This window comes from Lolium rigidum, chromosome 7 (genome assembly GCF_022539505.1).
Source record: "Lolium rigidum isolate FL_2022 chromosome 7, APGP_CSIRO_Lrig_0.1, whole genome shotgun sequence".
Classification (NCBI taxonomy): Eukaryota; Viridiplantae; Streptophyta; class Magnoliopsida; order Poales; family Poaceae; genus Lolium; species Lolium rigidum.
Genome location: NC_061514.1, coordinates 336963541 through 337026256, shown reverse-complemented (window position 1 = coordinate 337026256; position 62716 = coordinate 336963541). Strand labels below are relative to the sequence as shown.

General features: G+C 42.4%; 1 protein-coding gene across 1 annotated transcript; it reads right to left on the bottom strand.

Annotated features, from left to right (window-relative positions):
- Window positions 1-2263: 2263 nt before the first annotated feature.
- Window positions 2264-25394, bottom strand: LOC124669306 (transcription-associated protein 1-like). The gene is made up of 36 exons (XM_047205944.1): window positions 25265-25394; window positions 23908-24635; window positions 23705-23833; window positions 23541-23626; window positions 22686-22794; window positions 22094-22189; window positions 21196-21258; window positions 21067-21126; window positions 20213-20281; window positions 19083-19164; window positions 18918-18970; window positions 18755-18817; window positions 17447-18676; window positions 15882-16874; window positions 15456-15791; window positions 15038-15296; window positions 14428-14650; window positions 13413-13812; window positions 12178-12327; window positions 11862-12083; window positions 11555-11776; window positions 10819-11469; window positions 10031-10291; window positions 9564-9917; window positions 8633-9036; window positions 8130-8559; window positions 6660-7961; window positions 6307-6567; window positions 5932-6222; window positions 5415-5852; window positions 4646-5077; window positions 4226-4504; window positions 3709-4111; window positions 3449-3597; window positions 3036-3242; window positions 2264-2638 (listed from the first exon to the last, which is right to left on the bottom strand). Exons 1-36 carry the CDS (start codon window positions 25326-25328, stop codon window positions 2519-2521), a joined length of 11619 nt encoding a protein of 3872 aa, XP_047061900.1. The 5' UTR covers window positions 25329-25394; the 3' UTR covers window positions 2264-2518.
- Window positions 25395-62716: the final 37322 nt, after the last annotated feature.

Sequence of the window (62716 nt, the reverse complement as noted above, 5' to 3'; positions counted from 1 at the left end):
GGGTCTATATATAGTGGTTTTTAGGTCAAATCCGTCAGTTTGAGATCAAAACAGACGGTTGCTGACGCTCGAGGATGGGTGGCGCGGCCTGGGAGGGGGACTGTGCCACCTGGGCTCGTTCAGGCCTCGTGGACCCCCTCTGATACTTCTTCTTCTCATATTGTGTCTCTCAGAAAATATTGACTCCAGAAAAATCCTCGATCCGTTTGAGTTCCGTAAGGTCCCTGATACTTTAAAATACACAAAACAGGGATTTCTTGTTCTGCATAATTATAAACCAATGAAAGGGGATCAATGGAAAATACCCATAGAACAATATAAAACATGAGTATATTATATAAGATGCAAATAAGTGGGAATATGCAACAATAAATGACAAATTTCATGTCTGCATTTTACATGCATCACTCCTCATCTGCTAGGATAGGTATTTTTTGTTCATCTGTTTTCAAATTTCACTTGAATAGGTTTATTTCACTATCCAGGATTTAACTTATTCATTGACATAACATTTTTTATTGATTGCATGTTCTAGGAATAGATCAATAGAAGATAAATGCATTTTACCTATTAATCTCTACATCCAGCAAATCCTCAAATTGAAGAGCTCTTGTTGTCCTCCCAAATCCATTTGCCATAGGAAGAGAAGCCGGAGTACTAGGGGGAGGAGCTGGCTTGTGGTGGTCAGTCGGTGGGAGGGACTGCTCCTCCTCCCTCTCGGAGATGCTTGTTCCTCTAAATCCACAGGAGGAGCTTGCTAAACACGACGACGTTGCACCGGCGGGCCTTATGAGACGCAAGAAAGGTGAGCGGTCTTCTTGCTATGAACCATGTCGAAGTGTGTGACATGTCTACAGTAGAGGTGGTGTGTGTCACAGGGCGGCTGCACGAGGCTTTGTGTTGCGCGGTCGAGGAAGATGCGTTGTTGCTGACGCGTATATGGCACGCAAGAGGAAGGCGAAGAGGTCACAACCTCGGAAAAGTTCTACACACAATTTCTAGTTGATTGCGGTTTGGGTTAGAGAGAAGAAAAAAAGATGAAGATTAAATGAAACATCATAACAAAATTACACACCGTTGTGCTTACCATAATCGCTTGCAAAAGTATGCGCCTACACTAACGTTGGTTTGTAGGTGTGTGAAATTTTTGTTACGGTCCTAAAATGATTTGTAACGCCGATCCAGCAGGCTCGTCCGGACAGCTCGACCAGCTGCACGCGCCTTCTGCCAGAAGTATACGTTCTTTCTGATGTATTTTTATTTAATTAGACTACCGATATGATGAGTAATACAATTAGCAAGGCCGGTTCATTTGAATATTATGTTAGGATTAGCGAGTACGGGTTATTATTTTACTCATTAGCACTATTTTGCCGGATATTGTTTGGTATTTCTTTGGGTACGGTCGGATATTAGTTTTTATCCGTTAACTACTAGTCGTTATCCCTTATCGGTTAACTTCTTGTTCGCCCAATAACGCCCTTCGAAAATCCTTTGAGCTATAGGTTGCTTTGTCGGCAAAGTAGTCCGTTAAGAGCATGGTATGACCTATCAGAGCTTGGTTTTACTTCTATCAAACTTGAAACCTCCACATTGTGGATCAGCCTTCTGCTTGGCGGCTTGCATCGGTCAAAGACGAGCTATGATCGACAAATCCTCGTTGTCCATGTCGCCTACCAAAGCAAAAGAGCCCCACACCTTGCTTGGGGGCCCATACAGCACCCACGCCTCCGCAACTGTGAGGCTCCACAACCAAATCCGTTGGCGGCAATAATGTTCTGACGGCTAGACATGGTGTAGCTAGGAGCAATCTATGGTACAGTAAGGTAAGTGAGCGGTCGAGCCAGCCATGCACGACACTTTACTGTGCCGCCTGCTCGCCTCACTAGGAAAGCTGCACATCTATTATGTCGTTTAACAACCAGAGAGAGACAACAGGTTTAAACCTATCCAACTGCGTCGCAGATGACGCAGACTTGCAGGCTTGCAGCATTCTCTATGTGGAAGAGATAGGCTTAAGCCGCCAGACACCATATTAGGCTGCGCCAGATCACAAAGGGCTTTGCGGCACTCAAACATTCTGCAAGACCCAAATCCCTTTGAGGACACGACAGGAGATGCTCCTAAACCTGCTGGACGGAAACAGAATTGCGATCAATGCCTACCATGCATGATTTGAATGTAAGCACACCGACTAGGGGAGAAACACATCCTTCCTGAGCACTCGTCTGCCACAACCATGACAAAAAAAAGAGCCAATCAATTCTTGAACCTCCTTTTTTCAGGATCTCATGTCTCGACTTTAAAATGTTACCATGGTACTGCTAAGCTACTGCATTCATGCTCTCCATCTAAGTCAATACAATCATACTACGTCATACCAGTAAACAGAGCTAAGAAACGCAATTCTTCTTATCTACACGATACAAGCTCGCTAGGTGTTGCTAAATAAGGTTATATTCACATGAGAACCTAAGACACTCCAGTTGCTTGTCAGGCTACAAAATGTGAGCATCTCTCAGAACCACGGGTGCCACGTCGGATCCATCATGCACAAGTTCCTCGAAGATAATGCAGCTTCCACTAGATCTGTAACGCCTCTTTGGACAGACTGAGGCGGTTCTGTTGTGTTCTCCTCCTGAAATACCAAGAGAAAATGGTAAGAGATTGCACATATTACATGTATATTACAGATCAGCCAAAACGCAGTATGTAAACACAAACATAAATTGTCATCTACTGCAGCCAGCGACAGGAAAAACTGAAAATGTGTGAAACCAAAAGTTCATGTAACTACTATTTGATTGCTGATAAAATAGCCATGACGGCGTTCCCTCAAACTATAACATTACCATACAGAAACTCTGGTCTATATTCCCAAAAATGAAATCTGTCCTTTTCATTTCAAACAGAAGGAACAACCGCCTCTAGTGATGGCACGCCAGCTTAAGAAGTGTAATGGCTGAGCCAATCCCCACAGATGATAACCCAAACAGATATTTCTTCAAAAAAATACACATCTCAAAACTGCGTACCTCATCAGCAAGATAATGTGGTGATATTGATTTGATACGGTTGATGACGTGTTCGACATTGTTTACCACCTTTTGCTGGAAATCCAATGGGTTGATCATACCAGCACCAACTGGAACAGAGGGAATGCCAAGTGGCCTTCGCCATGACCAAGATAAAAGTTCGTCACGGAAGAACATAGCCAAATGATGCCATATGTGTTGGCTTTGCTGAAAATCATAAATCAACTATTTCAATATGTTGCACATGCAAGGAAACTAAATAGATGAACCCGATAAATAATGTTCAAGCATAAATGGTGCCAAAATAGGATTATACAGTCAAAAAGATTCTATTTACTCTTAGCGAATATCCTACGAGAACTGAGCTATTCATTCTTGTCAAATGAACAAGCATGCTGGTGGGGAAAACTCACTTTAGGTGAAACGACAGACTGGGCAGCAGAGCACATGGCAGAAACGATGAGGCCTTCGACGCCAAAATTTGAGAAGAAAGCTTGCATGTTGCGTGTCAGCCTAAACGGTACTAGCTCGTTGAACTCAATCAATCCATTTGGATCATAAGCTACAGAAGAAAAAAAACAAATGTGAGTAACCATAAAATTCCATGTGCCTCATTTACAAAGATTGGGAATTTTAACTATTAGAAGAAAAAGTTAAATGCACATAAGAATACCTGGATGAAAGTCAGTCTGAAAGATTTTTCCAGTATTTTTAGCAAACAGAATTTTGTTAGGAGCCCTGCCACCAATCTGCAACATGTATGACATGAAGCAGGACAGAGCCACTTGGATTGCAAACTGTTTCTTGAAAGTCCAGAGGTGATTGCCAGTTGGCAGTATCTTGTGCATGTACTGGGAGAAGATATTATCATTGACGATATTTTTAGTAATTTCACTGTATGCTTGCAAACGTAGTTCCACCACTTGTTCAGGAGAGACCTGCCCTGAGATGGCTTGGTTTAGCTGCTCTTTGAAAATTGTTATAGGTGAATCAGCTTCTCTGTTATGTCGTGCACAGTTAATTTCATAAACCTCAAGGAAAGTGCTGTACATTAAATCATCCTCTACCATCCGAACCTGAATAATAAAAAAGGTTATGTCAAGCCAAATTCATCATATACTACCCTGAAACCAAAAAAATCAGGAGAACAGATTGTTATCAGGTAAAGAATAAGGGAGGAATTACTTCACCTGAGACCAAACAGGAATAATTATTGGGGTATGGATAGCTAGATGGCGACGTCTAGATTCCTTGTGTTTGTCAAACATTTTATTTAGTACACGGAATAGCTGCAGCATTCTTTCATCACTACGAGCATTCGGAGTCAATGATGTCTGAACAATAAAATGGCGCTGTGAACCATCAGAACCGATAAGTGTCAGGCGTCGGAAGCTACTACCATGCCTCCGGACAATTGGTATGTCTGGTCCAACTCTGTCCAATTTGACAGTGTGGTCAGGCGCAACCTCCTGCAGAAGAAACGCAAAGTAGAAGTACAGTCAAGAACCCGTGAGAAAGCGTAATACTTTAAAGAGAATGTGGGACATCACGTTTGATGCTGCACAATCATGAGTGATATAGTTCAGTGCAGAGAGTTAACAATGACAAACCTGATCTGTGAAGTACTGCCCTGGGAGTTCTACGTCAACAACATGAAAATCCCTAAGTATTTTACTTTCTTCCTCTAGCTTTAATATAGCAGGGAACCTGTCCTCAACATTACTCTGCAGAACATTCTTCCAGTGCTTCAATCTCTCAGTAAGTTCAGCAAGGGTTGCCGGAAACGTAGTAGCACTATCTGGGTCCAGGTCACGCTCAAAATCTTGCTTGTACTCCTTGACAAAATCAACGTGCTTGTTAACAGCATCTTGTGAAAAGCAAGCTCTACATACACCCGAAAGCTCCTTCTTGAGAGACTGTGGAACCTCGCCTGTTGTTGCAGTTGGGTACTTGTAGCAGCGATGAAGCAGTGCATTAACCACAGCAAGAAGTCTTTCCTCAGGGAGAGTAACAAATCTTGATCCAATTTCAGACAGTAAAAGCTGAAACAAGCATGAAATGAAATTAGATTATAAAGCAGTGTATATTGCAAAAAAAAAAAAAAGATTATAAAGCAGTGTGCACAGGATCAAAGTTTCAAGCACTAGACAAGCTTAGAAGTGATCCTCAATTCTCAATTAAATTTCTCAAGTTCACCATTGTCATCACAGTTTTTCTATCCCTTCTGAAGGGTGGCTATGTTTAACATACTCCTCACAAATATGCAAACAGCACAAAAACATTTCCTCTAACACGCTTATGAGATATGTATGTTGATATGAATAGCTTCATTCTCATTGCTACAGTTTCCAACCGTAAATAAACTATGTTGTTCCTTACCTCAAGTTCGTTGGCTAGATTGGTATGCTTGCTCCTAAGAGCTTCCATTATGTCCTTTGCAGCATCAAATGCACTTGCTGCAGAAGTTACCCATCCAAGTCCATTGTTACGTCTTAATGCAATTTGTGATCCCTCTGCCCCAGTTGAGCTCTGTTGACCTTGATCATGGCCAGTACTTGTACCACCTTCAATAGCAGATCTGTCCAACTCTTGTCCTTGGAGGTTGCCCCCCTCATGAGGACCGGTAGCACCACCTGATTGGGCAGCCTGATGAACCTGGTTGTCAGAAGCCAAATTACCACCGACATTATTGGCAGCATTGTTTGCCAACATAGCTTGCTGCATTCGCTGCTGAGCTAACATATTTCTTCCCATTTCAGTTTTAGTAGCAACATCACGCCGCTCCATCAAGTATGTACGAAGCCAATAATACAAGGCCTGCATGAACAAATGTCAGCCATGTACATACAGGAACAAGTTGGATTTTTTAAGTTCAAATAAAAAAAAATTGTTTTACCTGTGGATAAACTTGAGCTATCTTCAGCAAAACCAATTTGCAGTGTTGAGCTTCACTTCTCTGTAATGATAGCAATAACTGAGGGATCCATGAAAGCCAAACCCAATGGGGCAGCTGCTCAAGATATTTATCTAAAGCTCTTCCCACTGGTTCATTCTGTGTATCAAAGCTGAGGAGATAAAGAATTCGAGCTAGATGACTCCTTGAGTTCGGAACTCCATATTTGATGCCTTGGAAAAAACAGCTTGCAGCATACTCAAGCCAAACCTCTTCATTTGTTTCTTTGAAGACCTGCAAAAAGCAAAACAGTCGTAATTATACTCGAAAAATTTGGAAACAGAAGTTGCGTTGCAAACATAGAGATTAAAACCATACCATGTCACAATAATTTCCCCAGCTAATCCACCCTTTTGACAAATGCTTAAAAAGGGTGATCGCATTTGAATAGGCAACGTTCGCATTCTCGCAGTCGTTCATTTTTAACATAAAGTCACCTTTCAGACGAAATATTTCTGCTTTATTTTTCACAGGGAAAAATTCCAAATTTGTATTATTGATCAAGTTAAGACCACTGACTAGTTCGCCTTTCATATTTAAGTATGCCTTAGCTTGTTCGCATATCTTCACAAATGCTTCCTGCAATAAAATCAGAACGCCAACTTGTAAAATGAGAAGACATTGGATGGAGGAATGTGCATTAAATAGAAAATTTAATGGTAGAGACAGACCTGGACTTCCATGGTAGCATGCCCATACATCTTATCAAGTATAGTAACACAAACATCAGGAAGACCATGCTTGCGAGTGATATGAGCAAGCTTGTTAACATTCCATGCCTTGTCTCGGTAACCAAGATGATGAAGTTGAGGGTTTGTTTGGCCAAAATCCTTGAACGCATCTATTACCGAATTGTACATTTCATTCCTCCACTGGAGGAGGTCATACCAAATAGTTGTACTGTCCCAATCGTTAGGAGTCCGAAGTCTCCATGTTTCAAGGATATCCTTGAGATCAGCAAATGTATTCTGGTTATTTGAATTGGCACCAGAGCTCCCAGAAGCTGGTTTGTTCCCATTTGCAATGTCAAGAAGTATTTTAGAGGATTCTTTCACTTCAACCAACTGCTGAAACTGCTGCAGCGGAGGTATTCGAGACTGGACAGACATTTCAGGTAACTGCCACCAATGTTCAAGTGCAAGTTCAACACCTTTGCTGACGAGGTTCTCAGCCTCTCCAACACCATTTGTACCTTTGTCATGAAGAGTGAAAAATGCTTGAATCAGGCGTAACTTTGGTGTCTCTTCTACTTGAGCTTTCGGAATTACATTCTCCTTCATATATGCCCAGTCAGGTACCTTCCAGAGGCAGTCTAAAAGAATATCATAATTCTCCACACCTTTTCCAAAATCAGCCAATACTTCCCACTGACCTAATTGAGTTGCACACGACAGCCACTGTTCTTCCCAAAGACACATTTCAGCCTTTGGGACAGTATTATTGTAAGTGCCCTGAGTTGCTTTGATCATTGCCTGGTAAAAGAGGGTTTGCGCCTGCTGCCAATATCCATGTTGAACAAGTGACAGCCCAGCTCTAGTTTCTGCAGTGATTGATCTTCTCTTCCATAATCCATACCTCATGTCATCTTCGTTCAGAAGCCTATATAACTCAGCCAATGACTCGGAGCATTTAGCCTCATTCATAAGCAGCATATGACTCTCAAGTAATGCAATTGAAGTATGCCAGGCATTGCAAGTTTTTCCAATATATTTGATAAGCTCGCTAGGCATCCGTGGTTGAGGATGGCTCAAATGAAGACCTTCAAGAAGTGCTTGGGCTACATTAGGCCTGCATCCCTGCTGCCTCTTATGGTAGTCCTTTGATAAGAGTGCAATTATTGGCTTGGCTAGCGCAACTTGTTCTTCTTTGTGTAAGGTAACCCAAACAATTGGGAAGACAAGAACCCACAAATGATATGCAACATTGGGATCAGCAAAAGCAAGTTCCTTCAACGGAGCCATGACATCTGCCACCTGCATTACGAATAACAAAGACTTAATTCTAGACATGGATCAAATTTACGACAAAGACTTCTTACATGCAGCAAAAAGTAAACCTACGAACAAAGTGTGACAGCTGACAAAAAAAAAGGTTAAATAAACAGAGCCTAATCCAGATTATCCTAAAAGGCAGGCATTTACCACGAGCTTGCTTGCTTCATTTAAGAACTGAGAATGCCTCGTCGTCAGAGAATCGAATGACAGGGAAGTGCCATCCAAGCTTTCATGCGCATCGGGACCCTGCTGTGGCATGATAATGCGATCTGGAACTGGGCCCGCTACCGTAAGCGGGGGAAGTCGAGCAGAATTTGAGGCAAGTGTAATTGGCTCATTTTCAACTAATATAGCTAAGATGAGATCCAAGCCTTGCTTCAACCAGAAAACATCGCTCACTGCTTCCCAGTCCTGGGTCTGTATTATAAACTGCAGTCTAGCAAATAACGTCTTTCCCACATAGTCATGGTAAAGCCTAAAGAACCGCTTCCTCATTTCTGGATCTTTAGCCCTAAATCCAAGCATGTGCTGTCTCTCAACCTTATGAAAATACTCTTGCCTGGAAGCCAATGGATATCTGCAGGAACAAAAAAATATCAAAAGGAGACCAAAACTACTAATAAAAATTCGCTGCATAGAGAGGTTCTTACTTGGTTGAATCACCACAAAGTGAATACAGAAGTTCCAGATATTTTGCATCCCATTCTTCTTGTGCAGATGAGGGGAAACTTTTCCTGTCAACCAATGATAACTTCTGAAGATAAGTTACTATTTCCTTTGGGTTGAGCGAATTAACAGAGCCAGCAGATGATGAAAGGCTGTAATCATCTTCAATCCAAGTTTTTATCATGTCTAGTATGCATAGAAGAACGCTGGAATCGGTGCCTCTCTCTGAAAGAAGTGTTTGAAGTATTACTCCCATATTTCGTCTGTACTCAGAAGAGCCCATCACCCTCTCACTTATGAGACTTAGGACAGTCTTCATGTTAGATATGACAGTAGAATCCACAGTAGGACGAGAGCTAACAGCTGAATCCATTTCTGGCCTCTGTCCCTAAAAGTATTGAGACGTCAATTTTCAGGGTAATAAACCATAGTGTGCATGGGTCTTGTCAGAAGTTTTATGCATGAGATGTGAATCAAACCGCATATTTAAACAGAAAAAAATATACCACATTTAGTCATTAAATTGGTAATCCTAACGTAGAAAGGAGAGGTAAATTAAAAAGCATCTTAAAGAAAGATAAGGGACCAAGTGGAAGCTGAGACCATGAGACTGTCTATAGAATTGATATTTACGAGTACAGTGACAAATAGCCAATCATGTTCGCTGATGTGCGCAACGAGACAAAGTTTGCTGGACAATAAAGTCGGAAGTGATCTATGCTTCACCCTAGATAAGTATTGTACTTTAAATTAATTAATAATGCTGAGGTTCCCTACAGCCATAGGAGTAATAGATAATAAGTGAAAACTGAAGTACAAGAGATAAATGATGCAGATTGCTTGCAGCAAAATATGTTGGTGTATACTCAATACATTACGCAAGGTAAAGAAGATAACAAAATTATGTAAACATACTTGTCGGACACTGCCAGCAGTAGATCCCATATCACGTGCAAGCCGTTGCAAGACACGAAGAAGCAAGCCAATAAAAGGATCAATGAAATTCTTTTGCACTTCTGCAAGTGCATTGAGGACAAACAGTGCAAAGCTTATGATGGAGTTGGCATTGCTAGGTTCAAGTGATATCTGTGGAGTTGTCACAGCAGCAAGATGCTTCTGAATGAGATCCTGAACACTTCGATACAGCGTTTTTATTTCTTGCGGTGTTGTAGCTGCTTCAAGTGGAAAAGCACTGAATACCATCTTTAACAAGGAACAAAGAGACTTTCCAGCATCCAGCATCTTGTTATTGAAGCAAGGTTCCAGTATCTACGTACAAGAATTTACAGAACATATCAAATATAAGATATCTATCTAGATCACATCAAAAATAGGAATCTGACAAAGACCTTGTCAAGGGGGATAATTCTGAAGTAACTTACTTGAGAAATATGATTGATGTTATTTCGGATGAAGAGACGGGGTTGTTTTTCCAAAACTTTGTTCATAACATCAAGACCCTGTGCAAGGGCTGTTGCAGGGTCCTTGGACTGGGAGGGTGTAAGATTCCCAAGCAGTTTCTCGAGATAATTGAATTTAACATTGGCATTTGGCCAAACTTCCAAAGCTTGCGTCAGTAGATCAAGAGCTTGCTTGTACATCGAAGTAGATTCCTTTTCCTTGGGTTCAATCACCAGTGACACCTATTCTCCAAATCAATGAATTTTATATGAGTATCCATCCACTACTTCAAACCAAAGACGCAATGTAACTTGCAGTGTGGACATGCAGATTGTTAAGGAAAGCATTATATGACACAAGAAGGATGAACCAGCTAACACAAATGCCTTAACAGTCCACCAGTGCAATCCAAATGAGTAGATGTGCTTTCCCTAATGGAAAAGGTCACAGGTATATAATTGTGATATATGCTCCAAACACAAGCATACAGCAATTAAATATGACAAGTATATCTTAGACACATTTAGAAGAGAAATTATCATTTTAACACAGTTAATCTACTGGTACAACTCAGCGCATGACTTATAAAGCATAAAAAGTAAAACCAAAAAGATAATCACCCTTATAAGGAAAGTAATTATCATCAATATGACAAGTATATCTTAGACACATTTAGAAGAGAAATTATCATTTTAACACAGTTAATCTACTGGTGCAACTCAGCGCATGACTTATAAAGCATAAAAAGTAAAACCAAAAAGATAATCACCCTTATAAGGAAAGTAATTATCATCTCCTCCATTGCAGCATTAGGTTTATACTCCTCGTCTGGTTGCCCAGAAGATCCTGGCGTTTCAATATTAGGTATGGATGCCCCACCAGGTGACATCACACCGAGAGGTTGTAAGCCTTGTTCAACCTTCACCCTCTTACTCAGATCATCAGCAAACATGGGAACATCTGAAGAGCGTTTCGGATCACCGCCAATAACAGTAGGGCTAAGCATATCAACAATCTGGTTCTGGCTCTCACTTTCCTGAACTACTTTCATCTCACTCTGTCTCTGTCTTTCCCACGCCACTACCAGTCCAGCAAGTTCAATTGCAAGACGCCGGTTTTCTGCAGTTGTGTTATATGGTAACCCAAGACGACTAAGAGAGTTGACCATCTGGGGAACAAAATGGGCTCTGCAACTATAGAAAAGTTCTGCATGGCGAACAATAAGCTGGAATATGTGAATCATGTTGGGAATAGAATGGCCTTCCTCCACGAGGATTTTCTTTGTATATCTGATCCATATTGGCATGCGAGTGTCCCCAGGAGGGAGTCGTCTAGGAAGAGCAGGCATGAGAATATCAAGAGCTTGCTTCACTAGCAACTTATTTTCTGGTTGGCATGTCCGTAATAGAGCAATAAAAACCTGAGCAAAAGAATAGGTCACACTACGGATATAACAAGTCGGCAACAATGCATAATTATACATCAAAATTTTATGTTAACAATACCTGTAAAATTATCTTTTCAGGGGCTTGATACGCCTCTAAGAAATGGCAAACATTTACAAATGCCCACTGTTTGCTGGAATTATCTTCGCGTTTAAGATGGTTCCAGCCGAACTTTATGAGTTCCTTTCGATGGTGAACAAGGTCATTCTGAAGATACTTCAGAAGTAATGTGGCAAGCTGGAGGAGTTCTATCCTTAAAGGCTCATCATATTCAGCACTGACCTAGACACATGAAGAAAAGATCCCATTACCCTCATGAAGGAAAAAAAACTCGGCATGTATCAAGATGTTGTGGAGTATAGTTCACCTCTTCCGGAGGATCAAGGAGCTTGTCAACAATAATTTTAACTATAGAAGGATCAACAACTTCCCAACTTTGACCGTTTTGGAAAGAATGAGCTAGCATTGGAAGGATAAGTATCTGCATAGCAACAACCAAATGATCTTGCCCATACTCTTTTAGTTGGAATATGTTCAGAAAGTGGCTCAGAATAGTTTTCTTCAAATCTGGAGCATATCCTTCGGCAACCTAAATGCAACATGTAAATGTGATAAGAAACAGAAAGCACTCAAAAAATACAAGAAAAGGACTTCCACAATTTAGAAACAAAAAATGGTGTTACCTCTATGACATAAAATTCCTTCAGAAAGCTATAATCTATTCGGCTACGGTACAAGAATATTGATAGCATATCAAAGAGTGCACCAACTTCAGTACGGTCGTGCCTTAGGTAATTCAGGAAGCATTTTATGAGCCGTTTGCTTTCCATCACCTGGTCAGAATGCAAAAAATTAAAACCAATATCTGGATAGAAAAGTGCAAAGTGGAAAATATGCAATATGTTAACTAGCCATAGTAAGTCAAAATATTAACCACAGCACTGTGCTATATCATGCAAAGGAGTAAAAGACATAAATCATGTGTGTATCTTGTCAACATGACTCAACTACCAAACCTTAAAAAATCTTCTGGGCTTTCAAAAAAACTTCAATTGAGAGAAAGTATGTGCATAGGAGTGAATAAGTGCTCAATGCAAGAGAGCATTCAGATAATTCATAAACAGAAATAATTTTCACTTCAATTAAGAAAAAGTATGTATGAGTGCTTAAGTGCTCGAGTGGAAGAGATTATTCAGAATTTCAAATAATGCACAAACCAGCAATAGTTCCATTTGATAGTACAAATGTTTAGGTTTATCAAACCGTTATCTATCTTTGGCTGCCTTAAGAGTACAAGATTATGTTCTGGAAGAAGAAAGAATTCGAAGACCTCGAAGATTTGTTAGTATCTTTTAGACTTTATTTTATAATCGTTGGGGTCAGCTCATGTATCTCTACCATGTACTATTTGTTACTATGAATACATGTGGTATTGATTGTCACAAAAAAAACTGCTACACTGGCAGAGTGCTGAAGTAGCATTTACGAAGGATATAATGCTACAACAAGAATACCTAGTTACCTACCGACCACAAAATTACCAAAAGTGTGCGTCTTTAAAACCTATATAGAGCATAGAACATGTGACAGATTTGTTTCGAGTGGATAAATTGAACATGGTACTTAAAGAGTGCAAAAAGAGATACAAAACTAAACTAACATTTGAAAAGAAAATACAGATATCCAGAAATGTTTCCAGCTTGATTGCTAGCTATCATGTGCTACAGAAGCAAGAGCACAAGAAAAAAAAAAATAAGTCATGCACAAAGCAGAAAATTAAGAAAGGTTATAAAACAGGAAAGGCAACTAATACATTTTTTTCAATATGAATATGGCACAAATTCAAAACATTAAAGATGTTGTACATGAGCAATGTACAAGGGCATCAAAGGAGCAACTGGAAAATGAAAACAGATACCTGGGGTAAACTCAATTCTTGTTCATTCTGCAGGCGAGCAATTCTGGCAGGTGATTTCCAAGCAAGCAACAACGTGTCAAAGACAACCCGGTTATCACGAAGCCACTCAGGCATCAATTTCACGAGGGTTGAGATAAGCTCTAATCCATTAAAATAACTATCTGAACCAGTAACCATGTTTGATGAAGATTGGCCTGTAAAACTATCAATTGTAGCTCCAGTTCCTTCATCCTTTACCGAGGACAATAGTTCATTAGCAGGTCCCAAGGAAGGTAGTTGAGCAGAAGCTGCTTCACTCTGAGAGTAAAACTGTGAAAAGGCACTAGAAAGTATCTTTTGAGGTGACTTTGCAAGTTCATCCCGTAATTCACCAGTATCAGAGCAGATTATGTACATAAATCTGAATTTCAAAAAAGGAAGAATAATCAATTTTCCGACAAGATATAGCTGATTAATTCTATGGTAATGGCAAGAGCACGAGGTGCATTTTGAAGTCAGTAATGTGACAGAACCAAAGGCTTGCGCATATGTGTCTTCCGTTATATAACTTAAAGGTGACAAGAAGGCGTCCAGCTATGGAATGCAACTAAAGCAATGAAAATAGGACAAGCAGGTAACAACAATCTAACTATTAAAAAAGCATTTACATGTTAGAAAGAAATTTTACTACTCCCTCCGTCCCGAAAAGGTTGTCGCAGGTTTGTCTAAATTTAGTTGTATCTATATTACTCCCTCCGTCCATAAATAGATGTGTGAGGTTTGTCTAAATCTGGATGTATCTTGGCACTAAATAGCGTCTATTTATGGACAGACGTAGAAGTAAGTTTTCTCTTACGATGAGTTTGTGCAATTCTTTGTATTGTTTTTCTGTTACCTCGCATACTCGAAACGTGTCTACAAAAACGTCAAATAATTCTTTTCCCAAAACAAAGATTTCTGGTTTAGGAGAACCAAGTTTTGTGTATCCATGAGTTAAAGTTTCACATTGTTACACATGATCTGCCAAAGTGTCTACCTTCTGAAATACTTGGGATGGCTCAATCGAGCAAGAAAATAGTCAACAGCCTCCACAGCGTAGCGGTTCAAAAACTTGGAGAGTGGAGCACGATAAGGGCTATTGATCTCACTATAGAATTGATCCTCAGGAAGTGCCTTCTCCAAATCAATTACCAAGGTGACAAGTTCATCCAAGAACTTGCTCGCCGCAGGGGGTAGAAGGTGAAAAAGCTCGATCATAGCTGCCCAAGCAAAGAAAAAATAAATTAACATACGATCAGATCAACTACCAAGAAAATAAGAAAGTCAGAAATGAGGCAAAAAGAAGTTAGCCAAACAATACAAGAATGGTTCCAAACCGGGTCACTATTTTCCAACAAAACAATCATCTCCTGCTGCAGATTATAGCTGTCTAATATGACTATATGTTCATGTATTAATCCAAAACCATACCACGTCACAACTCAGTAACTCACAAATCTAGTAAGGTCTTGTAACCGATTATTGTGCAATAAATGTAATTTATAAATGTGGAGTGAAGTCTGACATGCAGTTCATTCCACACATAATATCCTATATGGAGAAAAATGAATGGAAGAACAAATGAATATGTCGTAAAGATATGTCACCTGCAGCTATTTTTGGCTCATCTCCAGCTTTCCAAGATTTTTGACTCTGAGCAAGTTTTTCTGGCTCTAGCCATTTTTTCAAGTGATCCAATAACTTCGCACCCAATGTCACATTAAACCAGTTTGACAGCAATTCAAGAAGACGGGCCAATCCTTGCAGTAACGGCATGGTGAGACTCCTTGTCTGTGCTAAGTTCACTAAGATGGGCCTTAAGCTGCTCTGTAAAAGGTCTTTTGGCATCCTCTGCTGTTGCACAACCTACAAATGCAATTACAAGTGAGAACATGCCACGTGCAAAAAATATTTTGGACTAGTTATTAGCAAAGTAACAGAAGATGGCAAAGGAAAAGGAAAAACAAACTGAAATTACACAGCAAGATGTCAATACAACAAAACAGAAGTGCATCCAAAAGTCACCTGACGAAGTCCCTCCTTGGCTACACTGACAATCTCAGTTGTCCTACATGTTAGAGACTTGAAGAACATTGAGATTATCTTTGCCCGCAAGTCGCTGTGATTTGGAGCTTTCAGATCTCCCCAAGCCATCGCGGTACAGAGCAGTTCAATGCATGCAGTTCTTAGTTTGTTCCATGTCATGACTATTTTTGCATTCATCAGCTTGGTAACCCATACTGTTTCATCAGCCTCCGCAATTTGCAGTGCTTCTTGCAAAAAATTGACAAGCTCGGGTGACAACTTTAGAAGAGGTGGTCTCAGTGCTAGACAGAAATTCAAAGCTGTAACAGTACCCACCTGAGACGGAAAGAGAAGAAAAAAATGCATCAATTGGGAGACTGTACAAGTTTAGTCTGGATGAGTAAAAAGTTAGGAGCAAAAGGAGACCTGTTGCTCAACATTCTTCGAACGCAAAGGCCGTGAAATCAGAGGCTGAAGCAATGGTAGATACAGAGGCTCGAGCAATTCAGAGACTTCACTGCCAGTCCTACTTGCAAGCAGTGATAAGCATGCCTGCACATTCTTTCTCACAACAATTGACGCGTTGGGGTTAAACAGCTCAAGAGCAAGAAATTCGACAACACCCTGGAAACTTTGTCGGCGGGGTTCACTGTTTGCCTCATCTGCGTTGTTTACTACCCGTAAAACTTGCGTTAGAACATGGTTTGTCTCCTCCTGCTCTTTGTTTGCATGCACTGGAAGCCTCTTAAGAACGTATATAAGACCACGTACAACTCTGACCTGAAAGATGCATAAGGTATCCACAGACACTTTACCAACCAATGCTCCCAGGCCTATCACGCCACCCATCTGAGCTTGCCATGTGCTACCATAACAACAGTGCAATAAGCGGGGCAATAGTTCCTCAAATACGGCAACCCGCACACTCGGGGGAGGAGAATATACTGGATTCAAAGATGGACTAGAAACTAGCATAGGAGTGCTTGGACCTCCTCTCAGCACACCCGTGTGTTTCATTCGTGCAAGGAAGATAAGTGTCTCAGCAAAAGTATTCAAAGCAGATAGAGCAGCTTTTGCATGTTGACGGTTGTCACTTGATAACACTTCAACTAATGCATCCAAGAATATCAAAGGGTCCAACTCACGCAGATTAGATGAGGTGTTGTTTCTTGGTCTAGATCCCATGGTCATGCCAGATGAGAGGGACGAACCAATAGGCTGCACAAATCCAGATTGGTTGGAGGATGACGAATCAACATGGAAAAGTATAGCAAAATGCCGGCATATATCAACAACAAAGTCATCCTTCTCATCTTGAAGACTGGCGTCAGCTTTAGCAGCGATGATAGCTACAAGTAAAACCTTGAAAACAGATTTCTCTGCCAATAATTGGGTCTTTGTCTTCACACCTAAATCTCCCTAAAATGCAGATAAAAATAAAGGGAAGCAGCGGTAAGAAGCAATCCAGTAACCAAAGCATAAGATGGCTGGAGCAGAGAGGCAAGAAAGAAACTATTGCTCCAAGTCCAAAATATATTTCACGAACCTATGTCAAGTGACTATCAATGTCAAGTCAAAATAAAACCTAACTGCACTTTAGCAACTTAGGTTACAGGTAAATATGAGGAATGTATGAATTAAGGATGCCATATTCCATAAGATTATAAAGTTCTGATTAAACAACACTAACACCCTGGGATATACATTAGTTAGTTTTCTTTTTGTACCATTCCCTCCTAGGTGGCTTGTAAGATCCATCTTTTCAATGCAATAATCTCTTAGAGAAAAAAAAAACACCCATGCTCTTTCAATTATCATGTTGGACATTGATATGGTGCCACTAATTTCTCCATTTACAACTTAATAACTTATACTAAAGTAAATGGAAATACAATGAATTGAGAGTATTATTTACAACAGATATAGTAACAACAGTGCTCAAGAGTATACAGAGGATGTATTGAGGGGTGTCTTGCATAGTATATACCAACCTTCATATCTGAAGCATCGTTCCGACGCCTCGAGGGATCTAATGAAGATATAAGCAGGTGCCCAAGAACTCCAGGGCCCACACCCTCACCAGGTACATTTTCCCTCAGATTTAACAAAGAATTCAAGCATACACGAATAAACTGAAGAGCCTGCTTTCTGTAGAAAGCTTCCATGCCACTGCCTTGCATAACAGCACCAACAGCGAAGTGTATGCATCTGTCCAGAGGAACTAAAAATGGTGTCGCAGGCTCAAAAGTCAGAACTAAACGAAGTCCATGTTCCGGATTTTCCTTGCATTCAAGTGCCAGGGGCTCCTTCAGAAATCGCCTGTTTCGCCCCCCTAGCTTACCTAAAAGTTCCAAGGACTTTGTACCCCATTTGTAGGGAAGAGGCCTTAAGTGAGACCATAAAGCAAGTGTGACCTCAGACATTAAACTGGCCATGCTAGGTTCAAGAAAATCAGGGTTAAGGCTATCAATCCAAAATTCAAGTGTAGAAAGTGCTAAGCTCACAAGATCATCGCTTCCTTTCAGAGCAAGAACAAGAGGTTTCATCAAACGAGGAATGTGGGGTAGCAACGAACTCAAACGGGCAGGTAATATCAGGCAAAGCTCCAGAATCAAGCCCCGCATATCTTCACTAGTTGGCCCATCAAGCATCGATAGCAACATATTGAGGCAAGGTTGAAGAGATGGAATAAGGTCACGCATTAACAAATCAAATTTAGCACTGTTCAATGCACGGAACATGCTACGGAGAAGGTGCATGTAACCAAGAGGTTTCTCAACTTCGGCAGCACTCTTCATGCACACTTCCATTATTACTGGCACATGTGGCTGAAGAGTGCGTTCACAGCTTTCTGGAGCCTTTGCTGCAGCAATGAACAAGAAGCGGAAGAGTTGCAGGACAAGCTTTGCTGCAGGTGAATCTGGCTGCTTCAGAGCATCAAGCTTCGAGCTGACAAGGAAATTAATCAATACGTCTGTGAAGGGTCGGAGAACCTTCGGAGATTGCAGAAGGGTGGAAAATATGTGTAAAAGCTGGTTGTTGGTTATCATGCAATCAAAGAGGTCTGGCATGCAAAAGGAAAACATATCCATTATATCACGAGCCTCCATTATAGATAGCATTTGTGAGAAACATTGCAGTATATCCCTCTCTTCGTCTTTTTCCTTAAAAAGAGCTAAACAGTGAACCCCTGATTTAAGAACACCGGAAGTCTTCCGCACCTAGAATATGATCAAGATTTATTAGGAGCAGAGCTCAGTCAAACCAAGAGGAAGAAAGACTAAGAAAGAGTGAAGGACCTCATCCTCCCGCAGTCCCCTAAAGGGTTGAGCTGCTATATTAGAAGATTGTTGACTTTGTTGCTGCACAACACATGATAGGATATAAGAAATTGAGGATTAGAGCAAAGAAAGTGATAAATGGACAAAATTACTATCCAGCAACTCAGGAAGTCCATAATACCTGTGGACGTGGCCAATGAGCATGGGTTATACTCCAAATTATTGTCTTCATTCCTGGTGTGTGTTTAATATGAAATTGATAGCAGTTCAGATGTCTACCCACAAGATGTATGTAACCGCTTAAAACTTTGAATGGCGTGAATACCGTATAACAAACAATGCGTACCCATTACGAGTGTCCTTATCAGACTTTTGTAATCATTAATCTCCTTCGTATACTCCAAGGGTGGTTGCAAATTCAACACAGTCTGCAAAAATAATGTCAAAATGGTTTAATAAACCCTCAGTACAAATAGAAACAGCAATCGAATCAGAATTAGCCAGGTTACAACTAAGACCTCATCATGTTTGTTACTATTTTGAACGAATTTAAGCTTATAACAGACTGGAAGACATGCTAGCTGCATATGATGGAGCAATTACGATGATTTGGCTGTAGAAATCTTTGGAACTCAACACTTGGCACTACCATCGTATAAATTAACAGTTGGAGTTAGAGGGTGTTATTCTTTTCAGGGTTTATTATCATTTAAAAACATCCTCCTTACTCATGCCACCAATAATGAAAATAGGAACACAAATGAACCTTGAGAACATTTATGACAAATTACTTCATTCCTCGCACTGGAAACTGCCATGGTTGAAGAAAATGGTAATACATGTCATTCAGTGCTACCAACCAGATCTCTCTTTTTTTGAAACTTTTCCAGGCTGTATATAGAAGTGTTCTTATCAAACTGGATCTTATAATGCCCTCAAAAAAATGGATCTCACAATTCAGAGGATTTGTTGATTGGACGAAAGGATGACTTTTATGCACATCACATTTCAATGTTCAAAACGATTGTCTATAGAGAAATGTTACCACATTGCCCCGTGTTCATATAAGGATGTCCCTTATACGGGAGTGAAAGGAAAAACAACAGAACGACAAAGGTGCCCATGTACCCCTTCACCCTGATAACTAGTAACCTCGAAGACACATATTACAACATTGTGACCCTTAGTTACAGGTACGATTGTACGAAACAATAGCTTTATCTCACATCTTATGTTTGACACTATCATTCGCAGCAAGAAGTTGGCCACAATGTGTGGTGTACAACACATCCAGCATGATCAACTAATACAAAGTCTTTTCTTATTTCAGATATTTGAGCTCGAGGACTCAGTGGTTAAACAACCTACTCGATTCAACCAAGGTCATGTAACATGTATTGCATGAGGAAAGAAGCAGATTTAGCTTTTGGCGGATGACAACAATCGCATAACCCAAAAAAATCACATAAAACACACCTGTAATGGGACTTCAAGCTTCATTCTCAAATTTGGACGCTCCTTCCCTTCCTCAACTTCTTCAAGCAACTAGAGAGAACAAGAGTAAGGTAACACAGTATTATAAAGCTGAAACAGAAATTAGCAACATTTCTGTTTAAAGCTATTAACAAACAAATTACTGGGAGCTTGAAACCCAATTTAAGTACTATGGCTCAAAAGTTGATCACGAGATACACATATTAGTAAGCACATAACATGAATTTACCATTACATTTTCAATTACATATATCATGTGGGTAGGCAGTGATGGCAGGGAATAATCTATCATGCCGAAGGCTAGCAAAGGAAATACAATAAGGATAACTGGGATCTCAAAACACTATGTGTCACTGTTTCACTGGAACACACTAAGGCTTGCACTTAGTTTGGCCTTGGAGGTTCCAGAAGAAAAGTAGAGTTCCATTGTGTGCGTCACAATAAGGAAAAAACTGCACCATTGATACTATGAATTTTAGTTGTGCAATACATATATTTATATACTCCACCTATACAAAATAAAGTAAGTACTAAATAATTAGAGGGACTGGACTGTCAACGCAACCATACATGTGTTTCCTCAGAAATAAATGCAGCCATGTCATGATCCACCGTACATCGACTCTGCATGGACTCAACTGAACGTAACTACCCCCATCGTGTTGAAACATCACAGCATTGAAAAAGATTATACAAGTCCCACATTTTGTTCCCTAGGTTCTATATCTCTGTGATGTAGTTTTACAGTTTGAATAATTGCAGTATCTAACGCATGTGGCCATGTGTGTACAAAATGTGCCAATGGATTGAGCAAAGGTCCTAAACTTCCCATATACCTGAGGAATCGTGTGCTTCAGGGTCCTAAATTTTCCAACAAATGCATCCAATATGCGCCCCTGGTGATTGGCAAGTGTTAGCTAAGAAGAAGTAATTGATGTGTACCATTATGAACCCACAATTCTTACCAACAGTACTCGTGCTTCATCCATGCTTTGCTGGTCAACACCTTTTTCATATATGGGCTCAACCTGCAGAGGCACCAGAAAAACAGCAGTTTACAAATGCTTTTGCTATAACTAACTGCTTAGCTTTATGTTTTTGCACAAGGTTCATTATTATCAAAAATATTTGAATTAAAGGAAGAAATCAACAGAAGTATAAAACATATACCAAATCGAAATATTAATCCATTTGTAAATCCCTAGTTTGCCTCGGCACTCCTGCAAGTCATATCGACTCTGGAGAGCCAGGGTGCCTAATTGTGTAGAATCATCGTGTGTAGTAGGAAGTTAGGATACATAGCAGCATCCAAGTTTACCCAATGTAAAATGTAAGGTACATAATAAATTTAGGATGGCGTATCTGGAACAAAGAGAAGGAGAAAGGAATCGGGAAAAGAAATAACACAAAATTCTAGCAGGTGTGCTTGCTGGGACTATCCACCCATGTTAGAGCCTTTGGTTTTATTATCTTCCCCTCCCAGAAGAAGGCGCTACCACAACACAGAACAATAGGGAGAGAGGAGACTTCATAGGGGTGGTTTGCTGGCATGCAACCATCATGTTTACTGATATCCTTGCCATGCTGGCTAGGGGGCAGAGCAAAGTCATGATCAAGCTCGAACTCAAGGTTCAAGGGTTTTGCTATATCTGGTACTCCAATATAGTGGAACGAATGTAGCAATGGCAATGACTTCACAGTCTTAACCCACTATCCCCCCTCCCTCCTTCCAACCACCCACCTAAGTCCCAGCTGGCCAATGTAAAGCTCACTGGCGCTTGCCTCTGGCAGCCAGGATGGTTTGAAATGTTGGTAAATGCAATTGTTCATTGTTTATACGAAAATGAAGAATAGTAAGCATACCAGATTAAGCATTAGACGAGCAGACGTCGTATGAATTACGAGAGTTAACGAAGAATCATGCATATTCCGAGAGAACAAATAGATGATCCGTGACAACTGCAAAACAGTGAAGTTGCTACTTTAGTATAAACATCCCCAAAACTAGGTCATGCATATGGTAGAACAAAGCAGAAGTTTGCTCTCAAAGATACATGCATAGTCTTTGATGAATCAGCAAAAGCATAGTATCTGAATCACAGTTAGCAAAAAAATCTGACACAGCACCTAGAATGGCGCTTGTTTAAGACATGTCATGATTATATTGATGGTGTTTGCAATTAGCAAACAAGATAATAGACTACAGAAAAATATCTGACAGTTAGCAAAAAAAAATCTGACAAAGCACCCAGAATGGCGACTAATTGTTTAAGAGATGTCATGATTATATTGATGGTGTTTGCAATCAGCAAACAAGATAATAACTTTCTCTCTAGGATCTGAACAATAAAACTACAGACATTCTGACCGAGCAAAGTGGAATTTATGATCTTTGAAAAAAAAAAGATATTGGGTTAACAAGATTGACATGCTAGAGTTAAAGAATAAGATCAACCAGTGGAAGGGAAAGGTCTCCTCGGACATAATGCACCAACTCTGCGAGAAGAGTGTAAGCAAGCGGCCTTAATGTCTCGATACAAACTCGCCCTGTGCCAACCAAAACCCTGGCAGACATGAAATCAAGTGTTAAATTTTGTACAAAACTAAGGGTACAGCATATGTGGTGGAATATCTATAACGAGACAAAAATTATAAAACCACCATGTGCCCCAGTTGAGTTGTGTAACACAGCAATCATAAGAAAACAAGAAAACGATCAGCTTAACACGTTGTGCCTCATTAACAGCTTGGTCGATATGGTATTTTTCATTTTACAGCTTTACAGCGACTTTCTACAAACTAAAATTGATGGGTTTGAAACAATCCAAATCGAGGGGAGGGCTGATTTTTCATAAATATTTTGTTTCCAACTGCTTTGCATTACCCTTGACTTCAATAACAAGGAGCTCATTTGACCTTGTCTAGAAACATTGAGCCTTCCAAAAGTAACTTCAAGGAAACACCAAAAGAAACAAGTGGGCAAGTTATGACATCAGATCGACAGCTAGCACACCGGATGGTAAGCCATCTTGCCTCCTCGTTTAAAAATCGTACTACCTCTGATCCAAATGAGTTGACGCAGACTCAATGAACATAAACAGATTTAGGGAATATTTTGCCTAAATCTGCGACAATTAATTTGGATCGGAGATTGGATCGGAGGGAGTAGAAAGAAATTCGGTAGTGAGCATTCAAGAAGTGAAGTGCTGGAAAATTGCTCCTGAATCAGATTGCACATAGCAAGCCCACATTCAGAACAAAAAAAATCCTGGATGTAAACAGTACAACAAAAGTTAAATAATGTATGTACCTTTCATCGAGAAGTGTGTCAATCAAGGGATACAGCCCACGCCTGTATTCGGTGTTGAGGACTTGCTTTAGACCAACCAGGAGCTCCTGGGATTCCATAAATGAAAATGCTTAAAACAATGCATAATGCTGCACCTAATTACAGAGTTAGCAAGTCATACCAACCTTTCTTATGGAAACCGAGTCTGCAGGACATGTAACAAGCAACTTTACAATACTGCTGCATATACTGTTCTCATATGGCTTTATATAATCAGCATTGCTTTTTAGCAGGTACGTCAGAAACGACAATGTCTGCAGCACAAACGATCAATGCATTAGAATGTTCCCCAGACAAGGTAAAAGAAAGTTGAATAACTCCGCCCTACCTTGACTTGTGCACCCTTCAATTCAACAAAGGGCGTCTTCAGGTGAGGTGGCACCTTGTCTGGCCCGCTTTCAGCGATTGCCTCCACCATGAGTGGCAGCAAGAAGGGGATATTTGTCTGCACAAGCTTAGCGTACAACTGAAAGAGGAACATGACCACAAGAGGGCTCTCAGTAACTATCTTGAATGACTGCGCGCTTGGGTTGAGCTGCCCACCGCCTGGCACCGCCAACATGCCTGGGGCATCACCAATGGAGTCCAAATGCTGGTTTGGCACGGGAGCGACAACATTGGCAGTGGCATTGGGGTTATCGAAGAAGTGCTTGACGGTGAACTTGAAGTTGCGGTATATCGCAACAACAAAGTCAAGGAACGGCTGCACCTCCGCCTCGACGGTAGGGCGGAAGTTGCGTAGAAGGTCGAATACAATCCGGATAGCCAGAAGGGCATTGTCCTCGTTGTCCTGCGTGAGCACACGGAGAGAGAGCTTGAGCAGGTCCTGCACAAAGGGCCGGAGCACCTCGCTGTGCGGAAGCCTGTTGAGGATCTCGATCACCACGTTGCGCAGCTTGTGCTCGGCGTTTTCTGTGCCCTGCGGCGCGGTGAAGGTGCTCAGGATGGCCGAGAAGGCCCTGAAGTAGCAACGGAGGAAGTTGAGGTAGTCCGGAGTGTGTGTCATCTCCAGACTGTCCCGGACTTCCATCACAAGCTGTAGCCGGACTTGCACAGCTGCAAAATAGTCGAGCTGGTGATTAGTCCATTGAGCCAAAAGAATCACGAATCCAGAGCAAAATGCTATGGTTTTAAATTTGCAATTGGAAAAGGTTTCCTTTATGATGGATTGCGACAGGAAAGTAGAGAATTACGCTGCTAAAAGAATTCTACGGTGGAGAAATACATGCTAGAATAATAAAGTAATAAACAAACATGGAAAAGCTTCATACAGTTCCAGGCACGGGACAAGAAAGAAATCTGACACTGAAAAATATGCAATGTTTAACAGATACGGTGGATAAATGTACAGACAAGCAAATAAACCAGAAGGGAAATTCAGGGAGGTAAACAGGACCAGTACCGTGAGAGGAAACAATGCATACGCGAACTATAGTCCTATCCCGTCAGTTCAAAACCTGGAAATAGTATAAATTCTCTTCTTTTTTGCGAAGGAGAATTGGTGGTGAACACTAGTCTCGGAGAGAAACTGGAAACACGCCCACAAAAAACCCCAACTTGAAATGCTCAAGAGACAACCCGCCCCGGAGTAAAATCGAGAACTCGTCGGCCAAACACGAGTACAGAATTGGGCTCGCGAGAAATAAAAATAAAAAATAAAAAACAGGGTAAATAGGAGGGCGTACGTAGGTCGGGCTCGAGGAGCTTCTGCGAGTGCAGCTCCATGTTGGAGCTGTTGATGGGCGCCATGGCGGGGCGGGCGAGCCCCCGCTGGGATGCGCGGACGAAACCCTACCGCGCCAGGGCTTAGGGTTTTTGGGATCTGCGGCGGCCGGAGCGGGCGACTGGACGCCGCCGCCGACTGGGAAGACGGGGAAGGAGGGGCGCGTTTGATCTCTCCGGCGCGAGGCGGGGCGGGCCGGGCCGTGGCTCCCGTGCCGGAGCGGGCTCTCGCGCTCGCGGGCGGGCGAGGCGAGGGTTTGGGGAGGGGGGCGGAGAGGTGGAGACGACGACGGGAGGGAGGCAGAGAAGAGGGCTTTTAGGAGGGTGGGTCGGGTTGGGTCCCGCGGCACGCCTGCGGTGGGGCCCACACCAGCTTCCCTTCGAAGGAACCTGAAACTCTACGGGGAGTTCGTCCCTTCCCCGTTTCTTCTTGTATCTCCTCTCCATGTGTAATGTGTAGAAATTTTATTACATAAGTTGTTTGATTCATAGAACATGGGGAGTGGTGTTTTGGAACATGGGTGCATATGCTCCCTATATTTTAAAATGCATGTTATGTACATTTTAAATTTTAAAAAAATTGAAACAAAAAATTTGTACGTACATCTTCACGTGCTACGCGCTCACAAAGTCGTTTCATAAAAAATCGACTTATCATGTGACGTGTGTAAAAAAGATAAAATTCAGTGCTAAAAATAATGCTTTTCACAAGATAAAGTTTCTCTTTTTTACATAGACCACAAAAAATATTAGTTTTTCGTGAAACTTAGCCAATGCACATACATTATGGAGATGTACATGTAGAATTTTTTATCCAAATTTTTTGACATTTCGAAATATGTTTTTTTGGTAGAGGGAGCATACGCACCCGGGAGCCGAATTGAATTTCCGCATAGAACATATCTTATAGAAGTTGATTCTATAGAAATCTTGTATAGTAATTATATGGAAAAAACATGAAGTCATACCTCATGAAAAATTCATTTGCTTCCCATCCCGACCGAGGCGAGTGGCTTCAAGTTCTCCGGGTGAAAACCTAAGCTCCAACGGAAGCGGGCGACGGTGACGGACGTGTCATTACCTTGTTGGAGGTGTCGCCATGGAACTCTTGGCCTTTGCGGTGCGACGGTTTATCAGCGGTGGGGCGCATGGTTATGTGGTCGAGGGCAGCGGACACCGGGGCAGCGGCCCTGGACGGTGGTGGCACTTCGAGGCGGCGGGCTCGATCTCCTTTGCGGAATCGGCCCTATGGGGCGGGTCGTGGCGCTGCTTGGTTTTGGGTGGCGTTTCTAGGGCTGCGTGGGCGGCAAGGTCGTCGACCCGGCTGGTTCGTCTTCGGGCTATGTGATACCTTCGATCCGGATTATGGATTATAGTATGATGAGCATTTTCCCTATAAGATCTAGGTTTAATCGAACCTTGGGAAGCACTGCTAAAATGGTGTAAAAGGAAACGTCTACAAGACTTGCTAATGTGGTTTATCTTCAGTTTACCGGACCTATCTAGTTTATTTTTAAGGGGGTTGTGTTCAATGATGGAAATAGACCAGGGTTAAGGTTTCACCTGCAGCAATTCATACATATATAATTGATGCATTTATGTGTAACAAATAAAATAGAGATAGGAGATTTGTGAGTAGCGCGTCCGTAAATACTCTTGCCCCTAAAACCATAGGTGACAAGAGCCTAATAGTCCAACCACTGTCCTTACAGCCGCAAGCAACAATAGTTATTAAATAAATGAATACATACTAAAGCCTTAAACTAGATGATTGTGTCATTATCGAATGGATCACTAAACATGTACCGTTACTTTTCCTGTTATGTTACTGAGGTTTCGTGGTACCACGCCGTTCTCCACTCAACCCATCTCTTCCCTTGATCGAATCGAATGATATGGGTACCTGCAGATCATCGAGACGAGGCAAAGAGACTAGGATACAAGATTGTAAAACTCATATTCAATCCGTACACATATAATAAGATTAGATGCACATGAATGCTGCGACGATTCACCCCAACCCCGTAGGCCGTGAGGACTACTCACACATAATATCAAAATCAAATACAAAGATAGAAATCATTGTGCAAAATACTTATATTGAAATCATAGTATTCTTACATTGGTCGCCAATTCTCAAGAACATCTCTATTACAATGGTGATGGCTTGGCTATGGATGAGATGGGAGATGGGATGGATGAACTATGGTGGTGGATCTCCTTCGGTGTGGTGCAGATGGATTTGGTGTGGCGACGAATGGCTCTTTTTTAGCGTTGGTCCCTTCACGAAACTTATAGGGTTTGACCTCGGGAATGCAGCAGCACATGGTACTGGCGGACGATACGGGCGGGGCTTGCCCGTACCGATGCCCGTTAAAGCCCCTTGAACCGCCTTTTCGAGCGTAGTCAACTTTGCCATGCTCCTGACTCGATTTTGTAAATGCAGGTCGATTTGTTATTATGACGTGATTTCCTGCACAACATCCAAAAATAGAAGAGATTGCACATCTTTGCATTGATTAGTCATTAGTGGCAAGTTCAGAGGTAAAATTAGTCAATTTCTTGACTTAGCTAAGGATTTAAACGCGAGAAAAAGTGGCGTATTTCACAACCATCACTATGCGAAGGTCGTCCTGGTTGCTACATCGGGCCGGCTCCCCCGAAGGCAAGGTGCTTGGGTGGCAACTTGGAGATCTGTGTGTACAGCTAGTTTGTCGATCCGGCTGGTTCGTCTTCGAGCAATGCGAAGGTCGTTCTGGATGGTACGTCGGGGCGGCGGCCCCGATGCTAGAGGTGTGTTTGTTGCGTTGGTGCTTGCGTTGTGTGGATGACGGGACTCCTCGCTTGTGCGGTTTTCGTCTCGTTTTCCTTATAAATCAGGCAATGTATGGTTTTTAGACCCGGTTTTCCTTATAAATTGGGTCATCTTGTGCATAGCACTCTTCCTCTCTAATCGAACGGCAGATTCGGCTGCCTTTTCCTCAAAAAAAAGTTTATTTGCTACAATCAAACACACTTTATCTTTTCGTAGGATTCAAGTAGGCATGACATCTTAACCATATTTTTTTCCTATACTATGAATCAAAGGAGCCCTGAAAACCATGCATTTTTTGTTGCCTATATCCCTTTCTAAAACTCGTGTACAAATTTTTTAAATCACTTTTTAGTTACATGTGACCACTCTATATTTCACTGTTTTCGGCGAGTCAAGCTTCACGCCGTTAAAAAGGGAAAATATGCGCCTGCCAATGGAAGCTCGGAGATGTCGCGCGCTCGTGGGCATCCCCGAAGGTACGACGTGACAACTTTCGTCACCTACCGACGATTCGAACACTATATCACCGCTTGGCTCACCGCCAAATGTCTCGACACCATTTCTCCCCCTATGGGCTCTCCGTCTCAGCAAGGATCTTCAGGGACAAGCATGTAAGCAGCGCCATCTACCTCGGAAGTTGTTGGACGACGGCGGCAAACGATCTTCCGCTACAGCTCGTCGATGCCTTCTTCTCCAATGACGGTGAGTACTTCAAACACTATGTACCTAGGATATTTGAGGATGTTGTAAATCCGAGTAGGGGATACAGTAGATTTGTGGTTGTATGGGTCATATTGCTTGTTGGTAGTGACTGATATGTAGATAGATTGAAGATTTTGTGACTGTATGGCAGTTTTAGCTTTCTTTGTAGCGATAGTCCTTTTTTGAAGTAGTAGGAAATAGGTTATATGAGGAAAAATAGTGGTGGTGCACCTCCAAATGTCTGCATCGTAGGCATTTGGCCAAATACCGGTGGAGCAATATTTTTTCAACGTTGCTGCTAATTATCTATCGGTGGTGTGGTTGTGTATTCAGACGACGTCGCTATGGTGGGCCTCAACGGCCTAGTCCGCACAAAAAAATGGGCTGCATGGCCCACAAGGCTAAAGATTGCTTGCTACCATTTCCCAAGGACAATATTACTTCATGGGAGGAATGTAATAATACATTTATGTCTAAGTTTTTTCCTTCAAAAATTATGCGATTACGATCTAACATCAAAAATTTAGACAAGAATAATGCGATCCACTAGCGCTTGCATGGGAAAGAATGAAGAAATATGTTAGAACATGTTCTAATCATGGAATGGAAGAGTGGTTAATCCTTCATCTATTTTATAATGCTTTAAACCTAATGTCTAAATCTATGCTTGACACTGCTACGGGAGGAACATTCATGGGCAAGCATTGCCACAAGACTCTTGGATGACATGCAAAATAATCATGCCCAGTGGCATACTCTTCAAGAAAGAAAAACTCAATTAATGGGGGGGGATCACTACTAGGAAAAGGTCTATTGTCGGCGCACCATTTTGGGCTACTACCGGCGCACCAGAGCCGCCGGTGCGAAAGGGCAGGTGGTAACTGGCTACTGTCGGCGCACCGGCCAGTGCGCCGGCGGTAGTTCAGTTACTGGCGGTGCACTGGGCCTGCTTCACCGGCAATAGATGTGTACCGCTGGCGCACGTGGTACTACGCCGGCAGTACGGCTGTCAGCAGTGGCGCATGTGTTGTGCGCCGGCAGTAGGGGATGGAGGTGCGCTGGTGGTATATGATGGCGTGTATTTCACACGTTCGTTGGGCAACCCCAAGAGGAAGGTATGATGCGCACAGCAGCAAGTTTTCCCTCAGAAAGAAACCAAGGTTTATCGAACCAGGAGGAGCCAAGAAGCACGTTGAAGGTTGATGGCGGCGAGATGTAGTGCGGCGCAACACCGGGGATTCCGGCGCCAACGTGGAACCTGCACAACACAACCCAAGTACTTTGCCCCAACGAAACGAGTGAGGTTGTCAATCTCACCGGCTTGCTCGTAACAAAGGATTAACCGTATTGTGTGGAAGATGATTGTTTGCGAGAGAAAATAGTAAAACAAGTATTGCAGCAGATTTGTATTTCAGTATTAAAAGAATGGACCGGGGTCCACAGTTCACTAGAGGTGTCTCTCCCATAAGATAAAAGCATGTCGGGTGAACAAATTACAGTCGGGCAATTGACAAATAAAGAGAGCATAACAATGCACATACATGTCATGATAAGTATAGTGAGATTTAATTGGGCATTACGACAAAGTACATAGACCGCCATCCAACTGCATCTATGCCTAAAAAGTCCACCTTCGAGGTTATCGTCCGAACCCCCTCCGGTATTAAGTTGCAAAGCAACGAGACAATTGCATTAAGTATGGTGCGTAATGTAATCAATAACTACATCCTCGGACATAGCATCAATGTTTTATCCCTAGTGGCAACGACACAACACAACCTTAGAACTTTACATCCTCTGTCCCGGTGTCAATGCAGGCATGAACCCACTATCGAGCATAAATACTCCTTCTTGGAGTTACTAGCATCAACTTGGCCAGAGCCTCTACTAATAACGGAGAGCATGCAAGATCATAAACAACACATATGCAATAACTTGATAATTAACATAACATGGTATTCTCTATCCATCGGATCCCGACAAACACAACATAGAGTATTACAGATAGATGATCTTGATCATGTTAGGCAGCTCACAAGATCCAACAATGAAGCACAATGAGGAAAAGACAACCATCTAGCTACTGCTATGGACCCATAGTCCAGGGGTGAACTACTCACTCATCACTCCGGAGGCGACCATGGCGGTGTAGAGTCCTCCGGGAGATGAATCCCCTCTCCGGCAGGGTGCTGGAGGAGATCTCCGAGAATCCCCCGAGATGGGATTGGCGGCGGCGGCGTCTCGGTAAGGTTTTCCGTATCGTGGTTTTTCGCATCGGGGGTTTCGCGACGGAGGCTTTAAGTAGGCGGAAGAGGCGAGTCGGAGGGCTGACGAGGGCCCACACCACGGGCGGCGCGGGCCCCCTTGGCCGCGCCGCCTTGTGGTTTGGCCACCTCGTGGCCCCACTTCGTATGCTCTTCGGTCTTCGGAAGGTTCGTGGCGAAATAGGCCCCTGGGTCTTGATTTCGTCCAATTCGAGAATATTTCGTTACTAGGATTTACGAAACCAAAAACAGCGAGAAACGAAGCGGCACTTCGGCATCTTGTTAATAGGTTAGTTCCGGAAAATGCACGAATATGACATAAAGTGTGCATAAAACATGTAGGTATCATCAATAATATGGCATAGAACATAAGAAATTATCGATACGTCGGAGACGTATCAAGCATCCCCAAGCTTAGTTACGCTCGTCCCGAGCGAGGTAAAACGATAACAAAGATAATTTACGAAGTGACATGCCATCATAACCTTGATCATACTATTTGTAAACATATGTAGTGGATGCAGCGATCAAAACAATGGTAATGACATGAGTAAACAAGCTGAATCATAAAGCAAAGACTTTTCATGAATAGTACTTCAAGACAAGCATCAATAAGTCTTGCATAAGAGTTAACTCATAAAGCAATAAATCAAAGTAAAGGTATTGAAGCAACACAAAGGAAGATTAAGTTTCAGCGGTTGCTTTCAACTTGTAACATGTATATCTCATGGATAATTGTCAACATAGAGTAATATAACAAGTACAATATGCAAGTATGTAAGAATCAATGCACAGTTCACACAAGTGTTTGCTTCTTGAGGTGGAGAGAGATAGGTGAACTGACTCAACATAAAAGTAAAAAGAGAATGGTCCTTCAAAGAGGAAAGCATCAATTGCTATATTTGTGCTAGAGCTTTTATTTTGAAAACATGAAACAATTTTGTCAACGGTAGTAATAAAGCATATGAGTTATGTAAATTATATCTTACAAGTTGCAAGTCTCATGCATAGTATACTAATAGTGCCCGCACCTTGTCCTAATTAGCTTGGACTACCGGATCTTTGCAATGCACATGTTTTAACCAAGTGTCACAATGGGGTACCTCCATGCCGCTCTGTACAAAGGTCTAAGGAGAAAGCTCGCATTTTGGATTTCTCGCTTTTGATTATTCTCAACTTAGACATCCATACCGGGACAACATGGACAACGAGATAATGGACTCCTCTTTAATGCATAAGCATGTGGCAACAATTATTATTCTCATATGAGATTGAGGATATATGTCCAAGACTGAAACTTCCATCATGATTCATGGCTTTAGTTAGCGGCCCAATGTTCTTCTCTAACAATATGCATGCTCCAACCATTAAGGTGGTAGATCTCTCTTACTTCAGACAAGACGGACATGCATAGCAACTCACATGATATTCAACAGAGAATAGTTGATGGCGTCCCCGAAACATGGTTATCGCACAACAAGCAACTTAATAAGAGATAAAGTGCATAAGTACATATTCAATACCACAATAGTTTTTAAGCTATTTGTCCCATGAGCTATATATTGCAAAGGTGAATGATGGAATTTTAAAGGTAGCACTCAAGCAATTTACTTTGGAATGGCGGATAAATACCATGTAGTAGGTAGGTATGGTGGACACAAATGGCATAGTAGTTGGCTCAAGTATTTTGGATGCATGAGAAGTATTCCCTCTCGATACAAGGTTTAGGCTAGCAAGGTTATTTGAAACAAACACAAGGATGAACGGTACAGCAATACTCACACAAAAGATATATTGTAAACATTATAAGACTCTACACCGTCTTCCTTGTTGTTCAAAACTCAATACTATATGTTATCTAGACTCTAGAGAAACCAAATATGCAAACCAAATTAGCAAGCTCTAAGTGTTTCTTCATTAATGGGTGCAAAGTATATGATGCAAGAGCTTAAACATGAGCACAACAATTGCCAAGTATCAAATTATCCAAGACATTTTAGAGTTACTACATGTAGCATTTTCCAATTCCAACCATATAACAATTTAACGAAGAAGAAACTTCGCCATGAATACTATGAGTAGAGCCTAAGGACATACTTGTCCATATGCTACAGCGGAGCGTGTCTCTCTCCCATAAAGTGAATGCTAGGATCCATTTTATTCAAACAAAACAAAAAACAAAAACAAACCGACGCTCCAAGCAAAGTGCATAAGATGTGACGGAATAAAAATATAGTTTCGGGGGAGGAACCTGATAATGTTGTCGATGAAGAAGGGGATGCCTTGGGCATCCCCAAGCTTAGACGCTTGAGTCTTCTTAGAATATGCAGGGGTGAACCACCGGGGCATCCCCAAGCTTAGAGCTTTCACTCTCCTTGATCATATTGCATCATACTCCTCTCTTGATCCTTGAAAACTTCCACCACACCAAACTCGAAACAACTCATTAGAGGGTTAGTGCATAATAAAAATTCACATGTTCAGAGGTGACACAATCATTCTTAACACTTCTGGACATTGCATAAAGCTACTGGGACATTAATGGATCAAAGAAATTCATCCAACATAGCAAAAGAGGCAATGCGAAATAAAAGGCAGAATCTGTCAAAAACAGAACGAGTCCGTAAAGATGGATTTTATTAGGCCACCAGACTTGCTCAAATGAAAATGCTCAAATTGAATGAAAGTTGCGTACATATCTGAGGATCATGCACGTAAATTGGCTTAATTTTCTGAGCTACCTACGGGGAGGTAGACCCAGATTCGTGATAGCAAAGAAATGCAGAACTGGGCAGTAATCCAAATCTAGTACTTACTTTACTATCAAAGACTTTACTTGGCACAACAAAACTCAAAACTAAGATAAGGAGAGGTTGCTACAGTAGTAAACAACTTCCAAGACTCAAATATAAAACAAAAATACTGTATTAAAAACATGGGTTGTCTCCCATAAGCGCTTTTCTTTAACGCCTTTCAGCTAGGCGCAGAAAGTGTAACTCAAGTAACATCAAAAGATGAAGCATCAACATTATAATTTGTTCTAATAATAGAATCATAAGGTAACTTCATTCTCTTTCTAGGGAAGTGTTCCATACCTTTCTTGAGAGGAAATTGATATTTAATATTACCTTCCTTCATATCAATAGTAGCACCAACGGTTCGAAGAAAAGGTCTTCCCAATATAATGGGGCAAGATGCATTGCATTCAATATCCAAGACAACAAAATCAACGGGGACAAGGTTATTGTTAACCATAATATGAACATTATCAATTTTCCCCAAAGGTTTCTTTTTAGCATTATCGGCGAGATTAACATCCGGATAACGAGTTTTCAATGGTGGCAAGTCAAGCATATCATAGACTTTCTCGGGCATAACGAAATACTTGCACCAAGATCACATAAAGCATTACAATCAAAATCTTTGACTCTCATTTTGATGATGGGCTCCCAACCATCCTCTAGCTTTCTAGGAATAGAAGTTTCAAGTTTTAGTTTCTCTTCTCTAGCTTTTATGAGAGCATTTGTAATATGTTTTGTGAAAGCCAAGTTTACAGCGCTAGCATTGGGACTCTTAGCAAGTTTTTGTAAGAACTTTATAACTTCAGAGATGTGGCAATCATCAAAATCTAAATCATTACAATCTAAAGCAATGGGATTATCATCCCCAAGGTTGGAAAAAATTTCAGCGGTTTTATCACAAGCAGTTTCAGCAGTTTCAGCAGTTTCAGGTAATTTTGCGCGCTTTGCACTAGGAGTAGAAGCTTTGCCAACACCAATTATTTTACCATTAATAGTAGGAGGTGCAGCAACATGTGAATCATTAGCATTGCTAGTGGTGGTAATAGTCCAAACTTTAGCTACATTTTTCTCTTTAGCTAGTTTTTCATTTTCTTCTCTATCCCACCTAGCACGCAGTTCAGCCATTAATCTTATATTCTCATTAATTCTAACTTGGATGGCATTTGCTGTAGTATCAATTTTATTTTCAATATCCCTATTAAGCATAACTTTCGATTTTAAAAGATCAACATCAGAGGCAAGACTATCACCTCTAGAAACAAGAATATCAATTTTATTGAGCTTTTCCTCAACAGATTTGTTAAAGGCAGTTTGTGTACTAATAAATTCTTTAAGCATGGCTTCAAGTCTAGGGGGTGTATTCCTATTATTGTTGTAAGAATTCCCATAAGAATTAGCATAACCGTTATCATTATTATAAGGATATGGCCTATAGTTATTACTAGAATTGTTCCGATAAGCATTGTTGTTGAAATTATTATTTTTAATGAAGTTCACATCAACATGTTCTTCTTGGGCAACCAATGAAGATAATGGAACATTATTAGGATCAACATTAGTCCTATCATTCGCAAGCATAGACATAATAGCATCAACCTTATCATTCAAGGAAGAGGATTCTTCAACAGAATTTACCTTCTTACCTTGTGGAGCTCTTTCCGTGTGCCATTCAGAGTAATTAACCATCATATTATCAAGAAGCTTTGTTGCTTCACCAAGAGTGATGGACATAAAGGTACCTCCAGCAGCTGAATCCAATAAATTCCGCGAAGAAAAATTTAGTCCTGCATAGAAGGTTTGGATGATCATCCAAGTAGTCGATCCATGGGTTGGGCAATTTTTAACCAGAGATTTCATTCTTTCCCAAGCTTGAGCAACATGTTCATTATCCAATTGTTTAAAATTCATTATGCTACTCCTCAAAGATATAATTTTAGCAGGGGGATAATATCTACCAATAAAAGCATCCTTGCATTTAGTCCAGGAATCAATACTATTCTTAGGCGAGAGATAGCAACCAATCTTTAGCTCTTCCTCTTAATGAGAAAGGAAACAATTTTAATTTTATAATGTCACCATCTACATCTTTATACTTTTGCATTTCACACAATTCAACAAAATTATTGAGATGGGCAGCAGCATCATCGGAACTAACACCAGAAAATTGCTCTCGCATAACAAGATTCAGTAAAGCAGGTTTAATTTCAAAGAATTTTGCTGTAGTAGCAGGTGGAGCAATAGGTGTGCATAAGAAATCATTATTATTTGTGCTAGTGAAGTCACACAACTTAGTATTTTCAGGGGTAGCCATTTTAGCAGTACTAAATAAAGCAAACTAGATAAAGTAAATGCAAGTAAACTAATTTTTTTGTGTTTTTGATATAGCAAACAAGATAGTAAATAAAGTAAAGCTAGCAACTAATTTTTTTGTGTTTTGATATAATGCAGCAAACAAAGTAGTAAATAAAATAAAGCAAGACAAAAACAAAGTAAAGAGATTGAGAAGTGGAGACTCCCCTTGCAGCGTGTCTTGATCTCCCCGGCAACGGCGCCGGAAAAAGAGCTTGATGGCGTGTATTTCACACGTTCGTTGGGCAACCCCAAGAGGAAGGTATGATGCGCACAGCAGCAAGTTTTCCCTCGGAAAGAAACCAAGGTTTATCGAACCAGGAGGAGCCAAGAAGCACGTTGAAGGTTGATGGCGGCGAGATGTAGTGCGGCGCAACACCGGGGATTCGGCGCCAACGTGGAACCTGCACAACACAACCCAAGTACTTTGCCCCAACGAAACAGGTGAGGTTGTCAATCTCACCGGCTTGCTGTAACAAAGGATTAACCGTATTGTGTGGAAGATGATTGTTTGCAGAGAAAATAGTAAAACAAGTATTGCAGCAGATTTGTATTTCAGTATTAAAAGAGTGGACCGGGGTCCACAGTTCACTAGAGGTGTCTCTCCCATAAGATAAAAGCATGTTGGGTCAACAAATTACAGTCGGGCAATTGACAAATAAAGAGAGCATAACAATGCACATACATGTCATGATAAGTATAGTGAGATTTAATTGGGCATTACGACAAAGTACATAGACCGCCATCCAACTGCATCTATGCCTAAAAAGTCCACCTTCGAGGTTATCGTCCAACCCCCTCCAGTATTAAGTTGCAAAGCAACAGACAATTGCATTAAGTATGGTGCGTAATGTAATCAATAACTACATCCTCGGACATAGCATCAATGTTTTATCCCTAGTGGCAATAGCACAACACAACCTTAGAACTTTCATCGTCATCGTCCCAGGTGTCAATGCAGGCATGAACCCACTATCGAGCATAAATAATCCTTCTTGGAGTTACTAGCATCAACTTGGCCAGAGCCTCTACTAATAACGGAGAGCATGCAAGATCATAAACAACACATATGCAATAACTTGATAATTAACATAAAATGGTATTCTCTATCCATCGGATCCCGACAAACACAACATAGAGTATTACAGATAGATGATCTTGATCATGTTAGGCAGCTCACAAGATCCAACAATGAAGCACAATGAGGAGAAGACAACCATCTAGCTACTGCTATGGACCCATAGTCCAGGGGTGAACTACTCACTCATCACTCCGGAGGCGACCAAGGCGGTGTAGAGTCCTCCGGGAGATGAATCCCCTCTCCGGCAGGGTGCCGGAGGAGATCTCCAGAATCCCCCGAGATGGGATTGGCGGCGGCGGCGTCTCAGTAAGGTTTTCCGTAGCGTGGTTTTTTCGCATCGGGGGTTTCGCGACGGAGGCTTTAAGTAGGCGGAAGGGCGAGTCGGAGGGCCGACGAGGGGCCCACACCACGGGCGGCGCGGGCCCCCTTGGCCGCGCCGCCTTGTGGTTTGGCCACCTCGTGGCCCCACTTCGTATGCTCTTCGGTCTTCTGGAAGGTTCGTGGCGAAATAGGCCCCTGGGTCTTGATTTCGTCCAATTCCGAGAATATTTTGTTACTAGGATTTCTGAAACCAAAAACAACAGAAAACAACAACTGGCACTTCGGCATCTTGTTAATAGGTTAGTTCCAGAAAATGCACGAATATGACATAAAGTGTGCATAAAACATGTAGGTATCATCAATAATATGGCATAGAACATAAGAAATTATCGATACGTCGGAGACGTATCAGTATAATTCGAAAATTCAATTTTTACAGCAATTTCCAACGTATTACAATGCATATTTATATCATCCAATACAGTATATATTTATACAGCAGTACACATGCAATATGAAAAACACATAGAGAGCCAAGTCTCATTTCGATATCAATACACAAATAGGCAAGTCTCGTTTCGAAATGTTGATTTATACAACACACATGCAACACCGAACGATGAAGTTTCACAAAGTTAGAAGTCTCGGTACATAGTCGTCACAAGTGTCGTCATACACCTCACAATGTAGCTACTAACCTAAACTACAATCACATAAAACATGACCATGATCACGATGAGCATCATCATGAAGGCCATGGTCTTCATCCGATTCCTCCTCATGTCCCTCATCTCTCCCGCTAGATAACGCGCGTATCTTCCTTCCGCCTCCACTCTAGTGGGGTATCCCTTGTAGATGTTGCCGCTGAAGCGGTGCACCTGTCTCCGATAGTCCTCCCAGTCATCGTAGACTCCAGGAACTCTCCCCTTGTACACGATATATGTCGTCGGCATCTCCATGCACAGGATAAATAAAACGACAGTACCAAATCATAGATGATATATATATCTATTTGCAACATATAAGTATATATGAGAAGTGTGACGAAACATTCTAATCATTGGACAATGCAATTAACAAGTATAAACTCAAATAAGAGACAAGTAGTATGAACTAAATAGCATGCATCATACTCTGTTGGTCGAAACAAATATTAATATTCAAGGATGGAGACTAGGTAGGATGCACAAGAGATTGATATTTGTGGCCATCACACCAGGCTCACTAGCTCCACCCCCGAGTGTACGAGCGACCAAACATTCTAATCATCGGCGTACTCCAATAAGAGCCAAGTAGATAGCATATGCCTCATACTTTTTCGGTCGAAACAAATATTAACATTCAGCGATGGGTAAGTGAATCCAAGTAGGATGCACAACAGATTGATATTTGTGCAATCACACCAGGTTCACTCACCCCACCCTGAGTGTAGTGACCGAACATTCTAATCATCGGCCAATGCAATTAAGAAGTTCCAACTCAAATAAAAGACAAGTAGTACAAACTAAATAGCGTGCCTCATACTTTGTTGGTCGAAACAAATATTAACATTCAGGGATGGAGTCAGTGAGCCCAAGTAGGATGCACAATAGATTGATATTTGTGGCTATCACACCAAGGCTCACTGGCTCCACCCCCGAGTGTACGAGTGACTGAACATTCTAATCATCGACGAACTCCAAATACGAGCCAAGTAAGGGTCGAGTAAATGCAAATGATTAAGGTAAACACGCCATAATCTAGAAATATATACCAAAGTAAATGGAATTATAGACGCAGGTTCACATGCACATCCATACAAACTAAATAAAAGTGACAAGTCGACCGGGCCGGAATATATAGCAATTACAGTACGCAAGTTCATCGACATATTGTTCAAGCTTAAGCAAAAGAGTTTGTGTCGTAGGATCAGGTTGTAGACCTTGGGGGAATTGGACGGCAGCCCTTCAGCGAGTTGAATGGATTGTCCTCACGCGACATCTCCAAGCGGAAATCTATCTCGTCATGAGGTGGTTAACCGTAGCCGTAGAAGAACGCGCTAGACCTATTTTCAACATCCTGCACGATTATCGTGCAAATCATCTGCTGGACGCGACCCCAGTTGAGTCTCAGGTCTCTATCGTTGGCATCTGCCATGCTTTTAAACCTGTTTCTAAGAGTCTCTCGCAACAACATGTCATCTACGTACTTTATGTACTCCTGCATCTGAAGCATGGCGTACCACGCGTCCATCCCATTCTCTTCCGACGACTGCTTGAGGGAGGCGAAGTTGGTTGTGTGGGTTAATGCCAAGCCTCCTCATACTTTTCTATGTACTTTGAGGGGGGCTGTCTTGGAGGCGAAGCCGGTGAGAGCATCATTGAAAACGCCCTTGATGTCGGTATATTCTTTTTTCTTGTCCCTACCCGAGTCGAGATAGATTGCATGCGAGTGTTGCGGGTGCACGATGATGAGGGTGCAGTACTTGTCTTTGCGCAAAACACTCGGATTAAGCTTCGCAAATGCAAATGGAGATATAGGATAGAATGTAATGGGGACTAGCGAATGATTACTTACTCGGGGAAGTAAGGGATGAGAATGCCGCTCTTCTTAATGCTCAGCAGTAAGAAATCCTCGATCTGCTTGGTGGCAATCGTCTGATCCACAGGGTTGCAGATGATGCTCTCCCGCATATAGAAGTGGTCCATTATCGCGATGCCCGGTGTCCCCTCCTTAACGATCTGGGAAGACAGGATAAGAGCAACTAGCCGGACCACGGTATGGTGGAACATTTTCATGCGAAAGATGTTGAAGATGCCATCGAACCGGATAAAGCACAAGTCCGCAGGGTACTTTTCGGCAAAGCCCATGCCAGTTGGCACTCTCACCACGAAGAGAGGGAAACCAGGAGATGTTGATTTGAGAAGTTGCCTCTCCAGATACTGGACAGGGTTATGCAAGCTCCTCATATCTGCGGTGGGTGTCTTGAGGTCATGCTCCGGCAGCATAGGTTCACCCATCCAATGCTCATGTCGCCAATTGTCTGGCAACTTGTTGATACGTCCAAAACGTATCTACTTTCCCGAACACTTTTGCTATTGTTTTGCCTCTAATTTGTGTATTTTGGATACAACTAACACAGACTAACGCTGTTTTCGCGGAATTGCCACGGTGTCTTGTTTTTGTGCAGAAACTCAACTTTCAGGAAAATCCCCGGGATTAATTGCGAAGGGCCTGTGTTCCCAGAAGACTCATGGAGCCAGAAGGGCAGGCCAGGGGGAGGCCCACGGCCTCCACACCATAGGCCGGCGCGGCCTAGGAGGGGGGCGCGCCGCCTTATGGTGAGGCCGCCTCGGCCAGCCTCCGACGCCCCCCTGATATATACGTCTCCGACGTATCGATAATTTCTTATGTTCCATGCCACATTATTGATGATATCTACATTTTTTATACACATTATATGTCGTATTTATGCATTTTCCGACACTAACCTATTAACGAGATGTCGAAGAGCCGATTCGTTGTTTTCTGCTGTTTTTGGTTTCGAAATCCTACAAAGGAAATATTCTCGGAATTGGACGAAATCAACGCCCGGGGTCCGATACGTCTCCGACGTATCGATAATTTCTTATGTTCTATGCCATATTATTGATGATACCTACATGTTTTATGCACACTTTATGTCATATTCGTGCATTTTCCGGAACTAACCTATTAACAAGATGTCGAAGTGCCGGTTCCGTTTTCTGCTGTTTTTGGTTTCGGAAATCCTAGTAACGAAATATTCTCGGAATTGGACGAAACGAAGACCCGGGGGCCTATTTTTCCACGGAGCTTCCAGAAGACCGAAGAACACACGAAGTGGGGCCACGAGGTGGCGACACCACAAGGCGGCGCGGCCCGGGGGGGCCCGCGCCGCCCTATGGTGTGGCCCCCTCGTCTGGCCCCCGACTCTGCCCTTCCGCCTACTTAAAGCCTCCGTCGCGAAACCCCGAGGCGAAAAACGACGATACGGAAAACCTTGCGAGACGCCGCCGCCGATCCCATCTCGGGGGATTCCGGAGATCTCCTCCGGCACCCTGCCGGAGAGGGGATTCATCTCCCGGAGGACTCTACACCGCCATGGTCGCCTCCGGAGTGATGAGTGAGTAGTTCACCCCTGGACTATGGGTCCATAGCGGTAGCTAGATGGTTGTCTTCTCCTCATTGTGCTTCATTGTTGGATCTTGTGAGCTGCCTAACATGATCAAGATCATCTATCTGTAATTCTATATGTTGTGTTTGTCGGGATCCGATGGATAGAGAATACCATGTCATGTTAATTATCAAGTTATTACACATGTGTTGTTTATGATCTTGCATGCTCTCCGTTTCTAGTAGAGGCTCGGCCAAGTTTTTACTTTTAACTCCAAGAGGGAGTATTTATGCTCGATAGTGGGTTCATGCTGCATTGACACCGGGACAGTGATGAGAAAGTTCTAAGGTTGTGTTGTCGTTGTTGCCACTAGGGATAAAACATTGGCGCTATGTCCGAGGATGTAGTTGTTGATTACATTACGCACCATACTTAATGCAATTGTCCGTTGCTTTGCAACTTAATGCTGGAGGGGTTCGGATGATAACCTCGAAGGTGGACTTTTTAGGCATAGATGCGGTTGGATGGCGGTCTATGTACTTTGTCGTAATGCCCAATTAAATCTCACTATACTTATCATGTCATGTATGTGCATTGTTATGCCCTCTCTATTTGTCAATTGCCCGATCGTAATTTGTTCACCCAACATGCTTTTATCTTATGGGAGAGACACCTCTAGTGAACTGTGGACCCCGGTCCATTCTTTTAATACTGAAATACAAATCTGTCTGCAATACTTGTTTTACTTGTTTTCTCTGTAAACAATCATCTTCCACACAATACGGTTAATCCTTTGTTACGGCAAGCCGGTGAGATTGACAACCTCATCTGTTTCGTTGGGGCAAAGTACTTTGGTTGTGTTGTGCGGGTTCCACGTTGGCGCCGGAATCTCCGGTGTTGCGCCGCACTACATCCCGCCGCCATCAACCTTCAACGTGCTTCTTGACTCCTCTCGGTTCGATTAAACCTTGGTTTCTTATCGAGGGAAACTTGCCGCTGTGCGCATCACACCTTCCTCTTGGGGTTCCCAACGGACGTGTCAACTACACGCATCAAGCAAATTTACGGCGCCGTTGTCGGGAGATCAAGACACGCCTGCAAGGGGAGTCTCCACTTCTCAATCTCTTTACTTTGTTTTTGTCTTGCTTTATTTTATTTACTACTTTGTTTGTTGCATTATATCAAAACACAAAAAAATTAGTTGCTAGCTTTACTTTATTTACTATCTTGTTTGCTATATCAAAAACACAAAAAAATTAGTTACTTGCATCTACTTTATTTAGTTTGCTTTATTGTCTTGCACTCTATATTAAAAATACAAAAAAAAATATTTAGTTACTTTTGTTACCATGTCTAGCTCTGAACCTGTTACTTCTTCGCTCGAAGAATTAGTCTTCACTTTTAAACAAGGGGATGAGGAGAGTTTTAAGGATGCTTGGTCTAGAATTTTTACTTCTTATCGTGAAGCTCGAACCTCAAATGACTCTAAGTTTGCTCCTTAGTAATTTTTATTTTGGTCTTATGGTTCGCTATAGATATGCTTTGGATACTTTAGTGGGAGGAGATTTCCTCCATTGCAATGGGGATCAAGCTTTTAATGCCATAAAGAAGTTGGTTGCGTCACATGATTCGAGCTAATAATTTTGATTCGACCCTTATCGGCATTCATAATAGATTAAACACTCTTGAGACAAGTGCATCTCGCTTAAATGAAAATTATGGATACATTCATAACCGTCTTGATCAAGTTTTAGTGAACTCCGAACTTTCATTGTGGGATCCTATCTGTTAAAATTGTTATCGGTGATCGAACTCTTCATGCCTCTTTGTGATATTATGTATGAATTTTGCCTTATGCACGAAAGCATTTATAAATCTTTGAAACTTTGGGGAGTCGATGAAGGAGGAGAAGAAATAACTCTCATTGATAACTCTATTATAATTCCTAAGGGAGTAGGCTGCAGGTGTGCATACAACCATACTTGGAAGAACAATATCCATTGATTATCTTGTTATTGAAACAGGAAAAATCATACTCGGGAGATCCTCGTTGAAACTATTGGGAGCGAGTCATTGATGTGGGAGAAGGCACTCCGAAATTCACCTCTATACCGGGGGAAATCATATATTTCCTAAACCAAAGGGAAAGAAAAACAATAAGAAAGGTAAGGGTAAAGCCCAAGGTAAGGTTGACGCACCACCCTTCGATAATACTTGATATACACTTTCGCGCCTAGGCGAAAGGCGTTAAAGAAAAGCGCTTATGGGAGACAACTCATGTTTTTACTCCAGTATTTTTGTTTTATATTTGTGTCTTGGAAGTTGTTTACTACTGTAGCAACCTCTCCTTATCTTAGTTTTATGTTTTGTTGTGCCAAGTAAAGTCTTTGATAGAAAAGTAAGTACTAGATTTGGATTACTTGCGCAGTTCCGATTTCTTTGCTGTCACGAATCTGGGTCTATCTTCCTGTAGGTAGCTCGGAAAATTACGCCAATTTACGAGCATGATCCTCGGATATGTACGCAACTTTCATTCAATTTGAGCATTTTCGTTTGAGCAAGTCCGGTGGCCTAATAAAATCCATCTTTACGGATCGTTCGTTTTGACAGATTCTGTCTTTTATTTCGCATTGCCTCTTTTGCTATATTGGATGAATTTCTTTGATCCACTAATGTCCAAGTAGCTTTATGCAATGTCCGGAAGTGTTAAGAATGATTGTGTCACCTCCGAACATGTGAATTTTTATTATGCACTAACCCTCTAATGAGTTGTTTCGAGTTTGGTGTGGAGGAAGTTTTCAAGGATCAAGAGAGGAGTATGATGCAATATGATCAAGGAGAGTGAAAGCTCTAAGCTTGGGGATGCCCCGGTGGTTCACCCCTGCATATATTAAGAAGACTCAAGCGTCTAAGCTTGGGGATGCCCAAGGCATCCCCTTCTTCATCGACAACATTATCGGGTTCCTCCCACTGAAACTATATTTTTATTCAGTCACATCTTATGTACTTTGCTTGGAGCGTCGGTTTGTTTTTGTTTTTTGTTTTGTTTGAATAAAATGGATCCTAGCATTCACTTTATGGGAGAGAGACACGCTCCGTTGTAGCATATGGACAAATATGTCCTTAGGCTCTACTCATAGTATTCATGGCGAAGTTTCTTCTTCGTTAAATTGTTATATGGTTGGAATTGGAAAATGATACATGTAGTAACTCTAAAATGTCTTGGATAATTTGATACTTGGCAATTGTTGTGCTCATGTTTAAGCTCTTGCATCATATACTTTGCACCCATTAATGAAGAAATACTTAGAGCTTGCTAATTTGGTTTGCATATTTGGTTTCTCTAGAGTCTAGATAACATCTAGTATTGAGTTTTGAACAACAAGGAAGACGGTATGGAGTCTTATAATGTTTACCATATGTCTTTTATGTGAGTTTCTGTTGTACCGTTCATCCTTGTGTTTGTTTCAAATAGCCTTGCTAGCCTAAACCTTGTATCGAGAGGGAATACTTCTCATGCATCCCAAATACTTGAGCCAACCACTATGCCATTTGTGTCCACCATACCTACCTACTACATGGTATTTATCCGCCATTCCAAAGTAAATTGCTTGAGTGCTACCTTTAAAATTCCATCATTCACCTTTGCAATATATAGCTCATGGGACAAATAGCTTAAAAACTATTGTGGTATTGAATATGTACTTATGCACTTTATCTCTTATTAAGTTGCTTGTTGAGCGATAACCATGTTTACGGGGACGCCATCAACTATTCTTTGTTGGATATCATGTGAGTTGCTATGCATGTCCGTCTTGTACGAAGTAAGAGAGATCTACCACCTTCATGGTTGGAGCATGCATATTGTTAGAGAAGAACATTGGGCCGCTAACTAAAGCCATGATTCATGGTGGAAGTTTCGGTTTGGACATATATCCTCAATCTCGTAAGAGAATAATAATTGTTGCCACATGCTTATGCATTAAAGAGGAGTCCATTATCCGTTGTCCATGTTGTCCCGGTATGGATGTCTAAGTTGAGAATAATCAAAAGAGAGAAATCCAAAATGCGAGCTTTCTCCTTAGACCTTTGTACGAGGCGACATGGAGGTACCCCATTGTGACACTTGGTCAAAACATGTGCATTGCAAAGATCCGGTAGTCCAAGTTAATTAGGACAAGGTGCGGGCACTATTAGTATACTATGCATGAGACTTGCAACTTGTAAGATATAACTTTCATAACTCATATGCTTTATTACTACCGTTGACAAAATTGTTTCATGTTTTCAAAATAAAAGCTCTAGCACAAATATAGCAATCGATGCTTTCCTCTTTGAAGGACCATTCTCCTTACTTTTATGTTGAGTCAGTTCACCTATCTCTCTCCACCTCAAGAAGCAAACACTTGTGTGAACTGTGCATTGATTCCTACACACTTGCATATTGTACTTGTTATATTACTCTATGTTGACAATTATCCATGAGATATACATGTTACAGTTGAAAGCAACCGCTGAAACTTAATCTTCCTTTGTGTTGCTTCAATACCTTTACTTTGATTTATTGCTTTATGAGTTAATTCTTATGCAAGACTTATTAATACTTGTCTTGAAGTACTATTCACGAAAAGTCTTTGCTATATGATTCACTTGTTTACTCATGTCATTACCATTGTTTTGATCGCTGCATTCACTACATATGTTTACAAATAGTATGATCAAGGTTATGATGGCATATCACTTCAGAAATTATCTTTGTTATCGTTTTACTCGCTCGGGACGAGCGAGAACTAAGCTTGGGGATGCTTGATACGTCTCCGACGTATCGATAATTTCTTATGTTCTATGCCATATTATTGATGATACCTACATGTTTTATGCACACTTTATGTCATATTCGTGCATTTTACGGAACTAACCTATTAACAAGATGCCGAAGTGCCGGTTCTCGTTTTCTGCTGTTTTTGGTTTCGAAATCCTAGTAACGAAATATTCTCGGAATTGGACGAAACGAAGACCCAGGGGCCTATTTTTCCACGGAGCTTCCAGAAGACCGAAGAACACACGAAGTGGGGCCACGAGGTGGCGACACCACAAGGCGGCGCGGCCCAGGGGGGCCCCGCGCCGCCCTATGGTGTGGCCCCCTCGTCTGGCCCCCGACTCTGCCCTTCCGCCTACTTAAAGCCTCCGTCGCGAAACCCCTGAGGCGAAAAACGACGATACGGAAAACCTTACTGAGACGCCGCCGCCGCCGATCCCATCTCGGGGGATTACGGAGATCTCCTCCGGCACCTGCCGGAGAGGGGATTCATCTCCCGGAGGACTCTACACCGCCATGGTCGCCTCCGGAGTGATGAGTGAGTAGTTCACCCCTGGACTATGGGTCCATAGCGGTAGCTAGATGGTTGTCTTCTCCTCATTGTGCTTCATTGTTGGATCTTGTGAGCTGCCTAACATGATCAAGATCATCTATCTGTAATTCTATATGTTGTGTTTGTCGGGATCCGATGGATAGAGAATACCATGTCATGTTAATTATCAAGTTATTACACATGTGTTGTTTATGATCTTGCATGCTCTCCGTTTCTAGTAGAGGCTTTGGCCAAGTTTTTACTTTTAACTCCAAGAGGGAGTATTTATGCTCGATAGTGGGTTCATGCCTGCATTGACACAGGGACGATGACGGAAAGTTCTAAGGTTGTGTTGTGCTGTTGCCACTATGGATAAAACATTGGCGCTATGTCAGAGGATGTAGTTGTTGATTACATTACGCACCATACTTAATGCAATTGTCCGTTGCTTTGCAACTTAATACTAGAGGGGGTTCGGATGATAACCTCGAAGGTGGACTTTTTAGGCATAGATGCGGTTGGATGGCGGTCTATGTACTTTGTCGTAATGCCCAATTAAATCTCACTATACTTATCATGTCATGTATGTGCATTGTTATGCCCTCTCTATTTGTCAATTGCCCGACTGTAATTTGTTCACCCAACATGCTTTTATCTTATGGGAGAGACACCTCTAGTGAGCTGTGGACCCCGGTCCATTCTTTTAATACTTGAAATACAAATCTGCTTGCAATACTTGTTTTATCTTGTTTTCTCGCAAACAATCATCTTCCACACAATACGGTTAATCCTTTGTTACGGCAAGCCGGTGAGATTGACAACCTCACTTGTTTCGTTGGGGCAAAGTACTTTGGTTGTGTTGTGCAGGTTCCACGTTGGCGCCGGAATCTCCGGTGTTGCGCCGCACTACATCCCGCCGCCATCAACCTTCAACGTGCTTCTTGACTCCTACTGGTTCGATTAAACCTTGGTTTCTTACTGAGGGAAACTTGCCGCTGTGCGCATCACACCTTCCTCTTGGGGTTCCCAACGGACGTGTCAACTACACGCACCAGGGTCCTATTTTTGCACGAAGCTTCCAGAAGACCGAGGGGGAAAGGAAGTGGGGCCACGAGGCGCCGACACCACAGGGCGGCGCGGCCCAGCCCTTGGTCGCGCGGCCCTGGTGTGTGGGGCCCTCGTGTGCCCCCCCGCGTTGCCCTTCCGCCTACTTAAAGCCTTCGTCGCGAAACCCCCAGTACCGAGAGCCACGATACGGAAAACCTAACTGAGACGCCGCCGCCAATCCCATCTCGGGGGATTCAGGAGATCGCCTCCGGCACCCTGCCGGAGAGGGGAATCATCTCCCGGAGGACTCTTCACCGCCATGGTCGCCTCCGGAGTGATGAGTGAGTAGTTCACCCCTGGACTATGGGTCCATAGCGAGTAGCTAGATGGTCGTCTTCTCCTTATGTGCTTCATTGTCGGATCTTGTGAGCTGCCTAACATGATCAAGATCATCTATCCGTAATTCTATATGTTGTGTTTGTCGGGATCCGATGGATAGAGAATACTATGTTATGTTGATTATCAATCTATTACCTATGTGTTGTTTATGATCTTGCATGCTCTCCGTTATTAGTAGAGGCTCGGCCAAGTTTTTACTCTTAACTCCAAGAGGGAGTATTTATGCTCGATAGTGGGTTCATGCCTCCATTAAATCCGGGACGATGACGGAAAGTTCTAAGGTTGTGGATGTGCTTGTTGCCACTAGGGATAAAACATTGATGCTATGTCCGAGGATGTAGTTATTGATTACATTACGCACCATACTTAATGCAATTGTCCGTTGTTTGCAACTTAATACTGGAAGGGGTTCGGATGATAACCTGAAGGTGGACTTTTTAGGCATAGATGCATGCTGGATAGCGGTCTATGTACTTTGTCGTAATGCCCAATTAAATCTCACTATACTCATCATATCATGTATGTGCATTGTCATGCTCTCTCTATTTGTCAATTGCCCGACTGTAATTTGTTGACCCAACATGCTATTTATCTTATGGGAGAGACACCTCTAGTGAACTGTGGACCCCGGTCCATTCTTTTACATCAAATACAATCTACTGCAATACTTGTTCTACTGTCTTCTGCAAACAATCATCATCCACACTATACATCAAATCCTTTGTTACAGCAAGCCGGTGAGATTGACAACCTCACTGTTTCGTTGGGGCAAAGTACTTTGGTTGTGTTGTGCGGGTTCCACGTTGGCGCCGGAATCCCTGGTGTTGCGCCGCACTACATCCCGCCGCCATCAACCTTCAACGTGCTTCTTGGCTCCTCCTGGTTCGATAAACCTTGGTTTCTTTCTGAGGGAAAACTTGCCGCTGTGCGCATCACACCTTCCTCTTGGGGTTCCCAACGGACGCGTGCTGTACGCGTATCACCCCCTCTGGACTACTTAAGGGTTTCGACCTAAAAACGCACGGGGGTTAGACGAAATTGCCAGAAGACATCCAGAACTCCGCCGCCATCGCGAAACTCCGTCTCGGGACCAGAAACTCCGTTCTGGCACTCCACCGGGACGGGGAATTGGAGGAGATCATCGCCATCATCACCACCGACGCCTCTCCATCGACCAACCATGTTTCCCCCATCCATGTGTGAGTAATTCCCCCGCTGTAGGCTGAAGGGGATGGTAGGGATTGGATGAGATTGGTCATGTAATAGCATAAGATTGTTAGGGCATAGTGCCTAGTATCCGTAATTGGTACTTTTATGATATTGTTGCAACTTGTTATGCTTAATGCTTGTCACTAGGGCCCGAGTGCCATGATCTCAGATCTGAACATGTTATTGTTTCATGATGATATTCATTGTTTTATGATCTTACCCGCAAGTTGTATACACATATTGCTGTCCGGAACCCGAGGCCCCAAAGTGACGAAATTGGGACAACCGGAGGGGAAGGCGGTGATATGAGGATCACATGTGTTCGCGAAGTGTTAATGCTTTGCTCCGGTACTCTATTAAAAGGATTATTCCCTAGAGGCCCGGCTGCCACCGGCTGGTAGGACAAAAGATGTTGTGCAAGTTTCTCATTGCGAGCACGTACGACTATATATGGAACACATGCATATGGTTGTTTAGTACTTGGATACCGTTTTATTATTATCTGCAAATGCCCTACCTTGATTGTTACATGAGTTCTCTCGTCCATGCAGCGCCCGTTCATCCATCCCCGTGCCTACAGTATTTTAATCCTGCTGTTTACTATAATCACTACTGTTGTCTTTGTTACACTGCTGCTGATATTTCACTATCGCTACTGCTATAAAACTGTTGCTACTGATAAACCCTTGCAAGTAAGTCTATTTCCAGGTGCAGCTGAATTGACAACTCCGTTGTTAAGGCTTACAAATATTCTTTGGCTCCCCTTGTGTCGAATCAATAAATTGGGTTTTACTTCCCTCGAAGACTGTTGTGATCCCCTATACTTGTGGGTCATCGACCAGCCCCTTGGCTTTGGCCTCCGCCTTGGCTTTGTCGTCCTACTTCACAGAGCTCTTCCGCTTTTTGGGTTGTATTGTACCATCCATCGTTGTATTGGTCGTAGCACGGAGTGTGTTTGGGCTCAGCATCTTTTTGGCGATGGTGGTGGCGACAGAGGCCTCCCCAGGCGTTTACTCCTCAGCTGTTTCTTGAGAATCGAATAGCTTCTTGGAGCACAGATATTTCAAGGTCGCCGCGTTCGGATCCACCGGGGCATCCTCATGGAGAACTTGTGAAGACGTAGGAATATCCCATTGGAAGTCGTCACGTTTGTAGGCCTTGAACTCTAGCGCCGCTAGCTATTGTGTTGCGACGCTGACCTCTAGCGCCGCTGGCTGTTGTGGTCGGGCGCTGACCAGCAGCATCGCTGGCTGTTGTGGTGGGGCACTGACCACCGGCGCCTCTGGCTGCTGTGGAGGGACGCTGACCTGTGGCACCACAAGGTGTTTTCCTTTGCTTGCCGTCGACCCCGAGGAGGTGTTGATCCTAATTAGGGTCTTCGGCCATAGCACTACCCAACTCTTTAGTGAGCTCAGCTTCATCGGGCTATCGGCACCATCCGGTTGATTACGAGGATACAAATCCTCATAGCCCGGTAACGCCTGATTCACTTCAACCCGGTAAACGTCATCGGCCATATCTCGTGTGTGCCACTTCTTATCCAGAGGCCGAATGATGGACCCCCTTGCGACGTCTTTGAGTTTGTCGTTCACTTTCATCAGAAAGGTGCATGGCGTTGAGAGCGCTTGCGAGAACATGTGTACGTCGTTAGAGGAGAGAGAGCAAGGATGACGAAACTAATATGTTAACTTGATGTACACTAGCTTAATTAGTTATTTACCGTGAGGGTGTTGAGCTCGGCTAATGTCGACGGGCCGACACATGCGGCGGCGGGGGTGCAAGTGACGGAGGGGCTGCTACCCGGCATGGCCGGTGAATCCCTAGCACCTGCGACATTGTCGGCGGCCGGAGGAGTCTCCATTATAACATCGTCATTGCCGGCGGTCGGCGGCGCCATCGAGTTGCTGGCGTCTAAGCTAACCATTTGCATTTGCGGTCCTCCACCTCCCGCTGCTTCCTCTCGTTGCGCGCATTTTTATCGGCCGCAGACAACAAGCCGTAGTGAGTATGCTTGTGGCCTGTACCGGCGCCAGCCACACGGTCTCTATGCGGCCTTCTCGTAGGTGAATGCTCATTAACGAGATTTATCGCCCGTACGAGAGGCTTGTCCCAGGCTATCCTGCCCGTCGACGCCTGGGACGAGGAGCCTTCGTCACATTGGGAAAGTCGTTGTCTTTCTTCTTCATGCGGAAGAAACGTGAACCATTTAGAAATGTTGCTAATATTATATGAACGATACTTGATCTAATTAAACCGGTAAATTGCTTACCAGTTTTTTCTCCATCGCCAGGACCTTCTTGTCGTTCATGAATCAAATTATGTCGGTTACCACCTTGGGGTCCATGACAAGTTCCCCGGTTAGTTTCTTTTTATGGTACCGGGACCTGATAAATCTTCTTTCAAGTGGGTCCTTATACTTGAGCCAGGGGTTCTCAATGTCGGTATTTATATAGTCCTCGTCCTCCTTCGCCTAATAGGGCTCCTTTCCCTCATACCCACGGCTCCCAAGGTTGTGGTTGCCGATGTTAAGCTCCCGCGTTTCCTTCCCCCACTCCTTGTGATTCTTGGTCGCTTGTAGCTCTTCATTAGCCACAAAAGCATCAAAGTCCGCTTGTGTAACATGCGGAAAGGAAGAGTGGACCTCTTCGAAACATGTGCCTTCAACAATCAATTTCCTCACCATGTACTTATAGCTGCTGAGGTGTTTGGTGAACTTCAGGAGGGCTTGTGAGTTCACAATGTTTTGGGTTTCATGAGTGGAGGAGAAGTCGCCTAGGAACTTGTATCGTTCGTGCAACCTCGCAATGAGTTGGACTCGCAAATGCGCTTTGTTCTTCCCTCGGAGGTCCGTCTCGTTGAGATTGACGACCTCTCGGAGGATTGCTGCCAGTTGGTTGTCGTACTCCTTGAAAACATCCTTAGGCTCCACCGGGAAACCACTGGCGGGGTCCACCTCTGTGATTGTGTCTATGCTGGTGGCGACCGTGTTTGGGCGCCTTGCCTTCCGCGGCCGCTTGGAGCCACTTGTCATGGTGCCACTACTCCCGGCGGTGGCTCGTCGCCCCTTGTCTCGCCGCCACCCCCGGCGGCGTCGGTTGGCTCGTCGCCACTTGTTTCGCCACCACCCCTGGAGGCGGCACTTGTCTCATCGCCGCTTGGCTCATCGCCACTACCCCCAACGGCATCCTCCATCTCATGGTCCTCGTCACCACTACCCCCAACGACATCCTCCATCTCATGGTCCTCTTCGCCACTACCCCCAGCTGCCGCGACATCCTCCGTCGACCTGAAGAAGAACTTATTGTAGTGCGCCTCTAACTCTTATTGAGACGACATGGTGGCTTGCACTAATAGAAGATGAAAGAGTTAGAATTCACGGAAAAATTCGGCATGACCTTTGCTAAAAAGTAGTCACGCGGAGTGCTAGAATTGTCGGAACGGAAGTGAATCAACATTCCGGCACTCAATAGCAACTAAATCCCTGCAAACATATATATACAATTCATGAAAAGGTGCCAAACATTCTCCACCAGTACATCAACATCAACTAGTACATCAACCATAGCATTTCCAACAGTACGCCAACATCCACTTGTCCGATGCAACTTTTTTCATTTACACCAGGTACATGTCAACACCATAAATACCGGTAGCATTTTATAAACCATCAGTAATAGCACTTACAGTAGCATTACAGTAGCATTTTCATTTTCATTACAGTAGCACTTAACATTTTCATTTTCATTTGCAACAGCACATCATATATTTGCAACAGCACATCATTTGCAACACCTCATTTGCAACAGCACATCATTTTTCAACTAGCTACTGCTATTGCTACATACAAATACTAAATGAGAACCACTTTAGTCTCTGCCAATTTATGGTAGCTACTGCTATTGCTACAACATACAAATACTGCTATGGTCTACTGCTATTAGCTAGCTACTGCTATTGGCCTATTGCTACATATAAATACTTCTACTGCTAGCATTTTTCAACTAAACCAACTAAATGAGAACCACTTTATTTCCTTCTCTTTTTAAGATAATAACCAAGCAATATGAAAATCCATCTAAACCAGTAGCAGTAGCAATACAGTAGCATAGCATTTTTTTCATTTAGATTTATACTAGGCAAATGCTTGTTCATTTCATTCTTGACCTTTAACAAGAACATTAAAAGTAGCATAACAGTAGCAATAGCACTTGACAATTAACAGAGAACATTAAAAACCAGAGAACTAGCTCATTTTTTAGCATAATAGTAGTAGCTAGCAATAGCACTTGTTCATTTTTTTTTTACTAAACCAGAGAACTAGCTCATATTCTAACAGTAGCAACTAGCTCATTTTCGAGCCAGTAGCATTTTCTAACCAGAGAACTAGCTCATTTTCTAACCAGTAGCATTTTAAGTGAACCCTAAATCAACTTAAATGAAGTTAAATCATTCAACTAGTAGCATTACCATTTCATCATTTAATTTAACTGAACCCTAAATCATTCAACTAGTAGCAGTATCATTCATACTGCAATTTTAATTTTCATACTACAAGCATTTAAATGAACCTTAAATCATTCATTATGCAATTTTAATCATTCAACTAATTTAAATGAACCCTAAATCATTCATACTGCAAGCATTTGCAAGCTGAGCATCATAAATCAACAGTTCATGAAGAAATCGGAGGCAGAGAGGGGAAAGCCAGAGGGGAGGGAGAGGGGCGAGGGGGAGATGGTAGGGGAGGGGAGAGGGAAGGGGGAGAGGGCCGGGCCGGCCAGTTCTTACCGACGGCGACAGTGACGGTGGCGGTGGTGAGTGCTCCTCTCGACGACTGCTCCTCTCGGTGACGGTGGCGACTACTCCTCCTCTTGGCGGTGATGCCCTGCTCCTCCTCGCGGCGGCGTTCTCCTCCTCTCGGCGGCTCGGTGGCACGGGGGCTAGTGTAGGGGCGGTGGCGCGTCTCGGTAACTAGGGTTCGGGTTTGGGAATGGGGAAGAAGGAGAAAGATCGAGTCGCGCGAGCGGTTAAGTCCGCATTATAGCCGTGCCCAACTTACTGCCGGCGCATGATACGTCTCTGATGTATCGATAATTTCTTATGTTCCATGCCACATTATTGATGATTTCTACATGTTATATGCACACTTTATGTCATATTCGTGCATTTTCTGGAACTAACCTATTAACAAGATGCCGAAGTGCCAGTTCCTGTTTCTCGCTGTTTTTGGTTTCGAAATCCTAGTAACGAAATATTCTCGGAATTGGACGAAATCAACGCCCAGGTTCCTATTTTCACCGGAAGCATCCAGAACACCCGAGAGCCGCCAGAGGGGGGCCACAGGGCCCCCAGATGATAGGGTGGCGCGGCCCACCCCCTGGCCGCGCGGCCCTATGGTGTCGTCGCCCCTTCGACCTTCTGACGCCGCCTCTTCGCCTATATAAAGGTCCCAGACCTAAAACCTCGAGACGAAAAAGCCACGGTACGAGAAACCTTCCAGAGCCACCGCCATCGCGAAGCCAAGATCTGGGGGACAGGAGTCTCTGTTCCGGCACGCCGCCGGGACGGGGAAGTGCCCCCGGAAGGCTCCTCCATCGACACCACCGCCATCTTCATCAACGCTGCTTGTCTCCCATGAGGAGGGAGTAGTTCTCCATCGAGGCTCGGGGCTGTACCGGTAGCTATGTGGTTCATCTCTCTCCTATGTACTTCAATACAATAATCTCATGAGCTGCCCTACATGATTGAGATTCATATGATGATGCTTGTAATCTAGATGTCATTATGCTAGTCAAGTGGGTTTTACTTATGTGATCTCCGGAGACTCCTTGTCCCACGTGTGTAAAGGTGACGAGTGTGTGCACCGTGTGGGTCTCTTAGGCTATATTTCACAGAATACTTATTCACTGTTATGAATGACATAGTGAAGTGCTTATTTATATCTCTTTATGATTGCAACGTGTTTTGTATCACAATTTATCTATGTGCTACTCTAGTGATGTTATTAAAGTAGTTTTATTCCTCCTGCACGGTGTAATGGTGACAGTGTGTGCATCCGTGTTAGTACTTGGCGTAGGCTATGATTGTGATCTCTTGTAGATTATGAAGTTAACTATTGCTATGATGGTATTGATGTGATCTATTCCTCCTACATAGTGTGAAGGTGACGAGTGTGCATGCTTTGTTAGTACTTGGTTTAGTCGTGTTGATCTTTCATGCACTCTAAGGTTATTTAAATATGAACATTGAATATTGTGGAGCTTGTTAACTCCGGCATTGAGGGTTCGTGTAATCCTACGCAATTAGTGGTGTTCATCATCCAACAAGAGAGTGTAGAGTATGCATTTATCTATTCTGTTATGTGATCAAAGTTGAGAGTGTCCACTAGTGAAAGTCTAATCCCTAGGCCTTTTTCCTATACTGCTATCGCTGCTTGTTTATCGTTTTCATTGCGTTACTACTGCTGCGTTACTACTGCTCATACTTATTTATACCACTTGTATTTCACTATCTCTTCGCCGAACTAGTGCACCTATTAGGTGTGTTGGGGACACAAGAGACTTCTTGCTTTGTGGTTGCAGGGTTGCACGAGAGGGATATCTTTGACCTCTTCCTCCCTGAGTTCGATAAACCTTGGGTGATCCACTTAAGGGAAACTTGCTCGCTGTTCTACAAACCTCTCGCTCTTGGAGGCCCAACAATTGTCTACAAGAATAGAAGCACCCGTAGACATCAAGCTATTTTCTGGCGCCGTTGCCGGGGAGGAAAGGTAAAAGGTACTCACACTCCGGATCTCGGCTACTAAGCTATTTTCGCCGTTGTAAGTACTCGAAGCTATTTCCTTTAGATCCTGCAATTGCATCTTTTTGTTTCTTGTTTACACTAGTTTGGCATAATGGATGACAATGAGCTTCTTATTCTATTTCCTGATTTAAGACATGGATGGTTTGATGCGAAAATTAAAAAACCTATGGAACCTTATTTGCATGCTGGTAGTAATATTAGTATGAACGCTTTGAACACCATGGTTGCTAATGATATGGAAAATTCTAAGCTTGGGGAAGCTGGCTTTGATGAGCATGATATTTTTAGTCCCCCAAGCATTGAGGAGAAAATTTACTTTGATGATACTTTGCCTCCTATTTATGATGATTATAATGATAGTAGTCTTTTAGTACCACTTTGTTATGGAGGATAAATTTGATTATGATTACAATATGCCTCCTATATTTGATGATGAGAATAATAATGATAGCTACTTTGTTGAATTTGCTCCCACTACAACTAATAAAATTGATTATGCCTATGTGGAGAGTAATAATTTTATGCATGAGACTCATGATAAGAATGCTTTATGTGATAGTTATATTGTTGACTTTGCTCATGTTGCTACTGAAAGTTATTATGAGAGAGGAAAATATGGTTGTAGAAATTTTCATGTTACTAAAACACCTCTCTATGTGCTGAAAATTTTGAAGCTACACTTGTTCTATCTTCCTATGCTTGTTACTTTGCTCTTCATAAACTTGTTTATTTACAAGATCCCTATGCATAGGAAGCATGTTAGACTTAAATTTGTTTTGAATTTGCCTCTTGATGCTCTCTTTTGCTTCATACTCTATTTTTCATGTGAGCATCATTAAAACTGCTGAGCCCATCTTAATGGCTATAAAGAAAGAACTTCTTGGGAGATAACCCATGTGTTATTTTGCTACAGCATTTTGTTTTATATTTGTGTCTTGGAAGTTGTTTACTACTGTAGCAACCTCTCCTTATCTTATTTTATTGCATTGTTGTGCCAAGTAAAGTCTTTGATAGAAAGGTTGATACTAGATTTGGATTACTGCGCAGAAACAGATTTCTTTGCTGTCACGAATTTCGACCTGCCCCTCTGTAGGTAGCTCAGAAAAATATGCCAATTTACGTGTGTGATCCTCAGATATGTACGCAACTTTCATTCAATTTGGGAATTTTCATTTGAGTAAGTCTGGTACCTCAATAAAATCCATCTTTACGGACTGTTCTGTTTTGACAGATTCTGCCTTTTATTTCGCATTGCCTCTTTTGCTATGGTGGATGAATTTCTTTGATCCATTAATGTCCTTTAGCTTTATGCAATGTCCAGAAGTGTTAAGAATGATTGTGTCACCTCTGAACATGTTAATTTTTATTGTGCACTAACCCTCTAATGAGTTGTTTCGAGTTTGGTGTGGAGGAAGTTTTCAAGGGTCAAGAGAGGAGGATGATATACTATGATCAAGAAGAGTGAAGAGTCTAAGCTTGGGGATGCCCCGTTGGTTCACCCCTGCATATTTTAAGAAGACTCAAGCGTCTAAGCTTGGGGATGCCCAAGGCATCCCCTTCTTCATCGACAACTTATCAGGTTTCTTCTCTTGAAACTATATTTTTATTCGGTCACATCTTATGTACTTTACTTGGAGCGTCTGTGTGCTTTTATTTTTGTTTTGTTATTTTCATTCTCTGAATAAATACATGCTTGTGTGGGAGAGAGACACGCTCCGCTGGTTCAAATGAACACATGTGTTCTTAGCTTTTAATTTTCATGGCGAAGGTTGAAACTGCTTCGTTAATTGTTATATGGTTGGAAACGAAAAATGCTACATGTAGTAATTGGTAGAATGTCTTGAATAATTTGATACTTGGCAATTGTTGTGCTCATGTTTAAGCTCTTGCATCATATACTTTGCACCCATTAATGAAGAAATACATAGAGCATGCTAAAATTTGGTTTGCATAATTGGTCTCTCTAAAGTATAGATAATTTCTAGTATTGAGTTTGAACAACAAGGAAGACGGTGTAGAGTCTTATAATGTTTACAATATGTCTTTTATGTGAGTTTTGCTGCACCGGTTCATCCTTGTGTTTGTTTCAAATAACCTTGCTAGCCTAAGCCTTGTATCAAGAGGGAATACTTCTCATGCATCCAAAATCCTTGAGCCAACCACTATGCCATCTGTGTCCACCATACCTACCTACTACATGGTATTTCTCCGCCATTCCAAAGTAAATTGCTTGAGTGCTACCTTTAAAATTTCCATCATTCGCCTTTACAATATATAGCTCATGGGACAAATAGCTTAAAAACTATTGTGGTATTGAATATGTACTTATGCACTTTATCTCTTATTAAGTTGCTTGTTGTGCGATAACCATGTTTCTGGGACGCCATCAACTATTCTTTGTTGAATATCATGTGAGTTGCTATGCATGTTCGTCTTGTCCGAAGTAAGAGAGATCTACCACCTTAATGGTTGGAGCATGCATATTGTTAGAGAAGAACATTGGGCCGCTAACTAAAGCCATGATTCATGGTGGAAGTTTCAGTTTTGGACATATATCCTCAATCTCATATGAGAATAATAATTGTTGCCACATGCTTATGCATTTAAGAGGAGTCCATTATCTGTTGTCCATGTTGTCCCGGTATGGATGTCTAAGTTGAGAATAATCAAAAGCGAGAAATCCAAAATGCGAGCTTTCTCCTTAGACCTTTGTACAGGCGGCGTGGAGGTACCCCATTGTGACACTTGGTTAAAACATGTGTATTGCGATGATCCGGTAGTCCAAGCTAATTAGGACAAGGTGCGGGCACTATTAGTATACTATGCATGAGGCTTGCAACTTGTAAGATATAATTTACATAACTCATATGCTTTATTACTACCGTTGACAAAATTGTTTCATGTTTCAAAATAAAAGCTCTAGCACAAATATAGCAATCGATGCTTTCCTCTTTGAAGGACCTTTCATTTACCTTTTATGTTGAGTCAGTTCACCTATTTCTCTCCACCTCAAGAAGCAAACACTTGTGTGAACTGTGCATTGATTCCTACATACTTGCATTTTGTACTTGTTATATTACTCTATGTTGACAAATATCCATGAGATATACATGTTACAAGTTGAAAGCAACCGCTGAAACTTAATCTTCCATTGTGTTGTTTCAATGTCTTTACTTTAAATTATTGCTTTATGAGTTAACTCTTATGCAAGACTTATTGATGCCTGTCTTGAAGTACTATTCATGAAAAGTCTTTGCTTTATGATTCACTTGTTTACTCATGTCATTACCATTGTTTTGATCGCTGCATTCATTACATATGTTTACAAATAGTATGATCAAGGTTATGATGGCATGTCACTTCAGAAATTATCTTTGTTATCGTTTTACCTGCTCGGGACGAGCAGAACTAAGCTTGGGGATGCTGATACTTCTCCGACGTATCGATAATTTCTTATGTTCCATGCCACATTATTGATGATATCTACATGTTTTATGCACACTTTATGTCATATTCGTGCATTTTCTGGAACTAACCTATTAACAAGATGCCGAAGAGCCGGTTCTCATTTTCTCGCTGTTTTTGGTTTCAGAAATCCTAGTAACGAAATATTCTCGGAATTGGACGAAATCAACGCCCGGGTTCCTATTTTCACCGGAAGCATCCAGAACACCCGAGAGCCGCTAGAGGGGGCCACAGGGCCCCCAGATGATAGGGTGGCGCGGCCCACCCCCTGGCCGCGCGGCCCTATGGTGTCGTCGCCCCTTCGACCTTCCGACGCCGCCTCTTCGCCTATATAAAGGTCCCGGACCTAAAACCTCGAGACGAAAAAGCCACGGTACGAGAAACCTTCCGGAGCCGCCGCCATCGCGAAGCCAAGATCCGGGGGACAGGAGTCTCCGTTCCGGCACGCCGCCGGGACGGGAAGTGCCCCGGAAGGCTCCTCCATCGACACCACCGCCATCTTCATCAACGCTGCTTGTCTCCCATGAGGAGGGAGTAGTTCTCCATCGAGGCTCGGGGCTGTACCGGTAGCTATGTGGTTCATCTCTCTCCTATGTACTTCAATACAATAATCTCATGAGCTGCCCTACATGATTGAGATTCATATGATGATGCTTGTAATCTAGATGTCATTATGCTAGTCAAGTGGGTTTTACTTATGTGATCTCCGGAGACTCCTTGTCCCACGTGTGTAAAGGTGACAGTGTGTGCACCGTGTGGGTCTCTTAGGCTATATTTCACGGAATACTTATTCACCGTTATGAATGACATAGTGAAGTGCTTATTTATATCTCTTTATGATTGCAATGTGTTTTGTATCACAATTTATCTATGTGCTACTCTAGTGATGTTATTAAAGTAGTTTTATTCCTCCCGCACGGTGTAATGGTGACAGTGTGTGCATCCGTGTTAGTACTTGGCGTAGGCTATGATTGTGATCTCTTGTAGATTATGAAGTTAACTATTGCTATGATGGTATTGATGTGATCTATTCCTCCTACATAGTGTGAAGGTGACAGTGTGCATGCTTTGTTAGTACTTGGTTTAGTCGTGTTGATCTTTCATGCACTCTAAGGTTATTTAAATATGAACATTGAATATTGTGGAGCTTGTTAACTCCGGCATTGAGGGTTCGTGTAATCCTACGCAATTAGTGGTGTTCATCATCCAACAAGAGAGTGTAGAGTATGCATTTATCTATTCCGTTATGTGATCAAAGTTGAGAGTGTCCACTAGTGAAAGTCTAATCCCTAGGCCTTGTTCCTAAATATCGCTATCGCTGCTTGTTTACTTGTTTCTACTGCGTTACTCACTGCTGCGTTACTACTGCTCATACTTATTTATACCACCTGTATTTCACTATCTCTTCGCCGAACTAGTGCACCTATTAGGTGTGTTGGGGACACAAGAGACTTCTTGCTTTGTGGTTGCGGGGTTGCACGAGAGGGATATCTTTGACCTCTTCCTCCCCGAGTTCGATAAACCTTGGGTGATCCACTTAAGGGAAACTTGCTGCTGTTCTACAAACCTCTGCTCTTGGAGGCCCAACACCTGTCTACAAGAATAGAAGCACCCGTAGACATCAAGCTATTTTCACGGCGCCGTTGCCGGGGAGGAAAGGTAAAAGGTACTCACACTCCGGATCTCGGCTACTAAGCTATTTTCGCCGTTGTAAGTACTCGAAGCTATTTCCTTTAGATCCTGCAATTGCATCTTTTTGTTTCTTGTTTACACTAGTTTGGCATAATGGATGACAATGAGCTTCTTATTCTATTTCCTGATTTAAGACATGGATGGTTTGATGCGAAAATTAAAAAACCTATGGAACCTTATTTGCATGTCGGTAGTAATATTAGTATGAACGCTTTGAACACCATGGTTGCTAATGATATGGAAAATTCTAAGCTTGGGGAAGCTGGCTTTGATGAGCATGATATTTTTAGTCCCCCAAGCATTGAGGAGAAAATTTACTTTGATGATACTTTGCCTCCTATTTATGATGATTATAATGATAGTAGTCTTTTAGTACCGCCTGTTATGGAGGATAAATTTGATTATGATTACAATATGCCTCCTATATTTGATGATGAGAATAATAATGATAGCTACTTTGTTGAATTTGCTCCCACTACAACTAATAAAATTGATTATGCCTATGTGGAGAGTAATAATTTTATGCATGAGACTCATGATAAGAATGCTTTATGTGATAGTTATATTGTTGACTTTGCTCATGTTGCTACTGAAAGTTATTATGAGAGAGGAAAATATTCCGAACAAATTGGAGGCCCATGAAGATATCTGAAGGCGAGATGGGCCACTAGGTCGAGCGCATCGGAAGATTCCTTGACGGGCAAGGCAAGGAAGCGAACAAACAAGGGAAAGTTTGGATCTAGGCTACGCCAAACCTAGTCGTCCTCGGTTAGGACCCTTGAGACTGGCCTCCTATATAAAGGCCGAGAGGGTTGTCGAAGGACACGAACAATCTTAGCAACCTTAGCCGGGAAAAGCTTAGAGCTAGGTAACCTAGCAACACCGATCTCGATTAGATCTCGGCGAAGTATTCGGCACCCCATTGTAACCTGTTTTCATCATAATCGAAAAACCGAGACGGGCGGGGGGACGTAAGGGTTTTACCTCATCGAGGGCCCGGG

What these genes read in the sequence shown, in the direction of transcription:
- LOC124669306 (XM_047205944.1), bottom strand. Translation starts at nt 25,328, where the DNA reads ATGGCGCCCATCAACAGCTCCAACATGGAGCTGCACTCGCAGAAGCTC. An exon ending in GAGACCTTTCCCTTCCACTG is followed by an intron (nt 22,190 to 22,685) that starts GTTGATCTTATT and finishes ACTGTTTTGCAG; the next exon opens with TTGTCACGGATCATCTATTT. An exon ending in ACGATGCTTCAGATATGAAG is followed by an intron (nt 16,875 to 17,446) that starts GTTGGTATATAC and finishes TCTGCATTTTAG; the next exon opens with GGAGATTTAGGTGTGAAGAC.